The sequence below is a fragment of the Microtus pennsylvanicus genome, chromosome 3 (genome assembly GCF_037038515.1).
Source record: "Microtus pennsylvanicus isolate mMicPen1 chromosome 3, mMicPen1.hap1, whole genome shotgun sequence".
In the NCBI taxonomy this organism is placed as follows: domain Eukaryota; kingdom Metazoa; phylum Chordata; class Mammalia; order Rodentia; family Cricetidae; genus Microtus; species Microtus pennsylvanicus.
Window position 1 is genome coordinate 170951 of NC_134581.1, and position 72089 is coordinate 243039.

Consider the following 72089-nt stretch of genomic DNA (forward strand, 5'->3'; position numbering starts at 1 on the left):
TATGAACTGCTGTCATTCTAAGTTTGGCACAAGTGCCAATCACAGGTATCCTGTTCTCTCTTTTTTTAAAAAAAATATTTATTTATTATGTATACAATATTCTGTCTGTGTGTATGCCTGCAGGCCAGAAGAGGGCACTAGACCTCATTACAGATGGTTATAAACCCCCATGTGGTTGCTGGGAATTGAATTCAAGACCTTTGGAAGAGCAGGCAATGCTCTTAACTGCTGAGCCATCTCTCCTGTTCTCTTAAGCAAATGGGATGTTCTCATGAAAACAGGCCAGCTGCAGGTTCTGGGAGGTGGGGAGGGTCCTGTAAGTCTTTCAGGCAAACAGGATGTTCTCACAGGAGCAGCTGGCTGCAGGTCCTGAAGGTCTTTCAAACAGGATGTTCTCACTGGAGCAGGCCAGCTGCGGGTTCTGGAGGAGGAGGTCCTTAAGGGTTTTTCATTACTATTTCTGAAAAGCCAGAAAAATAGTAAATACACAAAAGGATATACAGAACCTATATGTATAAAAGGTCTAAAATATATTAAGCAAACAATAGTATCTTATGGCAGGATTTTACCATATGTGAGATAGTTGGTAAAGACATGGTCTTTAAGAAATAAGGTTACTTCACATGATTGGTTTCAATTTAAAGATAGTTGTATTAGAAGATGGTTCACAGCTACAGTGGAAGTGTTATTGGAGAGAGGAAGCTAAGGTCTTTGAATATCAAGGTAGAATCAGAGATTTTGAGGTCTTCCAAGATCAAATACTTGGTGATGGCCATTTTGCTGATCTGAATAGTCAAGCTATATACAGTGAACATATCTTGTCCCTATGCTATACAGTGGACTTGAATGCTTGGGACAAGATTCAAGAATAGGAAAAAGAATTGAATATATATTGCATACTAAGGTTATATAAATGGTCCAAGAGAACCATTTGGTGACTTTTTGCAAAGATTAACTAAAGCTCTACAAATAGGGGTAGCAGATCCAGAAGCTAGACTAGTATTCATTGAATCTCTGGCTTTTGAAAATGCTAATTTAGAATGCAAAAAGATATTTGGGTCCTTAAAGTTCAGATCAACTCCAATGAATGAATGGATCCTACACAGAGCCAATGCTCAGTTCTTTGGCTATAACACTGAGGCTTGGGTAGGATAAACAACTTTCAAAGTATGAGGAGACATCAAAATACAAAATGCTTTAATTGTGGTAGAATAGGCCTTCTGAGAAGTGATTGTAGACAGAGCATTCATAGAAATAATGTTTCTTCTGGGAATGATGCAAATAGAAGACCCTAATCTTTTGGATTATAGAGAAGATATGGCAAAGGCCAACAAGGACCAATGAATGTAGATCAACAAGAGATAAACAAGACAACTCACTACCATTGGGAATCTCCTTAGGGGGCCTCTCATAGGTCACAGGTTGAAAACAGTTCAGTCATTCCCAGTAATTTTGGAGGATGCACCTCCCCAGGAAAATTAGAAAATCCAATGCCTATTATAAAAAAAAAACCATACTTCTCGTGATGATAGAAAAACTATGGAGGATGAATCAAAAATTCTAATAGAAAATAAAAAATATATATTGACAGACTTCTATAAATTATCTAAGACCAAAACTGAGAGTATGAATAAATAACATTATAATGGAAATAATATTAGGTACAGATACAGGTGTGACTATATTACTCCAAAATCTTGGCATTAGAATTGGCCACTTGAGGAGGAAGATGTTTAATTCCTAGGGATTGGAACTCTATCCCAACTAAAACAAAGCAAGAGATGAGTTGAATGCATAGGTCTAGAAGGTCAGAGAGGAAGATGGAGGCGATATATGGCTAATATACCAATGAAACTATGGGGTTGTGATCTCTTACAACAATGAAATTCCAAGATTAACATTCCTGCAGTCTCAGAAATTGGACATAAACCAACTCATGTTTCTGGGAAGGATAATATAAGGACCTATGAAAAACAGTCACTGACCATTTAGACTGTACAAAAACAAAACAACAACTGGAAAAATCTCAGAGGTACCAATAGCCCTACCTTTAAGTAGCTAATTAAGAAACCTATATATTGTGATATTTCATTTGTATTTTAATAAATAAAGCTTGCCTGAAGTTCAGAGAGTAAAATACCATACTGGCCTTACAGACCAGGTAGTGGTGACATACATTTTTAATCTCAGTAGCCACATTAGTTTTTCATAGAAATGGGGTGTTAGTGGTGTCCACCTTTAATCCCAGCACTAGAGAGGAATATAAGATGGGAGAAAACAGTTCTCACACAAGTATAATTCTTAGATTTCTGGAGGCAGGATTGCCATTTCAGACTGAGGAAGTCACTGGCTGTTTTGCTTTTCTGACCTTCAGGATGAACCCAAATGTCTGTCTCTGGGTTTTTATTATTGTGCTATACCTATATGGGTTAAGCAATGGCCTTTAACAAAAGAGAAACTTTAGGCTTTAGAACAGCTGGTATAGATGAAACAAATTAACAGAAGACAAACAGCCAAAGAGAAAGCACATGAAATACACATAGACACAGTGACACACACAGAAATTCCATAAAATGTACATCAGTACATACACAAAAGATCTGAAAAGAAAGAAAAAGAAGAAAAATAAAATGCCCTGACAAATCATTATGAGACAAGCAACCTGCAAAAATGCCATTGAGTTCATTTTATACTGGCCATCTACTACTCAGCATGTGATATCTCCTGAAAACTGGTTCTTATACCCAGTGATACTATGTCAAAGAAAACTAGTTTTTCCTTTGTGAATAGTGTGATGGTTTCAAAGAAATGGCCCCTGTCTTAGTTAGGGTTTCTATTGCTGTGAAGAGACACAATGACCGTGCCAACTGTTATAAAGGAAAATGTTTAATTGAGGTGGCAGTTTACAGTTTTAGAGGTTTAGTCTATTAGCATCATGGCAGGAACCTGGTGGCATACAGGCAGACATGACTCAGGCTACATCTTGGAAGTAGACGGACAATAGTAGTCTACAATCAGTAGACAGACAAAAGGATAAACCTTGATTCTCGGAGATCTTACGGTGACACACTTCCTCCAACAAGGTCACACCTTCAATGAGGTCATAACTGCTAATAGTTCCACCCCCTTTGAGATTATGGGGACCAATTATATTCAAACTACCACAGTCCCCAAAGGGAGTGATACTAAGGCATAAAGTATTTAGTCTTTCTTATAAAATAAATAAAGACTTTAATGATGTCAGATAAATAACAAAGAAAAAGTTGCAAGATTTCCATTACCATGAAGATGATGAGTTTCATAAATTAGAATAATTGTTATAGAGCTAGAAGGGAAAAATAGTCTAAAGTAATATTTTTGTCATTTCTCCACTATACACAAGACAAAAGCAATATTACTGGTTTTTGGATGATGATTAAGGCTGACTTTCACACACACTTTGCTGAAGTATTTTGATCAACAACCCATTATTTTTTTTTTTATTTATTTATTTTATTTATTTATTTTTTGTTTTGTTTTTCAAGACAGGGTTTCTCTGTGGTTTTGGAGCCTGTCCTGGAACTAGCTCTTGTAGAACCAGGCTGGTCTCGAACTCACAGAGATCCGCCTGCCTCTGCCTCCCAAGTGCTGGGATTAAAGGCATGCGCCACCACCATTATTTTTTTTTAATGTGCTTACAAAACACATCAAAAATAAACCAGCGATAATTTGAGTCAGGATAGAAGATGTTCTCTTTGGGGAAAATGGTTGTAAAAAAGTGTTTGTGTCACACCAAATGTCTTAGCTAGGGCTTCTGTTGCTGTGAAGAGATACTATGAAGCCTGTCCTGGATATTCAGTGTTACTGCATTGGACAAAAGTACACTAGGTATAAGTGACAGTTCAGTTTTTAACCTTTATAGTAGTGTCTAGGTTTTCATTTGTTAATTCATTCATCATTTTTTAAAAAAAATACAACAAATTAAAATATGATAAGATGAAGCAAAAATTATCATCAAAGTTGACAAAACAAACTAATAGTGGGCAAAGATTCCAAGAGAAGGCACAAGGATCAGAGGCACACTCACTCACACACTCTGGAATCCCATAAAAGCATTCAATTGGAACCAATAATATGTACTTGGAGGACCTAGTGTAGAACCCTGCAGGCTCTGTCCATGCTGCTTCAGCCTTTGTGAATCCATAAAAGCTTTCCTCATGTTTATTTAGAGAGCATTGTTTTCTTAGTGTCCACCATTCCCTCAGGCTCATAAACTATTTTTCAACTCCTCTTCCATGGCGTTCCCTGAGCTCTAGGGGCTTGGATTTCATGGACATACCCCATTTTTTAGGGCTGAGTGTTCCAAGGGTTCTCACTCTCTGTGTAATGTCTGGCTGTGGCCTTTGTGTTTGTTCCCATCTGCTGCAGGAGGAAGATTCTCTGACGATGGCTGACCCAAAAAATTATAAGTGAGTATATTGTAATATTTCCTGGTAGCTGCCTCCTTGATGGAGAGACTAAAAATGACCATCTAAGTCCTCTAGAAACCTGGGGAATTTAGTATGTAAGTGGAAAGTGGTCCAGCTGGTTGGCTAAAGGCTACCACACGAAGAGAAAGAGATTTGGTCGGTCATCCTCATCAACTAAGACCACGAAACCCAATATGGACAAGTTCAACAGAAACACCTGGATTAAAGTCCCAGAATCTGACAGCTTCGGTACCTCCTGTCCTAAGTGCAGGACAAATGATGCTTCTCTCTTAAAGCTGAAAGAGTAGAGGAGAGCTGATAGAAATGAACAGGAAAGGCACTTCCTCATGCTGAAAAGAGTCACCACAATAGGACCAAGAATAGGAGAACACTAAACACAGTTGGAGCAACTGGCTTGCTCATGCATAAGCTAAGTCACTTCAGGTGGGATATCATTGGACTGACAGAGTTGTATTGGACAGGAACACAGTGAATGCAAGATTATAAACTCAGATTGAGAGGGGAAAGACACAGCAGTTGTAGCTTTAGTGCTATCCAGTTTGGCCCCAAAATGCATGCTCAGGTACAGACATGTAAATGACTGAATTATATCAACCAGATTTCAGACAATGACATACCCAGGAACTATCATACAGGTTATGTGCCAACAACAGAAGCAGAAGATGATGTCATCAACAGTTTCTACACAGATCTACAGAACGAGGTCAGCAGGGTGCATAAGAATGATACTAATGATTATGGGTGACTTCAAGGTAAGAGTGAGATCTGGAGAAAGAATGGACTATAGTGTCATGGGAACATATGGATTCAGATAAAGGAATGACAGAGGGAAATGGCTGCTTGACCTCTGCTAGGAAATGATTTGTACATATCCAACACAAAATTCAAGTAGGCCAAACCATCAAGATGCTGGATGTGTGAATCCCCTGACAAATGCACATATAGTAAAATTGATTACATTCTGGTCAGCAGAAAACTCTTGTCTGGTGTGGGATGTCCTTTTGTATATGTGTTGCTTTTATTGGTTGATGAATAAAGCTGTTGAGGGCAATAGCTTAGCAGAGTAAAGCCAGGCAAGAAATCAGAACAGAGAGAGAAAGCCGAGGATGGCTGGGGGCTGTACGTGTGGTCAGCACCCCGTGCAAGGCCTGAAGAGTCACTGGCTGCTACGTCCACATCTTCCCCAAGCTCACTTTGAGCCTGAGGTCGTGCTGAGTGTGGACTTGCCAGGGCTGCTGGCGCAGCTGGAGCATAGCTTCATGCTGCTGCTGCCGGTGTATGTCCTTGGCTACCTGGGGTTGATCTTCAGTTGGGTGCTGCTGGTGCTTGGTCTTCTTGTTTGGTGCCACGGGGAGCCACGGCCTCAAGGCCAGCATCCTGTGCTATGCACTGGTGCTGTTGGAGGATGAGGAGTGATCAGTGCACCTGGGGGGTGAGCGCCTGCAATCTGTCCACCTGGGTTCATTTTCCAGACACCGAAAGAATATAATGGCTAAATAAGATGGTAAAGCACATGTGGCCCTTTATCTGTCAAATTATAGAGACGTTCATTCAAGAAACCATAGAACAAACTGTGCGGCGAGCAAATGCCCACCTCAGCACCTTCAGTTTCAGAAAAACGAACATGGTTCAACAGACCTTTAGAGTCAAGAAAACTTTGAATGCAATGGAACCATCATCCAGCCTTCTGATGGGAGACAGAGCTGTTATTATGTTTTCTTATCTGATTGCTGCATTTGTCTCCTGGTTCTCTGAAGTACCTGTGACTCACAGGTCAAAAGTACCTTCACTTCACCTGAAGCCAGAGAACAAACATATCCTTTTGTGTCCTAAAATCTCCCTTTAAAATTGTTAATATTCTGGGCGCCCTTCCACTTGTGTGACAGGAAATCACTCCACATTTGAGGAAAGGGTCCTGCAAGCTAATCACAAAGTGTCCAGGAGGAAAATGCAGAGTGCCTGTGGAGCGCAGGAAGATAGCACAGTCAGCAACTGGAGCCAGGAGCAAGTGCTATTGAAATGCGTATCTCTGCAGATTTGGAAAAGATCTGGGTCTGGGGTGGAAGGCGAGCTCTGGACCCGCTGTGCTGTGTTTTTAAGAACAACGTAACCCTAAGGGAGGTGCTCTCAACACTAGCCAATCAGGGCCTCCAGGCCGAACTGCCAGTCAGAAGTAGTGCAGGGCACTTCCGGGAGCCAGGTTGCCGGTTTGGCTTTGTGGAGGAGCTGGTGCCAGTGTTTTCGTGTGCTGCGCTGCGAGTGCTGCTGCAGAGTGCTGTGAGGGGGCCATGGGCGACCTGGGAAGCCACGACGTGGTGAGGGAGGGGCTGCTGTCCCCAGATGGAAAGAGCGAATGGGAGGTGCGGGAGCCGGTGTGGCGGGTCCTCCCCGGGACAGGACCTGGTTAGGAATCTGCAGTCAGATTCCCTGTCCTGTGAGTTCCCGTGCGGTCTGTGAGACTCCTTGGACTCAGGCACAGGCCTCTGAATAATTTTGCTCAGTGGGTTGCATCTATTCAGAGCACTGTGAGCACGGAGCTGTGTGTAGAAAAGTATTTGTAGTTAACAACAAATTTTCGGTGCTTCTGTGGAAGACAGGTTACCAAACCTGGAGAGGCCTACTTTTTCCTGTATCTTCTAGACGTTAAGCACTTTGCATTTAACCTTTATGTGTAAGATCATTCACAGTTAATTTTGTGGAGGTCGTAAAAGGTATGCATTGTGTTGGGTAGCACTACACTACTTAGCTGATGTAGAGGAGTAGAATTGATGATATAAAGAAATTACTAATGCTTAGTAGGTGGTAAATTTCACACGGTAGAATTTAGCTAAGGGAAGGTTGCCCCTAAAACACCCCAAAGATAGAGATGCTAAGATATACTTTTTTTTTTTTAACCAGGACTGTCCCAATATTTGGCTCCAAACCATTACAAAGAAGCCACCCCTGATTTACAGTCACTAGGCCCATCTCTGTATCAAAGAACAGTCCTCTAACAAGCTGCTCAAGGTGGCATTACTGAGTCATAATCGACCTTAAGGGCTGGTGTGCCTTAAAGCTCCAGTTTTCTTCTTGAGAAAAGCAGAGTTCTGAGGGATGGGAACCGTGACACCAGGTGACAAGTACTCAAAAGATAAAACACTGTTGTGTTGAGGACTGGTTTGGGATGATCATATAGGCCCTCAAGCAGGGAGGAGGAACATTCTTGGAAGAGAGAATAACAGCCTGGGGCAAAGGCCTTGGGAATTTTTCTGTAAGGCCTTGGTACACTGATAATAAAACAGAGCACCTCTAAAATGAGGAATACAGAGGTGTTAATCGTCTGGGACAGGGCCTTTGTGGAGGGTTGCTTCTGATCCCTAGAACCCAAGATTTGTAAAAAGTTGTGGCCCTGCCTAACAGTACTGTTATTTTCCAGATTTAAGATGTACAGACTGAGAGAAAAGCTGTGCGTAATCATTGCTGTTCTCTCATACAAATCCCTAGTCTCTGGAGTACACGGCCCTAAAGCCTGTTTCAAATTCTCCAATAATTATTTGAGATAAAAACTACATCATACCCATAGTCTCTTTCTTGCCTCTGAGCCCTATCATGACTCCTCATTGTTTTTAATTCATGGCCTGTTTGTTGCCCTAACAACAATCAGTGTTTGAATGTGAGCTATGTTTGGCTGCAGGATTTCCCAGCTAAGAAGCAATGGGTTGGCTGCATTGAACAGTGAGTGTATAATAGAATGTGCACAAAAAAAGACCTTGTACTTGGCTGAGGAATAGGAAGTATACTTGGAGAATGGAAGAATGTCAATTAAGATACAAACTTTCAAGTTGGGCAGTCGTGGCACATGCCTTTAATCCCAGCATGCAGGAGGCAGAGGCAGGTGGATCTCTGTGAGTTTGAGGCCAGCCTGGTCTACAAGAGCTAGTCCCAGGATAGACTCCAAAGCTACAGAGAAACCCTGTCTCAAAATATAAAACAACAACAACAAAAAAATTAAAAACTTTCTAGACTAGAGCCCTGTTTGCTGGGCTGGAAGAGTAGAGCTGGGAAGGTCTGTGCTGTGTGTGTCATTTGATCTCTGCTCACCCAATATGGTAGCTGCTAATATTCTGAGGCCCAGCTGGGTGGCCCTAGCTTGTTCTTTTCATGATTCTTCTGTTTCTGCTGTAGGGAGTTGTAAGGAAGATCACAAGCCATGCCATGGTGAATGTGGGGTTTCCAGAGCAGGTCTACTGCATTGTCATTTCTGCTGAGACTTCAATGGGCCGTGAGCCAGACTGTGATTCTGTTGGTCTTCTGCTAACCTTGGCAGTGGCCCTTGTCCTCTAAGCATTCCTATGTGGAATTTTCTGGGTAGGGGGAGGCACAGAAGCTTTGGCATGGGAGGATATGATGCATGTAATATCACTGTCCAGGGTGCAGTTGTTGCTTGTGGTGTGTGGTAGGAAAATGAATTGGAAAATGATGGTCTAGTTTCTAGATGTTCTGAATATTGCATTCCACTGTCAGGTTTGGCTTATAAGTGTTACAAATAGTTTAGCACCTGATAGAAAGAGGTGATGTGGATCATCCTTCAGCAAACCACCATGGTGTGATTCAGTGAAGTTCAGTTCCAGAGGACAAAGGGGGGTTTCTGATCTTCAGAGATTTCTCAAGCATCCATGGTGCAGGTAGATAGGGCAGATTTCACCTCTTGTGCAATAATCCATTTGGCAAGAAGCAGATTTTAAATTATTCTTCTGTGTTGTTTTGCTATTGGGCATCAGAGGGGATGGGTTTACCTGAAACTACAAGGAGCTATAAGGGGCTATAAATCCATAGCAAGAGATCACCTCCGTTTGCAGAGAGAGTCCTAGAGCATGGGGCTTCTGTCTTTAGAAGAAATATCAGTAGCTGGAGGGTTAGGAACATAACAGTTAAAGGGTCATTTTGAGTTAATTTTGTGGAAGTTGTGAAGTCTGTTTTTATTTAATTTCTATACAGATAGAATCATAGGGAGCTGACTGACATTAGTTCAGATCACACTTTTCCTGAGTTTCCTTTGGTCTTATGATTAAAAGTTGACTATATTTTCCTGTCTTTGTTCTTGTCTTTTTCTCTCCATGTCCTTTTTTCTTTCACAAATATTCTACACATTCTTGATTGTTGTAGTATTGTGGTAAGTATAAAAGTCATACTGTGTCAATTTGGCCGGGCGGTGGTGGTGCACGCCTTTAATCCTAGCACTCGGGAGGCAGAGGCAGGCGGATCTGTGTGAGTTCGAGACCAGCCTGGTCTACAAGAGCTAGTTCCAGGACAGGCTCCAAAACCACAGAGAAACCCTGTCTCGAAAAAAAAGAACAAAAAAAAATCAATCTCTGTACTATTTTTTCACAATCCCATTGAACATTCTGAGTGTTTCCACTGTGATTGAACAATCGGCTTTCCTATTATAAATTGTTGGGAAATTTCTTTGGATTGCATTCAATTCATGCTGCAAATTTACCGTACACAGCATCCTATATTGATGCATCATATTCCCAAGGATCATTTATTTATTTATTTAGGTTTTGTTCTTGTTGTTCTTAATCTGTGAGACTTTTGGTTTATTGGGTAAAAAGTGCTATATGTCTTGGCAGGTGGCTCAGCACATATTCTTCTTGGGATGACCTGAGTTCAGATACCAACACTCAAATTGGGGATCTCATAACTATCTCCTAGTCACCTTTTATTCTCTATCTTTTTATTGATTTTTATTGAGCTCTACATTTTTCTCTGCTTCCCTCCCTCCCCCTTCAACACTCCCTCAAGGTCCTTATGCTCCCAATTTACTCAGGAGATCTTGTCTTTTTCGACTTCCTATTTCCCATGTAGATGTTTAAACATAAAGCAAAGAAAACCAGCCTACAAACCACAATCCCAGAGAATTTAGACAACAATGAGGACACTAAGAGAGACTTACATAGATCTAATCTACATGGGAAATAGGAATAAAAGGGGATTAGGAGATAGGATTCAGGTACATTGGGTTATTCCATGTTTTTTGTATTTGTTGAGATTTGTATTTTTACTGAGTATGTGGTCAACTTTTGAGAAGGTTCCATGAGATGCTGAGAAGAAGTTATATTCTTTCCTGTTTAGATGGATATTCTATAGATGTTTGTTAAGTCCATTTGATTCATAACATGTGTTAATTCTCTTATTTCTCTGTTCATTTTTTTTTTCTGACTGACCTGTTCAGTGGTGAGAGGGGAGTGTTGAAGTCTCCCACTATTAGTGTGTGGTGTTTAATGTATGATTTAAGCTTTAGAAGTGTTTCTTTTACATATGAGGGTGCACTTGTATTTGGGGCATAAATGTTCAGTATTGAGATTTCCTCTTGATGGATTTTTCCTGTGACTAATATAAAATGGCCTTCTTTGTCTCTTTTGACTGATTTTAGCTGGAAGTCTATTTTGTTAGATATTAGGATAGCTACACCAGCTTGTTTCTTAGGTCCATTTGATTGGTATTTTTTTCCCAACCCATTACTCTGAGACAATGTCTGTCTTTGAGGTTGAGGTATGTTTTTTGTATGCAGAAAAAGGATGGATTCTGTTTCCATATCCAGTCTGTTAGCTTGTGTCTTTTTATAGGTGAGTTGAGTCCATTTACATTAAGGGATATTAATGACCAGTGATTGCTATCTCCTGTTAATTTAGTTTTCACTGTTGGTGACGTTAACTTGTGCATTTTTTTCCTTCTTTGAGATTTGCTGCTATGAGACCATTAATTGTGTTTTTGTTGGTGTAGCCAACTTCCTTGGGTTAGAGTTTTCCTTCTAGTATTTTGTGTAGGGCTGGGCTTGTGGCTAGGAATTGGTGAAATCTAGATTTGTCATGGAATACCTTGTTTTGTCCTTCTATGGTGATTGAAAGTTTTGCTGGGTATAGTAGTCTGGGCTGGCATCTGTGGTCTCTTAATGTCTGCATAATACTTGACTACGACCTTCTGGCTTTCATTGTCTCCAGTGAGAAGTCAGGTGTAATTCTGATAGGTCTACCTTTATATGTTACTTGGTCTTTTTCCTTTGCAGCTCTTAATATTCTTTCTTTATGTTTAGTGTTTTGGTTATTATTATTATTAGGTTTTACTGATGTTGTATTGTGTTCTTACCTTTTCTACTTATCTTTTCCTCTAATAGGTGTGGTTGGGGATGCCTGAGATTCTGTTGAATAATCTTCTAGGTGCCAGTGAATCCAAAGCTCAGATGGTTGTTCCTTGTGGTACAGTCAGTGTCACAGTTCTAGTTACCCCATTGGTTACTCCGTGTTCCTGGAGATAGCTCAGTGCTCCTGTACTTTGCTCTGCTCCCTTGGAGTTTGCTGTCTCAGGCCTACTTTGGCCTAGGTTGCTGACTTTGCCCTGTTTCTGTAAATCCTGGTCTGGAACCCCTCCTGAAATAGTACCTGACTTGGAGTTGGACCTGGAACAGTTTCTGGCTCCGGCCTACTTCCTCGGAGGTCCCAGACTCAGGTGTGCCTGGGATAGCAGAGGACCTGCTTACTCCCTCAGAGGTCCCAGACCCATGCTTAGACCTGCTGAGATTCTAGGTTCCTGCCTATTCCCTTTGATGTCCCAGACCAATGCTCAGATCCACAGAGGTCCTGGCTCAGGCCTACTCCCTCTGAGTACTCAGACTCATGCCTAGCCCCACCAAGATCTCTGGTTTCTGCCTATTCCATGGGAGATCCCAGGTTCACTCACGCCTGTTTTCCTTCCAGTTCCTGCAGTTGTTAAGTCCCAAAGAAATCACACATAGGTCTATACTAACTATAAACTGATTGGCCCTTTAGCTCAGGCTTCTTATTAACTCTCATAACTTATATTAGCCCATTCTTGTCTATGTTAGCCATGTGGCTTGGTACCTTTTTCAGTGAGGCAGTTACATCTTGCTTGCTCTGTGACCAGGTCAGGACTGCAGAGAAAGTTTTCCTCTTTCCAGAATTCTCCTGTTCTCCTTGACTCACCTCTACTTCCTGTCTGGTTGTACTGCCTATACTTCATGCCTGGCTATTGGGCAATCAGCATTTATTTAAAATAGTTGACAGAATATAGACCATTGTCCCACACCACACACCCAGACTGGCAGAGGTCCTGGCTCAGGCCTAGTTCCTGCCCAGACCCACCAGGGTCCTGGCTTAGGTCTACTCCCTTGAAATACATACATACATACATATATATATATATATATATATATATATATATATACACACACACACACACACACACACACTTCATATACTACATATATATACGTATAGGTCTGTCTTTGTATCATGTTTTATTATTATTATTATTTTTAATGTTATATTTTGGTTTTTCAAGACAGGGTTTCTTTGTAGCTTTGGAACATGTTCTGAAGCTCGTTCTGTAGACCAGGCTGGCCTCGAACTCACAGAGATTTGCCTGTCTTCCTCCTGAGTGCTAGAATTAAAGGCGTGTGCAACCAATGCCTGGCTGTGTCTTTTTTCCCCCAGTGTTGCCATCTATGTTGTTGATTTTATTCTGGAAAATGATGTACCTTCACCAATTTTTCATTCAGGAAATTTCTTGTTAGGTGTCCCTTGAGTTTTTGTTGGTTTGGGAACTTTCTGTGGAGAGACAGCTTTAGCTTTCTCTTCTTGATCTTAGAGGCTTGCTTCTTCCCATTTCCTGGTATATCTGTGTTTTCCAGATGTTACTATCTTCATGTTTGGGTTTTTGCTGCTTAAGTGATTGATATCATTAATATCCTGTCTTTGGATATTTAAATCTCTTGTATATTATTTCTCTCTTTCCTAATGAGACTCAGCTGTCAGTGTCACACATAGCTGAGGGCCATATGAGGGGACATCAATTGAGGGAGTGGCTAGATCAGAATATCTGGTTGCTGTTTCTGAGAGAGACTGTGTTGATTATGATTGATGTGAGGAGGCTCTTCCCCTGAGTTGGTAATATCTCTAAGCAAGTGAGCCTGGACTGGATAAGAGAGCTGGCTGAGCATGAGACAGTGACAGAGCAAGAGAGAAAGCCAGGAAACAATGTTTGCCCATGTTTTGCCTTCAGTTATTTGTTTGATTTTCTATCCTATAAGCTCCTATAAGGAGGGGTTGTAACCTAGGGGTACCCACCAAATAAATCTGTTCATTACCTGGATTGCTTTGGGTTAGAGAATTTTATGACAGCAACAGAGAAGAAAGTTGGAACAAAAAAATGGTACCTCAAATGTTATTTTGTTGCTGCAAAGGACCTGGGAATATTGACTTTTGGAGGAATGTTGAAGATATTAGGACTTTAGATGGCAAAAAACATAGAAAGCTGTTCACAGAGCTTAATCAGTTGTTTTGGTAGGACCTGGAAGATTGGAATGTTGAGAGTAATGGCAGACAGTGGAGGTCAAAGTCATAGGATTTTAGTGGGCAATAGGCTCTGCAGGGAACTGTGGATTTGACCTGGCTTACCTGCCTTGAGAGATATTTATCATAGGTTTTTCCAGGTTAAACTCCATGGCTCCTGGGCATAGTGTGCCTTCCAGTGTCTGAGAGAGTGGTGTAACCCAATGGCAGTGAAGCATTCAGGTTGCTTTGTGTTTTTAATGATTCATTAGTAGTCAAGGAAGCATGGAAGGTTAATGGTACAATTGGTATTAGATATTAATTTCGTGTACTGTGTATAGCTTGCAAACTTCCTTGTGTCGTGGCAACTACAATTGTATTGATTCTGGAAATTGTTATTATGTTCTGTTTCTGATAAGGGTATAAAACAGGTGGCTGCTGTCAATAAAACAATCAGAGCTGCCTCCCCTTGTTGTGGCCACTCTAACCAGAGACTGGCTTCATTCCTCATGGCTTTATCAGGTGACCATTTCCTAGTAAGTAAGCACAGGCACTTATAATACTCCACAGATACAGGTCATTTGTGTTATATTTTGGCCCCAAATTTTTCTTATTCTCTCTATGTCCCAACAAAGTGAGTAAAGCAGTATTAAAGAGTAATGGGCTGATTTCTTAGAGAAAATACTTGTTCTGTTAGATAGCTATTACTGATAACTCCTGGAGGTCTACAGTGAAAAACAAGTGGACTTAGAAAGAAATGAAAAGTCTATGTTTTGTAGAGAAAGACGGAAGTAGGTAGTTTCAGATGGCAGTCAAGTGGTGAAAAAGAGGCAGGAATTTTCAAGAAGATTAGCATCATTAAAGAGAAGATACTTTTTTTTTTAAATATTTATTTATTATGTATACAATATTCTGTCTGCGTGTATGCCTGCTGGTCAGAAGAGGGCACCAGACCTCATTAAAGATGGTTGTGAGCCACCATGTGGTTGCTGGGAATTGAACTCAGGACCTTTGGAAGAACAGGCAATGCTCTTAACCTCTGAGCCATCTCTCCAGCCCCCTAAAGAGAAGATACTTGCTCTGAATTAGAAGCCTAGGAAGGTGTCCCATTGGTGAGACTCCATTCAGCTAAGTCTTTAATTAATGGAAGGAGTAGGCAAACTAGGCTTCCTAGTCCTGAAAAGCAACTTCATACAGAACCTGCAACAACTGTAGTCCACACTTGGTAAGGTCCATCAAAACATGGCAAAATCACCTATATTGTATTGATTCTGGAAATGAGAAAGTTGCAAAATGGGAAGGTCTTGAATTCTTCTTCTGTGGTCAGTTCATCACTAATATACCCATCTGTGTTTGGCAGAGTCAGAGCCTCAGTAAGGGAAGTGTGAGAGTTCAATATATGAAACTGTGAAGATGAAAGTGGGTTGAATTTGAGACCACAGGATGTTCAGATAACCAAACTATGAGACATCTGCTGTGGAAAGCTGCATATGGGGTGTGAAAGTAACAAAAGAGAGATATAAAGTTGCAGAGATAGAGCCACTTCCCTTTAGAAAAACATAAATCTCTCATAGATATCAACTAGGCGTAGGTTTCTCAGTTAGGGTTTCTATTGTTGTGATGACACCCCATGACCAAAAGTCAAGTTAGGGAGAAAAGTGTTTATTTGGTTGGCACTTCCAAATTGATGTTCATTACTAAAGGAAGTCAGGACAGAAACACAAACAGGCAGGATCCTGGAGGTGTAGGAGCTGATACAAATGCCACTGAGAAATGCTGCTTACTGGCTTACTTCAAATGACTTGTTCAGCTTTTATAGACTGCAGAATCACCAGCACACGGATGGCACTACTCTCAATGGTCTGGGCCCTCCTCCACTGAACAGTAATTGAGAAAATGCCTCACTACTGGATCTCATGAAGGCATTTCCTCAGTTGAGACTCCTACCTCTGTGATGTCTCTAACTTGGTGTCAAATGACCCAAAACCAACCCATGCACGTGGTATAACAAGTTACAGTAAGACTAGGCACAGTCCATCATATCAAGGCCAGATAAGGCAACCATTTAAGATGAAAAGGGTCCCAGAGCAGGTAAATGAGCCAAAGACACCCTACACACATACTCCCACTTTTAGGTGTCCTACAAAAATACCAAGGTATGTAACCATATCGTTATATACAGAGAACTTAGTACAGACCCCTACATGATCCATGATTGATGCTTCAGTTTATGTGAGCACTTACGACTGGGTTACTGAATTCTGTGGGGTGTGTTCTCCTTGTGTCCTCAATCCCTCTGACAGCTACAGTTCTTCTTCCCCTTATCAGCATGGGTTCCTGAGCTCCTTTTAATATTTGGCCATGGGTCTCTGCATCTGCTTCCATCAGTTTTTGAATTAGACTTTTCTGAATAAAATTGAGCTAGGTACAATTCTATGTGTATAGCAGAATATCATTAGAAATCATTTCATTGACTTTTTTTTCTTTTTTTCTTTCTTTTATTCTTTTTGCTAGTCTTTGGTTTTATCCTAGATCTCTGGGCTATTGAGCTTCAGACTCTTGGACATCCAAGCAATGTTTGGCATGGGCTCCTGCTTTTGGAATGGGCCTAAAGTTAGACCTATTATTGTTTGTCCACTCCCACAAGTTCTGAGCCACCAATAAACTGCTTCTTGCAAGTAGGACTTAATTGTGGGTTGAAGGTTTTGTGGCTGGGTTGGTTTCCCAGTCCCAATACTGAAAACCTTGCCTGATTAGAGAAGGCTATTCAGACTCGTTATCCCCCTTTCCTGGGAGTCCTGACTATTGTTATTTTCATAGAGTCTAAGGAGTATCTGAACAGCTAGCTTTACTGCTTCTTTTAGAATTAGAAAGAAATGGTTCAGTCAATAAGACTTATATTACAGAGGCTGCACTGGGTTTTCATATCGACTTCTAAATGTCTCCCAATTCCAGTAGTTTCCCCCACACTCTCTCCCTTCATCCCTAAATATAGCCTGCTTTCCCTTATTCCCATGCCCACCCATTCTCAGTCTATCCAGAAAATCCATCCTATTTCCTCTTTCCAGGGAGATCCTTGTGTTCCCCTGAGCCCTCCTTTTAATTAGCCTCTCAGGGACTATGGATTGTAGCATGAATATCTTTTACTTTACAGCTAATATCTACTTAAGAGTTTATACTGTGTTTGTCTTTTTGGGTCTCGGTTACCTCACGCAGGATGATATTTTTCTTATCTATTAAAAATATTTATTTGTTTGTTTGTTTATTTATTTATTATGTATACAGCATTCTGCCTTTATGTCTCCTTGCAGGTCAGAAGGCACCAGATCTCATTACAGATGGTTGTAAGCCTGAACATGTGGTTGCTGGGAATTGAACTTAGGACTTCCGGAAGAGCAGCCAGTGCTCCTAACCTCTGAGCCATCTCTAAGTCCAGGATCATTTTTTTTTGTTTCATCCATTTTTCTGCAAATGATGTCCATATTTTAGTAACTGAGTAATACTCTATTATATCAATACAGTACATTTTCTTTATTCATTCTTTGGTTGAGGGAACGTCTAAATTGTTTCCATTTTTTGGATATTACAAATAAAGCTGCTATGAACATTGTTGAGAATGTGTCTTTTGGGTTGGATGGAGCATCCTTTGCATATGTGCCCAAGAGTGCTATAGCAGCATTTTGGGGTAGATCTATTCCCAGTTTTCTGAGGAACTGCCATTTTGATTTCCATAGTGGCTATACAAATTTGTTAAAGTTATTTTCCATATGGGAAGCAGAGTGCTGTAGTTAAAGTATTGTAAATCTCATTCTATTCTGAGGATTAAGAGTTTTTCAGTCACTTGAAATTCTTAGCCCTGCTCTACTCTCCTGAAGAGAATCTTGCTGCTGTTGTTTTGTTATCTAGCCCAGGTTGGCCACCAATTTATGGCAGTTTTTATCCCAGCTTCTGAGTTCTGGGGTGCATGCCATGTACTCCTCTGAATAGTTAAAAATTACTGAGAGGTCTGAAGACCTTGGTTCACTGCTTCTTGTAGAATTAAAAGGGAAAAAGATTCAGCCAATGAGAGCTATAACAGAGGTTGCAGAGACTGAGGGCATTTGTTCACATGCATTGTGCCATTCATACATTTGCAGGGGTTGATATGGAGAATTTAAAAACAGAAGGTCAACATGTGTAGAGTAATGGTAACCAAGTTTGGCTGCCTATCAGGATTTTAAGAAGAGCTTACTAAAGCTTACTAACAAGATCTGAGTTAATTTTAATCATAACGGTCAGGAGATGGAGGCTAGAAAGTGGAATTTTATGTAGGTATTTGTAATTTGCAACTCTAGAGAGAGTTTCACAATAGGAGGAAGTCTAAAGTGTTTCAAACTGGTGTTAGCAACTGCATAGACCAATGGATATAGTGAATTTGGGTAATTGTAGCCACTATTGCTTTATAATATTACTTTACGCACTAAATTTTCCCCAATTATGAAGTTGACTTAGGTTGGTTCAATAATAAACTTGAGTTAGTTCTTGTATGTTTCAAAAGCAGTCACACAAGACAAGTATATTTAGATTGACTTTAGGTGCCAGCAATTATTCTATAAAGTTTATTTAATATGTATTTGTGAGATCTTGAGATTGACTCATCAGATCAAACATGTTACTGTTCACATGTAGAAACCATGGTAGAAAAAAAATCAAATCCTGAAAGTTGTCCATTGACCAGTACACATTAGGTATAGCATGTAACTGCACTCACACACACGTCAGATACTCATATCACACACACCTTTCTTTCTCTCTCACACCCACATACACAAAATACATACAACATGCATACATCACACATAAATATACATACAAACACCAACATATACCCAAACAGAAACACAAACAAACATAGACACACAAATATACACACATCACACAAGCACATATCACACAAACCCAGACACACACTCATACACACAAAAACATATACACATATACACAAACATACACCCACAAAGAAACTTTCAAAAACCATATTGGTATTTAAAGAACACTTAGGTGGCAACTGGCAGTGAGGAACAAGTAGAGAGTGGGTTAGATAGAAATAAGGAGAATCTGGCTTGCCTCAGAAGGACAAAAGGGGGTAGGGACGAGGCAAAAACCAGAATTACTGTCATTATTATACCAACATAAAAGGCATTTCAAACAAAGTTTGGCTTGGACAATGCCTACGTAATTTCAGAGAGTCTGCCATTTAATAAACACACGAATATGCATATGTACTGCACTTCAGAGCAACAGCTTCTGGAAGAACAAGACTTCTTTGAAGCACTCGTAGACGCGTCCCTTTCCATTCCAGCTGCTTCTGTACTGCAAACACCAGGAATCTCAAGAGCTGCCGTAGTTCACCTCCACCCAGGTCTCCTTTCTAAGTCTGTCCCCGGGGGTGGAAATTCTCAGGTCTGTGTGTAAGAAAAGAATCATGTGACAGGCCTGAAGTAGCCGAGCTAGCTCATAGGAAGGAGGACACTCACACGAAAGCTTCTGGTCTCATCTTAGAATTCACCGAGGGCTAGAGATGTAGCTCAGTGGGAAAGGGCTTGCTTAGCATGGTTGAGGTCCTGGGTTTGGTCTCCAGTATTACAGAGAGACAGAAAAAAATAGCTAGATAAAAATTCCTGGAAGTTTATACAGCTTTGTCCCGCCAGCTAGCTGATTTCCAGACTCTCTAGGTCTCCCAGGCTGCTTGTGTGCTTATTTTCTCTGTTTCTGGAAGGCTTTCAGGCTTAAAGAACTGCCTTGCACATTGCCTCTGGATTGTACTACAGTCACGCTTTGCTTAGATGATGGTATTGATATTCTACCTGACAGCTGATATATCTGTTCCGAACCCCCTTCCAGATCCTTCTATTGAGTCTCACCATTAGATGAAAGATGCCTGAACTGTGGGTAGCAGTGGAACAGTGTGCCAAGCAGAACTCATCAATGGCAGGCCCATTATGGTCAGTAAGACAATGGGGTCTGCTTGGCTTTATCTACTGAGTACAGGAAATTGGACACCCAGACGCTGGGGCCAGTGGTGTCCGGCCCCAGAGTAGTGGGACAACATTCTTGTTGGTGGCTTGAGATGAAGGCCACATCTTTGTGTGGTTCCTGGCTCCAGACCAAGTGACCAGGATGGATCAGGAGTCAAGATCACTGATCTGAAACCTTGGACAAACTCTAGGCACTGGAGACCAGGGTGCCAGTCACAGAGGCCTGGGCAAGGTAGTAACTATCAGAGCTGAGCTGTGTGCTCACTGACTTAGCTTTGCCTCGCCTCAAACTCAGCCTCACCGTCTTCCATTCTAATCATTTGTCAGATCTGTGAGGCTTAAAAACAAGATGAAAAATGGTGATAATTCACTTTAAAATGCACTTTCTATAGAGTGTTGATTTTATTTTCTGTATTCGACCCCCAATAAAACAGCTTTTCCACTGGGAAAAAAAAGAACACTTAGGATATGTGTGGTGAGTGAATTTGCACAGGATTGAATTTTTTGTTCAATTTTTTATTCTTAATTTGGGGATATCTATCATTTGACAGTTCTTGTAGAGTTGTTTGAAAACATTAGGCTGTACCTCTCTAACCTTATAACCTAATGCTGAAATTGTTTCTCCATTAAATTACTCTGTCTGGATCTGAATATCTCTATGATTTGTTTTATTAAGTTTTTCTAAAACCATATATATATAATTTTAATTATCCCAGGTTGGCCTCAAACTCGTAATCCTCCTACCTGTGCCTCCTTCAGCAAATCCTACTGGTGTGCACCACCACAACCGGCAACTTTTTCTAAAACTTGTATCTTAGCACCTACCAATATTATCCAACTTTTGTAGTGAAAAGACAAAAATGATGAAATCAATAATGTTTATAATTGACATTACATAAGTTCCACCTGAATTAGTTATCCTCATTTAATTGTTCCATTTTCAAACTGTTCAGCATATTTTCATAAAGAGACCTAAATCCCTCCATTGTAATAGTCTTGGCTATTTTTTTAATGTGAGCAAAAAACTCTCATCTTTTTAACCAATTCCCCCCCTCTAAGTAAGAATTCCCAATTGTCTCACCAAATCTGTTGACTGTGGAGCCTGAGGCTGCAGCTGAGTAGCATGTTTGAGTGGAGACACAGGCAGTACACAGCCTGGCTGAAGACAGTTGCAGTTGCTAGTGTGTAGCGAACTGAGAGTATGTGGTGGTCACAACAGTAGAAATCTTAGCGGGTATCAAGGCAGAGACCTAGTTTGGCAGCAGCTCGTGGAGGGGGTTCAGAGGAAACTCACAACCCGCAGGGGAGAGGGAGCTGGCTGTCTGAAAACATACACGGAATTTTGCGGAGAAAGCGCGTGTGGTGGAAGCTGCCTGATGGCAGAACCAGCCAGTCTAGAGCAGGTGTTTGGAGCCCAGGTGCCTCTGTTTTGTGGGCAGCTGGAGTCTGTTTTAGAGAGGCTACACCAAGAAAAATCCCAAACTCGCTCAGAAAACCTAGTGGGAGTGCAGTGACTCTGGCAGGAGCCCCCAAGTGCAGCTCTGCGTTGTGCCAGAGGCTGCAAAGCCACAGTCAAGTGACTTTTTCATGAATTCATACCACAAACTTAGGTGCCAATATGTAACACAAGTTTTAATAGGTCTTAATAATAAGAGCCCTGAGGCAGATATTACAGGGTAAAAGCTATTTGAGGTTCCTCAGTTGAGAATTCTCTGCTTAGATCTGTAACCCATTTTTATTTGGATTATTTAGATCTTTAACTGTAGGCAGATGTTTCTTTTCTACCAGCAGCTCCCAAATGGACACACTGAGGCTTACTTATACTAATTACAGATCAGCCAGTAGCTCAGGCTTATTACTAACTAGCTCTTAAAATTTAAATTAACCCATTTCTATTAATGTGTGTGCTGCCCCATGGTTTGTTGCATTTACCTCTCTGTCATGTCTTGCTTTCTCTTAGTCTGACTGGTGACTCCTCTGACTGCACCCTTCTTTTTCCCAGCATTCTCTTAGTTTGCCTCCCCCACCTAATCTCTTTGTATCCATCTATAGTTCTTTATTAGTCAATGAGAGTAATACATTTGCAGTATACAGAAGGATTATTCCACAGCATTCAGCATCTACTTTTCTGAGTTCTTTACATATTTTGGATATTTGGTCTCTATTGGACGTGGAGTTGTTAAAAATCTTTCTGCATTCTCTTTGTCTGATTGACTGTGTCCTTTGCCTTACAGAAGCTTCACAGTTTCATGAGGACCCATTTATTAAGTATTGATCTTAGTGCATGCACTTTTGGTGTTCTGTTTAAAAAGTTGTCTCCTTTACCAGTATATTTAAGACTTTCCTTGACTTTGTCTTGTATCAGTTTCAGTGTGTGTGGTTTTATGTTGGGGGTCTTTGGCCCACTTGGACTTGAGTTTTGTGCAAGGTGATGAGTGTGAATCTATTTGAATTCTTTTACATGCAGAAGTTCAGATTAATAGGCACCATTTGTTGAAGGTGCAGATTCTCTCCCCCTCCACCCCCATTTTGTATTTCTGAATTTCCTTAGCAGAAATCAGGTATCCATGTGTGTTCCGATTTATGTTTGGGTCTTTAATTCCATTCCATTGTTTTCTTCCAATGCCATGCAGTTCTTTTATTGTTCAGGATTATTTTAAATATCTGTTTGTTTGGTTTTTTTGTTATTCCATAGGAAACTAGGAACTGTCCTTTGCAGGTCTTTAAACTTGTCTGTTTTACTGCAAATACAATGAATGTAGTTTTTTTTATTGTTCAAGGTTGCTTTAGCTATTCTGTTTTTTGTTGTTGTTATTTATATGAAGCTATAAACGGTCCTTTCAAGGTCTTTAAACATTTGTGTTGAAATTTTGATGGGGATTGTTGAAACATGATTAATAAATCTCAGGGTCAGAAATTTGGGTTCAATTTGAAGATCCGAAAAAGCAAATCAGCCAGCCTTTGGCTCTTACCTTGACCTCAGTCTGAAATGGCAATCCTGCCTCTGGAATCTCAAAAGGATGAGAGCTATCTCCCCCCATCTTAGATTTTTCTCTAGGGCTGGGATTAAAGGTGTGTACCATTGTGGCTACTGGGATTAAAGGTATGTGTTACCATTACCTGGTCGATAAGGCTAATGGACTTAGCGGAACTGTTTTACTCTCAGATCTTCAGGCAGTCTTTATTTATTAAAATACATTTGAAATGCCACTACAGGTTGTGGTGAATCTTTAGGTTGCTGTTGATAGGATAACCTTTTTTCTGTGTTAATCTTACTGGTCCATGATCATGGGAGATCTTTACATCTCCTGATATCGTCTTCAATTTCTTTCTTCAAATACCTGAAGCTTTTGTCACACAAGTATTTCAATTGCTTTGTTAGAGTTACTTGAGTGTATTTTATTATTATTATCATTTAAGGCTATTGTAAAGGGTGTTGTTTCCCTTATTGCTTTTTCAGTCTGTCATTTTTTTAGAGGAGGGTTACTGATTTTTTTTTAATTACTCTTGTACCTAGTCACTTTCTTAAAAATGTTTATCAGCTGTAGTTCCTTTGTTGATTTTTTTAAAAGTCACTAATGTACTATCATCATCTTCTAATAAGGATATTTTGACTTCTTCCTTTCCAAATTATATCCTACTGATATATTTCAGTTGTTTATTTGGTCTAACTAAATCTTCAAGTACTCTATTTCATAGAAAAAGAGAAAGTTGACAGCCTTGTCTTGTTCCAAATTTTAGTGGAATTACTTTGAGTTTGTTTCCATTTAATCTGTTCTTATCTATAAGCTTGCTTTAAATTTCCTTCATTGTGTTTATGTATGAACCTTGCATCCCTAATCTCTCCAAGACTTTTATTATGTATCATTTTTTTTCAGTATCTAGTAGGAAGACACATTTTTTTCTCAGTTTATTTTTATGATGGATTACTTTTTACTGATTTTTGTATTGCTTCTCTGGGATGAAACCTACTCAGTTGGTTTAGATAATCTTTTTCATGTGTTTTTGGAATCTGTTGGCAAGCATTTTATTGAGTATTTGTGAATATGTTCATGAGGGAAAATGGTCTGTAATTCTCTTTTTATTTATCACAACACTAAAAATCTGTGGTGAATTAGGTTAATAATCTCAAGGTCATCCAGCAACGGGCTCCAACCCATTGAATACCTGAAATTGGAATTCCCAGAGTCTGTCAACCTGATTGCAATTGCCCAATTGTTAAGGACCAATCCAGAAACCTAACTTTCCACTGCCCCCTGTCTCGGGCTTAACATATCTGATGTAGCAACATCTGTTATAAGTTATCTGTAATCATTTAAAAACAAGAACCTTAATTTATGGGTATCTGTGTAATTGTGGCATCATAAAATGAATTGGATAATGTTCCTTCTGTTTCTATTACATGGAATAATTTGAGGCATATTGGTTTCAACTCTTCTTTGAAAAATCTGGTAAAATTCAGGGCTAAAACCATCTGGCCCTGCTTTTGGGAAAGGGGATTTGTAATGACTTGCTGCATTTCACTAGGGCTATAGTTCTATTTAAATTTTTATATGATATTGATTGAAGTTTGGTAAGTGGTAGTTAACCAAGAAAATTATCCATTTCTTTTATAATTTTGTGGGGTACAGGTTTTTTAAATATGTAGTTATGATTCTTCAGTTTTCCTCATTGTCTGTTCTTATGCTTCCCCTTTTCAATTTTGATTTTATTAATTAGGATATTCTTTCTCTGTCTCTTAGTCTGGATAAGGGTTTGTCTGTCTTGTTGATTTTCTCAAAGAACCAAATCCATGTTTCATTGATTCTTTGTATTTTTCTTTGTTTCTATTTTGTGAATTTTAGCCCTTAGTTTGATAGTTTCTTCCTGTCTGCTCCTGTTGGGTATGCTTGCTTTGTTTTGTTCTAGAGCTTTTATGTTTGCTCTTAAGTTGCTAGTATAAGGTGTCTCTTTTTTTTTTTTTTGGTATTTATGTAAGCCCTCAGTGCTATGAAGTTTCCTTATATCACCACTTTCATTGTGTCCCCCAAGTTTGGTTATGTTGTGTATGCATTTTCATTGAATTCTAAAAAGTGTTTAATTTCCTTCCTTTATTTCTGTCTTGATCCACTTTCTTCAGTAAAGAGTTGTTCAGTTTCCATGAGTATGTAAGCTTTCTATTGTTTCTGGGGTTTTATTTTTAAATATTGAACTGTAATCCATGGTGTTCTGATAGGATACAGCGAGTTATTTCAATTTTCTTGTTGAGACTTGTATTGTATCCAAGTATGTCATCAACTTTGGAGAAAATTACATGTGGTACTAAGAAGATGTATTCTTTTTGTTTGGGTGGAATGTTCTATAGTATCTGTTAGGCTCATTTGGTTTACAAAGTCTACTATCTATAATATTTCTCTGTTTACTTTTTGTATGGATTACCTATCTATTGTTGAGTGTAGGATATTGAAGTTTACCACTGTCAAACAATGTGTAAATTAATCTTTTTTTATGAAAGTCGGAGAGAAGAGAAGGGGGAAAGGGAGAGAAAATGGTTGCCTCTTCAGAAGAAGGACAGACACACACACAGAGATGAGAAGAGAAGGTGTGAAATTAGGAAGGGTGAAGAATGGGGGGGGGCTTGTCTTAAAGGGACAGGGTACCCGGGTAGCAGGGAAGGCCAAAAGAATTATAACATGTCCATCTTTCTCTTATAATAAAAAGGCAAGGAGCTAGTCACTACAGATTAAGGGGATGGGGCTGTCAAGTTCTCAAGACTGCTTCCTGCTTGTTTGTGAATGTCAGAGTCTTGGGGGACCTGAGAAAGCTAGGTGCTGGTCATGTCCTGCAATAGCTGGTTACCTCACTCCTGTCCAGGATTTGTAGTGTGGAACTGTTCAGTAATTCTTGAACATGGCAAGGTGTTAGCAGAGTAGAGGACAAGGTTAAGTTTAGGAAGAAAAAAAATTTCTTTAGGTCCTGGTAATTGAGGAGGAGGGTGTCAGGATCAGGAAATAGCAAGAGGGGTGCATCTGACCTGCTTAAGGTGATTCCTTCAATTCAGCTCCTGGGGAATTCTTTGTAAAACATAAGTTTTAGACACATAAATTGTATTAACAGCAGCATATTTATGCCATGTGGAGAGAACTTAGGTATAGAGTTTGTTTAATGAGTATTGGGAAAGGTATAAGGATAAGGGGATTATAGGGGAAAGAGATAGAGAAGGGGGAGATGGAGAGAAAATGGTTGCCTCTTCAGAGAGAGAGAGGCGAGGAGAGAAGGCATGAGATCATCTTGCCTCTTTGGAAAGGGGGGGGTTGGGGTTTGGTGGAGCTTATCTCTTAAAGGGATAGGGTACCTAGGTAACAAGGAAGGCCAGCAGAATTATAATAGGGAGACCTTGTGTTTGGAACAAGGATATTTGTTTGTGTTTTCATGAATTTATTTAAGGAATTTTCTTCTTAAGGGCTTCTATCATCTTCATGCAGTCTTTTTCTTGTATTTCAGCTATGTTAGAATACTCAGGGCCTGCTGAACTCTTGTGGTAACATGCCTTGGCTGCTATTGGTTTTATTTTTTATGCTAGGGCATCTGACTTTGGTGTGATTATGAGTCTAGGTGCTGGTTTCTGATTTCATCTTAATTGGATGGGAGTTTTTTTTCCTGGAGTTTTTCTGTTTGTTCTCTGGAGTTTCAGAGCATGTATTGGCTGAGTGTTGCCCTTTGTCCTGGCCTTTTTGGCTGGTGTGTTCAAGGGAAAATGCTTGCTGGTGTTGGAAACTAGGGGAAGGGAAGGTCAGGAGAAATGATCTTAGGGATACAGAGGAGGCAAAGAGATGGGGGAGGGGAAGTTGCCTCTGGTGTTGTACTACAGTAATAGGGGCAACTGTGAAAATCAGATCTGGGCTAAGAGATAATGCGCTATATCTGTGGGCAGCTTAAATTGGTCTTCTGGCAAATGTGACAAGCAGTTAGGTGCTGGGATACAGATATGAGCTGTGAAGGGAAGGGCAGATGGAGATGGTTCTGGAATCATCAGGAGACATGGACAGGGGAGGATAAGCTGCAGCTGGAGTTCTCTTGCAGCCATAGAGGCAACCCTGAATGTTGGGTCTTGGGTAACAGCGAGTGGGGAAGGTCTGTGAGCAGCCTACCTGGTCCCAACATCTTAATAATGATTCATCAAGTTCACAGGGATCATTTATTTGCTTCTTTCTTTATTTAGGTTTCTGTTGTTAATCTGTGAAAGATTTTTAGTTTGTTGGATAAAAAGTGACAGTATGTGGGTAGCCCATGTCACTCAACAAGTATTCTTCTTGACTTTTGTTCAGATACCAACACCCAAGTTCGGATATAATAATATTCTATTTATGTTTTACTAAATAAAGTTTGGCTGAATATCAGAAGGGCAAAACTAGGCCACTAGAGGTCAGGCAGCGGTGGCACACACCTTTAATTCAGGATTTGGGAGTTGGAGGAAGATGGATCTCTGTGCATTCAGGGCCACCCTGGGCTACACAAGATCAATATACAAACAAATCCAGGTGGTGGTGCCTAACACCTTTAATCCCAGTAGTAGGGAGTCATATACCATTAATCTCAGCACTAGAGAGAATTTAAAATGTGAGGGAATAGAGGCTCTTGCTGCTTACTTTGCTTAGTCTGTAGTCACCTAGCCTTGGTAGAGGTAAGACTTCTTTAGTGGCTTGGCTGCTTTGCTTATCTTTATAAGACTTAGAGGCAAATGGGTTGCTTTAGATATATAATACAGACTTACACTTAATCATCAATCATAGGAAACAAAATGTTTAATAAATGATCCTAATGGACATCATTTTCTTTATCAAAAGAGAATGAGATAGTTTTAGTAGTCAAAATTATTTTCTGCAATGTAGAAACATCAGAAGGCTTCAAGCAAATCTAATTTTGGTGGCACAATCATCTCTACCCCACCCATTTTCTATTAATGGCAAAGGAGAGAACTGGAGGAACTGGAGTACACAGGGTGAGTGGTGGTCAATGATTTCTTTGATTCTAATTTTGGTTAGAATCACCTAATCCTTGTTCAATTTGTAGATCTGTCTTTGTGTCTCCTTTTATTAGTGGTACTATCTACATTGTATGATTTTTTTTAGTTATAATCTGGTTATATTGTTACTCTGGAAAATGATGAATCTTCACTAGTTTTTATTTTATGAAAATTTACTATATAATCTTATGAATTCCTTTGAGTGTGTTGGTTTGGAGACTTTGTGGAGAAACAGTTTTAAATTTTCTTTAGGTCCCCATAAGATTATCAGTGCCCCCAGTCAGCAGAAAGTAGGCTGAAAAACTATGCTCACATTCCCCCAAAATGAACTATAGATATTTTCTTCTGTTTAGAATGTTGGTTACAAGTTGTTATAAATAATGGTCAGAAAAAAAGCTAAAGAAAGAATATTAGATTCAGAGTTCTTGTTTTTTTAAGGGGGCATAAGTGCTGTGGGACAATGGTCTTTTATCCTGTCACTTGTATTATTTTTAATAAAACACTGATTGTCTAGTAGCCAGGCAGAAAGTAGAGGTGGGATAACCAGGCAGGAAGTAGAGGCAGAGCAACAAGAATTCTGGGAAGAGGTAAGTTGTAGTCTGCAGTCGTGACCCAGCCATAGAGGAAGCAAGATGTGAATGCTTCACCCAAAAAGGTACCGAGCCATGTGGCTAACACAGACAAGAATAATGGGCTAATATAAGATATAAGAATTAATAAGAAGCCTGAGCTAATGGGCCAATCAGTTTTATAATTAATATAGACCTCTCTGTGTTTCTTTGGGACTTAATGGCTGCAGGACCAGGCAGTAAGAAAGCCTCGGTCAACATCCCATCATACTTAGTTTGGTCATTTCACCTATACTTCTTGCCCAGCCAGTGGATAATCAGTGTTTTATTAAACCAGTTTGAATGACAAATCTTTACAATATATAAGAAGATTATTTCACAGCATTTCCCCCTTTTTGACTAATTAAAAGGAAGGTTTTAACTTTAAAATTATAAAATTATATACAACAAAAGTAATTATTAAGTAAGAATTATAGTAACACTATCTAATCTATTTGCATTTGGCAAAATTAGAGAAAGTACTTAATTGTCTTTCTTAGTGAGTCTAAAGTTTGTATCTAATTTACTTTCTATTATGACTAAGAAAGATTATAACTATTTAGTCTTCAACTCCATCAATGGCCCCAAAAAGGTGAATAATACCTAATGACAAGAACCTCAAGCTGCCTGAACAGTCACCCAAAGTTCCTTTGCAATGTTGGACATCCAGCTCTGGCCAACAACCCTAGCTTGTCTGACAGACTTTCCTGTGAATCAGGGAATTTTGAAGGACTGTAGTACCTGTCTTGTCAAAATCAGTAATTACCTTTTTTTTGTATCCTGCTGGTCCAGTTTAGATAGTAACTCTCAGCTGATGTAAAGCATGTGTCCGCTCTCTTTTCTGGCTATGGGATTCAGTTTCTGTTCTCCATTTCAGCAGAGGATTTTTATTTGTGAGTCTACCCCTAAATAAATAACCATCTATTATTCTCTATTCTGAGCTAATGTGGGATTTCTTTTAAGCCATCCTTCTTCAGCCTTCTTCTTCCCATCATCCTTAGTTTGGCTGCCTTGCCTATACTTTCTGCCTAGCTACTGGACAATCAACATTTTATTAAACCAGTTGAGTGACAAATCTTTACCATGTATAAGAGGGTTATTCCACAGCAGAAGCCCCAGGTATCTGGTTGCCCTGCTGTGTTTCAGTCTTGCATTGGTCCAGTCTTACCTCAGTATGTCTCAATTACTCTCCTTTGCAATGGGAAAGAGCAGTCTGTACCATTGTATGTTGGACAGATTCATTTAACTTGTTTTATAATACAATCAAGAGATTGTCTTGAATTTCAGAAAAGATTTTGGACATTTGAAGACTGTAGGGGCTGTTACAGACTATGAAGATCATTGAAGTGACTAAATGCATTTTCTTCCTAGATAACCATGAATCTATAGTGACCTGAGTCAGAATCTAGTCAAGTGAATGAAAAACTCTCAGATAGAATGACGTATTTGAACATGCATTTCTCCTTGGTGGCTTTCTTTGTGATGCCTGTGGAAACATTAGTTGGAGGAACCTTTCTGGAAGACATTTCTCATTGGGGATGTGATTTGAATATCTATAGTCTGAACCCATTTCCTGTTCTTTGTTTCTACTATGTTATGATTGAAACTAATCAGCCAACTTCCTTCTTGTGCTGTCATTACTTCACCACCATTATAGATGATATCAATAGATCACATAAGATACAACTAAAGTGATTGATAGTCAATGATAAGCTATTTTGTTACCCTGATTTTATTTTAATTTTGTTCTTTTTTATTTTTTTTCTGAAGACAAAGTTTGTCTGAGTAGCCCTTACTGTCCTGAAAGTTGCTCTGTAGACCAGACTGTCCTTAAACACAGAAATTCACCTGCCTCTTGTTTCCAAATCTGGTATTAAAGGTGGGACAACATCCCTAAGTTTTTAAAATATAATTATATATGTTTATACAATTGTATGATGGGTTTAGAGTATAGATTTTTGTTCACGTCAAACATATACTGGTTTACTGAACTGCAACCCCAACTGGAATTTTGAAATTTGGCAGAGGGTATCATTTTCTGTCCCAGGATGTCAGTATTCATGACATTAATATTGCCTGGGGCTCTGAGTAACTGAATTACAAGTGTGTGACATTCTTCTTATTTGTTTTCTTTTTTTAAGTGAATATTTTTTTGCCTGCATACATGGATATGCACACATGTGCATGTCCTCACAATAGTCAAAGGGTAGTCTTAGGATCCCTGAGCTTGGAATAATGGATAATTTGATCACTCACATATGTAGTGTCAATTGACTACACCTATATGCAGGACTAGCAAGAGCTCTTAACTTCTGAACCATCTCTCCTACCCTGTGTTATTTATGATCAACATTTACTTTGCTAATGTTTTCATCTGTCTATCTGTAACAGTTTAAATGCACAATTCCTTTTAATAAGATTTATTAAAGTTACAGTTTAAACTGAAGCATTTCAGATTTCTGGAAGATGAATACAGAACTGGAATAAATGCATAACTCCTTGTAGGAACTTAAGTAAAAAACAAAACAAAACAAAACCCTCTAAGTTCTTCCTATTTTTTGTTTGATTGATGCTTTTTTTTCCAGGGGAGACAAGCTCTTAATATTTACTTCTTGCTGTTCTGGAACTGAGTGCATCTCAGAGGCAGATATACCTGCCTGTGCCTTCTGAGTACTGGAATTAATGGCATGAGCCAATACACCCAGCTTGGTGTATATTTTTTTGTAGTTAGTATTTGTTCATACAGTTTCTGTGATGTGTACTCAGTACTGTTTATCTGTTTGCTTGTCTCTCTTTGTCTGTTAAGAGGCATTTCTCTTGTGTCATGCTATCCATTTGAAATGTTCAGAAATGATAGGGGTAAACCTCCTATTCAGTTTCCTTCTAAAGTGACTTAATTATATTAAAATTCTCATGTCATAGAGTAAGTGCAGGAAGCACCAGAATTATAAGATTATATTGTCAAAAAGTATACATTTACAATGTTGTCAGTATCATGCTTTTTGTTATATAATGTATGGCATATTTTAGGATGCAGTGACCTATAATGATGTGCATGTTGACTTCACCTGGGAAGAGTGGTCTTTGCTGGATCCTTCCCAGAAGAATCTATACAAAGATGTGATGCTGGAGACCTATATCAACCTCACCGCTATAGGTAATACTGTGACTTTTCCTATATGTTTTAAAGTAACAGGAAAACTATTTCTTACTTATCAATGCTTTTCTGTAATTTTGATTGAGAATGAGGTGAATAAATCAGGCATGGATCTAAGAATCACTGAAGATAGCAACTTAAATTTTTCACAGTTTCCAATAATATATCATACATTTCCTGCTGCTATATTTTAGGCTACAAATGGGAAGATCACAATATTGAAGAACATTGTCAAAGTTCTCGAAGACATGGAAGGTAAATTTTTATATGCAAGCTGATACAAATGTGCCTCTGAAGATAATTTAATGTATCTGGAAGTTTTTTTTTTTTTTTAAAAAAAAGCAACAGTGTTCATAAGCACAGCTCACAGGGCATTTATGATAATTAAATTCTCACAAGACACTATTCCTCAATGGCAGGTAAGTGAATTGTGTTTGCGAGTCATTCTTCTAAGAAGGAAGACAAGGAATCAATGCCTTTACAGATATCACCATTTTAATCATAGCTCCCTCAGATCTATGCTGTAGAACTGCCAATCCATTTAGCTTCATACCTCTTATTTTACAAAAACATACACGTTGAATAGTGATAAGTGTATGTCCAAAACCCAGTAAGCAAATAGACTGCAGTAAACCTAGTGTAACTCATATAGTTATTCTATCTTTGAAAAGTTTAATGAGATGTGTAGTTAGAGTCAAGAGTTAAAGTGGTTTGTTATGGAAAAACCTTAATTCCTATACCATATGTCTGTGAGGAACAGAAAGTTAAACTCTGTGAATGCAATGTGGAAACATTTATTTGTTATTCTTCCTTTAATAGGTATATTACGTTACTCTGGATACAAGCCATATGAGCATAGGAATATGAAAAGAAACAATGTACCTCTCCCTACCTCAGAACAATTAGAAGATATGTAGTAGTCCCCAGGTTGAGTAGATTCGTTGATTGTGAGTCAAGATTACAAGTAATTAATTTTCTAGCTTCATTGAGAATACATCAATGAACTCATTGCAGAAAAGCCCTATGAGTATTGGGAATGTGAATAATTCTCTTTGTCCTGGTTCACTTTACAAATTTAATATGACTCGCAGTATAGGAAAATTTATCAATGTAAGTAGTGGAATAAAGATCTGAATTCTTCCAGTTCTCTTCAAATATGTGAAAAATCTCATAGAGAATGTAGTTGCCATAAATGTGAGCCAGTTATACCACAGGAGCCAGGCTCCTACCACCACAGGTTTCTTCAAATACACAAAACAACCCTTAATGAAGGAGAACAAAATGACTGTAAACAAAGTGATAAAAGATTAATTTCTGATTACTCTATACAATTAGACCAAATTGTAAAATTAATTCATTCAGATATAAAGATTTGACAGTGTTATGAATGTGGTAAAACTTTTACATGTGTCAATTAACCTTGCAGGCATGAAAGAAGTCATAAGGGAGAGAAACCCTCTGAATATACTCAATGCCAAGTTGAAGCCTTTGCCTATCAAAGTCATAAAAGAATTCATACTGGAGAGAAACCCTATGAAGATATTCAATATGATGAAGCCTTTGCATGTCATAGTCGTCTCCAAATACATAAAGGAACACATACTGGAGAGAAATTCTATGAATGTAATCAGTGCATTAAAGGATTTGCATGTCACAGTCATCTTCAAATACATAAAAAAACACATACTGGAGAGAAACCCTATGAATGCAACCAGTGTGGTAAAACCTTTGCACGTCAAAGTTGTCTCCAAATACATAAAAGAATACATACTGGAGAGAAACCCTATGAATGTACTCAATGTGGTAAAACCTTTGCACATCCAAGTAATCTCCAAGTACATAAAAGAACACATACTGGAGACAAACCCTATGAATGTAATGAATGTGGTAAAGCCTTTATATGTCAAAGTCGTCTCCGAATCCATAAAAGAACACATACAGGAGAGAAACCCTATGAATGTAATCAATGTGGTAAAGCATTTGCATGTCATAGTTATCTTCAAATCCATAAAAGAACACATACTGGAGTGAAACCCTATGAATGTAATCAGTGTGGTAAAGGCTTTACATCTCCCAGTTATCTTCATATTCATGAAAGAACACATACTGGAGAGAAACCTTATGAATGTAATCAATGTGGTAAAGGCTTTACATGTCACAGTCAACTTCAAAATCATGAAAGAACACATACTGGAGAGAAACCATATGAATGTAATCAATGTGGTAAAGCATTTGCATGTCATAGTCATCTTCAAATGCATAAAAGAACACATACTGGAGAGAAACCCTATGAATGTAATCAGTGTGGTAAAGCCTTTGCACAACACAATCATCTTCAAAGGCATAGAAGAACACATACTGGAGAAAAGCCCTATGAATGTAATCAATGTGGTAAAGCCTTTGCGTCTCAAAGTAATCTCCAAATACATAAAAGAACGCATACTGGAGAGAAACCCTATGAATGTAATCAATGTGGTAAAGCTTTTGCACTTCAGAGTCATTATCGGAGTCATGAAAGGACACATACTGGGGAAAAACCCTATGAATGTAATCAGTGTGGTAAAGCCTTTGCACATCAGTTTCATTATCGAAGGCATGAAAGAACACATACTGGAGAGAAACCTTATGAATGTAATCATTGTGGTAAAGCTTTTGCACGTCAGTGTAGTCTCCAAATACATAAAAGAACACATACTGGAGAGAAACCTTATGAATGTAATCAATGTGGTAAAGCCTTCACTTGTCAAAGTAGTCTCCAAATACATAAAAGAATACATACTAGAGAGAAACCCTATGAATGTAGTCAATGTGGTAAAGCTTTTTCACAACACAGTAGTCTTAAAATACATAAAAGAACACATACTGAAGATAAATCCAACATATGTAATCAATGTGATAAAGCCTTTGTATCAGAAACCTTTGAAAACATAAGAAAAAAATCATGCTGCAGAGAAACCACTTAAATATAATCAATGTTGCAAAGTTTTGCAAGTCATGGTAGTCTTTATACAAGAGTAAAAGTTTAGTGTGTAATTTGTCGGTTAAAACCCCTGAACATAAAATTAGACTTTAGGATTCTGACAAAACTCATACTGAAGGTACTCTGAATATAAGTGATTTGGTAAGATCTTTAGCCAATGCATTTACATTTAGTTACACAAGATTATTTATTCCAGAGAAAAAAACTGACAATATAAACAATCTGTTCAAGCATTATGATATTCCTCTTTATTTTGTTTAACATGAAGATTCACATGGACAAAAGGCCTATGAATTTAAATAATAAGATAACCCTTTTAGATTTTGTATTTCTCTTTAATTACATGAGATAATGAATCCAGGTATAAAACTTAATGAATGTGTATTAGTGCCTTTTCTGTTGTTGTGATAAAACTTCGTGTCTAAGTGAACTTATAGAGTTTTAATTTGGCCTTAGTTCAAGAGTGATACAGTATTGCTGTGAAGGTGGCATGGAAACAAGTGTCAGACATGACAGCTAAGGTGGGAAAGTAAGAATTCACATCCTTAATCTGCAGCATGAAGCAGAAAGTATAAACTGAATATGATGTGTAGATATAACTCTTAGGTCAATGCCCAGTGATAAAGCAGCATTGCCTAAATCTTCCCACAGACTGAGAATGATTGATTTCTCTGACTTCAAGCCTAGATGCTTGCTTTCTGTTACATGAACCAATTCATGATGGAGAAACACTCTATGAGCCTTTAGGTGCCTCAACACCTATATGTTACAGGAATTACAAGAGAAAACATTCGTAAGTGAAACTTAATTTAAAGATTTGTTTTCATTTTAATTTTACTATGGCAGTGTGTCTTTGTATGGTACTTCATTCTGGGTCCCAAGAAGGTTAGACCTTTAGGGCTTCTTGTAGCAGGAATTACTGGAAGTTGTCAAAAACCTAACCTTGGTGCTGGGAATGGACTTGTATTAAAGCCTCATCCATGTGTCTAGCCTTGTAAATATCTTAAAGTTTTTCTTTTTCACATTGATGTCATTAAGTAGGGAGGAACTCATACAATAGAAAAGCTCTATTCATGTAAATGATTTGGTAAAAACTTTAGACATCACAATTGTCTTCAGTTTCAGGAAAACAAAACTTGTCTTACCTCTTTTTCATTGTAACCTTGAAGTAAATAAATTATTAACTAAGTTCATTAAAGACCATTGTGTCACTTTGTGACTTCTGTTTTGCAACATTTGAAGTAGATATTAAAGTGTACTATATGTGTGGCAAATCCACTTAGTGAAGTTTATTTTGTGGCCCTTATAATCCTGTGGCTTTTGTTAATCTATTGTGCTTTCACAGTGAGAGAAATTTTCTGCTGCAATGTCCATTTTTATTTAAATATCAGGCAGTGTGTGATCATACTTTTCAAGTAAGGGTGTCTGTGAAAGGATGTTGGGTTTTTGTTCCTGGTATTATTTTTCACATTTTTTTTCACAGATTCTCTTGAAATGTTGTTTGTTATGCAGTCTGGCTTAGATGTCAGTAATTAGCCAGAGATACATTTGAACTCATGATCTTCATGTGTCAGTCTCCTAAGTACAAGTCTAAGTGGAGATGATGTATGCCCAACGTTTGCTGTTTTGTCAAAATGTTTTAACAATGTTAATGTTAAAATACTTAGTAGAAAATATTTTAAAAAGTTAAATACCCCATGTGTGTATCCAAAGACACATTTTTGTCTATAGGGAAGAGATGTAATAAGGTCAGATAGTCATCAATCAACTGTGTATTTCACAATATAATTTAATGTGTTATGGATATGCAAAGATAATCTGAAGTTTTATTTATCTTCACATCTTCATCAGTTATCCATTTGGCAAATCATCTTATTCCTTTTAAATAAATTATTCAGAGATACCAGATAATGTAATTGCAATGAGATTTATTTTAAGACAAAATTTCTGGTGTGTGTGTGTGTGTGTGTGTGTGTGTGTTTTAATATGATTATGGGGTTTTAGGCCATTATAGATATGTAGAAACAAGAGCTTTGGAGAGTCTACTTTTGTCTATCTTCATACGGTGATCAAGATGAGGTCACAGCCTTGTACAATATAAACATTTCAAACAAAGTTGTCTCATTGATGCTCAAATGAGATTAGTTGAAATATTACATCAGGAAAGTACTGTCTTTTCAGATTGTAAACATTTTATTTGAAAGGTAATGGAAAATAGGAAAATAATAAATCCTACTAGCAAATGAAAATGATATACTTCTATCTTTTGTTTTGTTTGTCCTTTTTGTGTTTAGAATGTGTTAGTTTATTTTGAGGGCCAAACACATGTCCATAGCCCTTTTTCAAAACCACAAGTGAAAGCCAGAGAGGAGTTTCTATGAGTAAAGGTTGTTGCTGCTGAACTTGAGGCCCTGAGTTCAATCTCTAAGAAACCCATATTACTCCTACATATTTTTTCCTCTTATTTCTATACTTGTGGCATCTGCACCCTCACACACCAGCACATACATAAATAATCTTAAAACCCAAAGAAGTACCATTGAGGTCACTTGCAGCCAACTGACTCCCTGGCTTTCATCTCTAGAACTCACGTAGGATAAGAAGATAATAGAAACCTATAAGTTGTCCTCTCACACATGATGCAAAGATATATACATGCAAGCAAAATTCAAACATTTTTAAATGGATTAAATTAACACAAAAAAGCCCAATTATTGAGAACATAAAAATGAAATTCCTGTTTAAACTATTAGTATAGAATTTTAAGAAGTTTTTCTATTAGAATATTAATGGTCCCCTTTTAACTCTTATTCAAAGATAGATTATTTTAAAAATAAATCTCAGCTGGACTTAGAGTTGAATGCCTGTAATTCTAGCAGTTGGGAGAGAGTGGACATCCATGCATATATAGAAATATCTCCAAAAAAATCAAAAAGAAGATCCCAAATTATGGAACTTATCCTAGAATAATCTGACTGGACTCTGGTTTCAACCAAACCTTTTGTTGTCTTTGCTCACATAAATAGAATTGTGTTAACAAACAAAATATGAAGCAATGTGGAGAGTCTATTCACGGAGGTATAGAAAGCCATTGAATCCTTTGACAACCATCTAGTGGGGACTTTCATCACCTTAAGGTGATAGGAGACAGAAGGAGTAATGGGGCATTTTCATTTTTAGTATTATAATGACATATTTGGTATCTGGATAATTTGCTTAATAGTACTGTACCTCTTATGTACCCGAGTGTGATTCCTAGTACTACATCAGATGACTCAGAACTACTTGTATTTCCAGATCCAGGAGATCTGATGCATTCTTTGCCCTGCTAGGGCACCAGATATGCAAATGGTGAAACGGCAGATATATATGTGATTCCAGATTTTTTTAAATGTCTTCATGTATATATTATTTTCAAAAAGAATAAAATTTAAGTGTTTACATTTTGCCATCAATTGCATGTCAGGTACCAGTGAAGGCTGCAAGAGAGTATCTTTTCCCCCATGCCTGTAATTACAAACAGTTATGAGCTGTTTCTTGGGTGCTGGGAGTGACCAGCCAATGCTCATAGATGTTGGTCCATCTGTTCAGCCACATGAACATTACATTACACCAGTATGATATGAATGGATGATCCTGTGTTGATTTTTACCTCAGTCATGATGATCCAGAAGAAATAGAAAGTTGATAGCATCATTAACTGACTTAGACATCTTGCTTAAATATGATCCCAAGCCTCAATCCCCACAAAAATGAGGTAGGAGTACAAAAATGCTCAGGATTGTAACTGGCAATACAAGTCTTTTAAAAGTGACTGACTACTTGATCAAATCCAAAAATTGAGATTATCTTAAATGTGGTAAATAGGCAAAAATGGGACTCTATAAGGACCCAAGTCAGGTGTGCCCCTTGCTGGAGTTTATATCTCCTGTATGCAGAGAAAAAGAACTTGAAGGCATGAAGACTGACTTATCTGAAGTGGATCATAGCTCCTGTATGCCTGCAAAACCTTCAGTTAGGAGCCCTAAATTGTGTGACTCTAGATGACATGCAACTTGTCAGGAGAACCTGAAACTTAAACAGTGGTCACTCTAAAGGTGGAACATTCGGGCATTTATAAAGAACTGAAGTGTGTAGAACTAGTTACAGAGGGAGCTTTGGGTATAAAAATCAAAAGATCAAATGACCAGAAAACAATGCTTGTAGGGGTGTACCTGAGGACAAGCTGACTCTCACTGTGCTCTCTGTGCTCTCAACTGTTGAGTTAGCCACCTCTAGGTCTTCAACTCTTCTTTTTTTACAACTAAGTATACCTATCAGGGGTAATACCCTGTAGCTGCCATTTTGTGTCCCCACTTGGACCTTAAAGTTCTATAGAACCCATATTGACATCACTGTAACCTGCCTGCATGGCAGGAATAAGCATTTCTTATAAATGCTTATAAAATGCTTATAAAAAAGACATATCACTTTTGTTGGCTAACAACTAGAAAAGCAGTAGACTCCATGAAATTCTAATTTCCCTGGGAATCTCACTGTGGGAAAAGACTTAGTCCTTAGAATAAGAATATCTCTGCTAAAGAAACATTTACTCCTTATCTGACCACATGGCAGGAGAGACAGGAGCTGAAAATGGGGAGGGTTTTAGAAATGGGAAAAATGCATTATACAATTTCATTAGATTATTTATGTTTACCTTTTGTCTTCTATCTAAATCTCTTAGGACCCAAGAATGGATTAGTTACCTTATGATTTCATCACTGTTCCTGATTAGTAAAACTGAATAAATACCATTTGTTCGGTGTTCATTAATAATGTACCTTTTTCTTTTCAGTCTTTTTTCTTTCTTCTTTCTTTTCAAATCAGTCTTACAATGAATCTTTGGATGGCTTAGGATTCACTCAATAGATTAAGCTGTGTTAGGACATCAGAGAGATCCGTTCACTTTCCTTCCAGAGTGCCTGCATTGTAGGTAGGCATATCACAACTGGATAACTTGTTTAAATGACTTAATAAGGCTGAGTGGTTGATTCTGACTGCTTAGCATAGCCAAGAAACAAGCTCTGGTCCTAACTAGAGGAATAGAAGGCTCCCACAAAATGCAGTCCTCCTGCCTTAAGATCCATTTTCTTCCAAGTGTGAGCAATAATGTTCATTTTGGATAACTTTAAAATACTGAAATTTTGGACTTCACTTTCTAAATACCATGATTACAGCCCTGTGCTACCATACCTCACTTCGACTTCATTTAATGAGGCATCAGAATGACAGGATGAGCAGTTGCACTTAATCATATTTAAAACAAATTTTCTCTGTGATCCTACATCATTGTGTAGAAAGAGGGCCCGCTTGTTTGTCCCGCCTCCCAGAACTGAAATAACCTCACAGAAATTGTATTAATTAGATCACTGCTTGGCCCATTAGCTCTAACTTCTGTATATCACTAAGAGGTCATAGCCTACCAGCAAAGTTTCAGCACGTCTACCTCGGCTGTGAATCCATGGCTTCCCTTGACTCTGCCTTCTTCCTCCCAGAATTTAGTTCCCTTTTCCCTCTCCCTGCCTACCTAAGTTCTGCCCTATCAACAGGCCAAGGCAGTTTCTTCATTAATGGTAATTATAGCACACAGAGGGGACTCCCACATCACCTCCTCTTTTCTGTTTAAATAAAAAGGAAGGCTTTAACTTTAACATAGTAAAATTATATATAAATTAGTTAATAAGCAAGACTTTACAGTTACAATATTTATATTTATTTTACCTTTTATCATAACTAAGGAAAACTGTAACTATAATTATAAATTCTTCTACTCTATTAAAGACTCCAGAAAAATAATATTACCTAAGTTAACAGGAAGTATATTGTAAGCAACTTTTAAAACTCTAGAATTGACAGAGACATCTCATATTGTGTTTGTGTAGCTCATTTAAAAATGTAATGTTTAAGAAATGTAAGTTAATAGATAGCATCTATAATAGTCAAGCTTGTAGTCATATTAGATTTTCTAGATGTATAGAGATAAATTTCAGTTAGATAGATATTCTACAAATCTTTCAGAGACCTTCAGAATATGGTATTTAAAATGTTTAAGAACTTAAGACTTTACACGACAGTGAGACACATTTGCTCCCGGCAGCACCAATCTACTTCAAGAGGAAGATGGGCATCAAAGAGGCTCCTTATGGAGGTTGTTAGAATCAGTAACTATATTAATGTTCTGGAAATTTTAATAATACCATAAAATTAGCACATAACCTGACTTTTGGATGGAATTATAATGGCTTTGAGCCAGTTTATTCAAATTTTTATGTAGGGGCATTTCATTTGTATATTATTATATAAAGCTTTCCTAAAAATCAGAAAAGTAAAATAGCCACACTGGCCAGCCTTCCAGACCAGGCAGCAATGACACATACCTTTAATGCCAGTAGCCACACTAGTTTACCATAGAAATGAGGTGGTAGTGGTGCACACCCTCAATCCCAGAACTAGAGAGGATTATAAAATGGGAGGAGACCGCTCTTAGGCTCAGTCTCATTCTGAGATTCTTGGAGGCAGGATTGCCATTTTAGACTGAGGTAAAGGTAAGAGTCAGTGACTGACTGTTTTGCTTTCTGACCTTCAGGTTGGACTCCAATTTCTCTCTCTGAGTTTTAATCATGCTACATTTTCTGATTTATAACCTGCCTTTCCTGATTTGTTTGGGACAATATAGCATGTAGGGGCTCCAGAAATTGGTGTTCCCTATACAATGTGAGGAAGGATTCAGTAACTTTTTATAAGCTGAATTCTCTTGCTTTGGGGATATTTGTTGTTAATCTTTTCCCAAAAAAAATAATGCAATCTCTTTGCCAATATTCATTTCTGCGCATAGAGAGAAAATTTTAGTATTAGTAAAAGTTACTGAAATTTCTGCTGCGTCTACTGCTGTTAATTAACAAAGTCTCAATTTCCCTTTGAGAATCAACTCAGAAATATTTTCTACATAGATCTTTAATTATTTACTGTTTGTGTGGTAAAATATCCATTATAAGATATTATCTTCTCTCTGCAACAAATTTCCAGGCTGGAAAGATGGCTCAGAGGGTAAGAGCACTGACTGCTCTTCCAGAAGTCCTGAGTTCAATTCCCAGCAACCATATGGTGGCTCACAACCATCTATAATAAGATCTTTTGCCCTCTTTTGGTATATGTATACATAATAAATAAATTAATTTAAAAAAACAAATTTCCTAGAGGAATGTGTATAAGGTAAAATAATCAGAATGTAATCAAGCTGTCAATCCAAATGATACACATGTGAACCCTGTGATTTCTTTTTTTTTTTTAACCAAGGTTAATTCCTCTCAGATTCAACTGATAATTTTCTTGGACTATTTAATTCCTTGTCACTTTCTAATGTTTAAAATAAATTATTCAATTCTTGAGTTGTTAATTCAATTGTGGGCTGTAGAAAGTTAATGTCTAAGCACACCTATGGATCATCCAGCTCCTGGCTGAGTGTTCCAGACTTACCTGAGACTACATAACTCAAGTCAGGCTAGAAGCTGCCTTTGGCTTCCTTAGTGCAGAAATTACAGAACTACTCCACCTGGCAGGAGAGAGTTGTCAAACATAGACCCAGTATCTTTTGATGTTAGTCAGTGGCTATTGCTCAGTGGTGGAGAAATATTCAACATAGCATAAACTGTGTTTAACCCCAGCACACAAATTGAAACCAAACCAGATATTCAAATTTCTGCTTATCTGTATCTTTTGAATTATCATCTTCAATTCTTTTTCAATAAAAGTCAATGTTAATGTTGACTTTAAAAAACAAAACAAACAAAAATTCTCTGTTTAGGATTGTCATGAGGAAACACCAGAAATTCAGCCATTCTTTGAACAGTGTAAATGGATAGATGCCTTTTGCATTCAAGAAAGAATTCTTGGGTAGAGATGTAAAACCCAGTGTTAAGCAGTGCTGTTGTTATTGCAAAGGTTGGAATTACTTAGCAAATTTCTGCAAAGAAAAGAGATACAAGAGCCTTTCTGTGACTGCGGAGGTGGCTCAGTGACTGCACAGCATGAAGACATGAATTCAAACCCCAGCAGCCATATAAAAAGCCTGCATTGCCAAGCATGTCTGAAACCATAGGGCTTTGGGAGGCACAGACAGGAGGATTGTTGGGCATTGCTGACTGCCAGACTAGCTCCAGGTTCACTGAAAGATCCTTCCTCAGAAGACTACAGCTGAGTGATATAGGAGAACATAATCCAAAGAGGTGCACACCCACATGCACAGCAGCACACACTCACACATGCTCACACTCACACAAAGCCACAACACAGAATTTAGGAGCTAGAAAGCTGGAGAGATGGTTCTGGTGAAGAGAACTTGCTATTCTTGTGAGAAACCTAGTTCACAACTGGCTGTCACCTATTACTCCACTTCCAAGGGATCTGATGCTCTCTTTTGACACCTATGAGCCCTAGTCCACACAAGATGTACAAACATACATGCAAGCAAAACATTCATATTAAATAAAAAGGAATAATTCCTTAAAAATGAACATATTTTAAAAAAATAATAAACAAAAACTTTAAATTGTGGCCCAGGTTCAGAATACTGTCCAATTCAGAAATATTAAATGGAAAACTACATATCTTAGCATACATATAAAACACTATTATGAGGAGCTGGAGAATTGACTTGGTAGTTAAGAGCACAATATACTCTTTCAGGAGACCCAGGTTTAGTACCCAGCACCAAAATCGTGACTCAGAACCATCGGTAACTCCAATTCCAAGTACTGAATGGCCTCTCTGGCCTCTCAAGATCACAAATGCACAAAACCACACATACAACACAATTTTAGAAATAATGTAACAAAAGTGTGTAGCCCCATCCCCTCTCTAAGGACAAATGGTTTTAGTCCTTTTAACCAAGTCTAGCAGGGCAATAGGTGTCTGGGCTGGCAGAAAATGGCTCCCTGGCATCATTGATGTTTCTTATCCTTACAAAGACCATGGTCTGTAATAGTGAGCTTCTTCTCCCTATGACGATCTATTGCCTGACTGGATGTGGAGCAAAATACAGTTACTTTATCCCTTTCCAACCTCTAGTACAAACCATGGCCCTTATGTTCTAGATTCAACTACAAGATGCCTCTGTTTGGGTACTGTGATGAATGGTTGTGTTTGTCAACTTGACACAAGCAAGAGTCATCAGAGAGGAAGGAGCCACAGTTGAGGAATGTTTCCATGAGATCCACCTGTAAGGCATTTTCTCAATTAGTTATTAATGGGGGAGGGCCCAGGCTATTGTGGGTGATGCTATCCCTAGTCTGGCGGTCCCAGGTTCTGTAAGAAAGCAGACTGAGCAAGTCAGGGGAATCAAGACAGTAAGCAGCAATCCTCTATGGCCTCGCATCAGTTCTTGCCTCCAGGGTTCTCCCCCATTTGAGTTTCTGTTCTTGACTTCCTTCAGTAATAAATAGCAATGTGGAAGTGTAAGCCAAATAAACTCTTTCCTCCTCAATTTGCCCTTTGGTCAGAGTGTTTATTCACAGCAATAGAAACCCTAACTAAAACAGGTACCTTTCCTAACCCAGGAGCCTACTCCTACCTCTGTGTTTCTTCCTCTGCCCTAGGCACAAATCCAACACAGACTCAAGCTCAAACATCTGCCTCTTCTACAATACAGTGACCAGGCAGGCAATGAGTCTCCCAATTAGTATCTGAGAGCTCCTCACTATATGTTCGGGAGGATAGAGGTGTATGAAAACAGACTGTAAAAGAGGACATCAAACCACCAGCTGCTCACCAGATAGTGCTGCTGCCTGTCATGGACATGAAGAAGTAGCATCAGGAGTTGGCAAGTCTTCTTAAAGGATATTTGGAAAAGGGAATGTGGGACCTTCTTATCTCCCTTGTCCATGCAGGGAAAAGCAGTGAGGTACTTATCTATGTAATATGTGTAGGTAAACACCTGTCCATAGTATTCACATGTGTAACATTCTGGAGATCCGTCAAATACAGAGAAGTGCTAGAGAATGTGCCAACCTTTTTCCTCCTCTTCACTTCCTCAAACAGGATGGGAAATAAACACACACATGATGCCGTGGTCTGGCTGCACAATGGCAGAAGAATCAGGGTTTCAAGGAAATCCTTGGTTATATAAGGAATGTGTGGTCAAAGTGTCTTAAAAAAGCCAATCCTAGGGGCTGGAGAGATGGCTCAGAGGTTAAGAGCATTGCCTGCTCTTCCCAAAGGTCCTGAGTTCAATTCCCAGGAACCACATGGTGGCTCACAACCATCTGTAATGGGGTCTGGTGCCCTTTTCTGGCCTGCAGGCATACAGACAGACAGAATATTGTATACATAATAAATAAATGTTTTTTTAAAACAAGGCATTGTAAGCTCTCCATGGCAAAGGGCCAAGAGTAAGCATAAAAAAGAATCTGCAGAAAGAAATCTTTCTTAAACTTTGTGACAGTCCACCTCTCTATAACAGATTGAAGCATTCTGTCTTGCAAAAAATCTCTTTAAACATGAAGGTAAACAGCCTAGCATAGCTTCAAAAAGTGCCAGAAACTGACCATTTTCACCAGGCCCAACCAAGTCCAGAGCAAATAATAAAAGCTGAGAGTTGTACCCTGAAGGAAGAAAGCTGAGCTTGACAGAAGCCACTGAGACCACAACGGCTGCCTGGAAGCAGCAAAAAACAGCCTACCTACCACCTGGAAAGACACTCTCCCATTTAGTGAGCTGCCTTCAGGCTGTGCAGTGTGCTCCAGTTTCTCAGGTGTTGTAAGTTGTCACCAATGCTGGGGTGGGCTTTAGTGATGCAGCTACCTGAATAATTTCTGCTCAGTTCCTGAGATGCAGGCTTGCTCTGCCCATTCAAATAGCCCACTCATAATTCAGAATATGCCTTTCCAGACCAGACCTTATGTGGGAAGATGCCCATCAATCTCCAAAAATGCCTTTGAGAGAGGTTTTTATTTTTGTTTAAAAAGTTATCTCCCTGTTTAGTCACCCTAGACTTTAACTTGAAATTACATTGCTTCAAACTCTCAAGTATCAAGATTACGGAAATGAAACACTATGTCCAGATCTATTCTTTTTTTTTAAAAATAATCTCCCAAGACATTGATCATGGCCTGGGGTGTACAATACTTGCCTGGCAGGCTTAAGGCACTGGGATTGTTTCTATATTCATCACAGCAATGGAATAAAACAAAACATTGCCATATTAACAGAAAATATAGGAAGTTAGTTGAAATACTTTCCAAAAATTATCTTTAAAAGATGCCTTCCACACATTTTATAAAATGTGTCTTTGGCTGGGTGTGTTGGGGTTGTAGAAGCCTGGAAATCTATGATATCCAAGTCAGCCTGGTCTACTTTGTGAGTTCTAGGACAGCCAGTGCTACATAGCAAATTCCTGTCACAACTACCAATTAATTAGGTACAATAAATTATTTTTGTTTTATTTTATCTCTTATTATTAAAGTATTATTAAATTTTATTACTATTTATTATTATTTTATTACTTATTTTTTATTTAAAAATAAAAATTAATTTCAAGATTGGGCATGGATTTACATGCTTATAATCCTAGCATTGGGGGTTGGATGCAGAAAGATCAGAAGTTCTGCTATCCCTGTCTTAGGCAAAAGAACAAGCAAAAAACTAATGAAAGACTGGAGATCATTGTAGTATTCTAACATAGTCTGAGGACTTAGCACCAATCTTTCTCTAAGAACACCAAGTTACAGATGCTCATCCCTACAGTGTGTTCATGGTCTTCTATATCATTGTCACTCAAATGTGTCCCAAGGAACAGCAGCATCCCCAGGAAAATGGAAAAGATACATGCAGCCTTAGCCCTAACCCTGTAATTTGGTCTCCTGGATTTCAGCTGGAAACCTTTAGGGAAAGACACCACCAGTTCTTATGCAATTAGATTCTCACTGGGCCAGGCAAAAGATGACACACATTGTCAATGGATCCAGACAGCTGCTTGTCGTTTGGTGACCTGAAGGCTCATGGCAATGCCCAGAAATGTCCCATAGCAGTTTCCATACCACATGAGCACTTCCTCATCCTGGTAGACTGGTTGCAGCTCTCATTAAATATCTGCCCTTGACGTTGCACTGCAGCTTGGGGAAGCATGCACAGCTGACATAAGACAATCCAGTTTCCAGAACTATTTCTGTTGATAAAATGGCTCAGGTGACCATTTTAAAGATTTAATTGAAATGAGATAGAATGTATATTTTTGTTTATTTATTTACTTATTTTTGAGAAAGGATTTTTCTGTGTACTCAAACTTGTGCCCATGCCTCACCTTTCTGTGACAATAGGAGCATATTGACACCCCCAACTAAGCACAAACATTTTTTTTCCTTTTATTTTTATTTATTTATTTATTTATTAAGGATTTCTGCCTCCCCCCTCATCTGCCTCCCATTTCCCTCCCCCTCCCCCAAGCACAAACATTTTAATTTTACTTCTTTTCTTGTGTCTGATCTATAAAATACAATAGTACATATTTCTAAAAATCTTATTTTCATAGAAGAAATTGCATATCAATTTCCTTAAAACTAATTCAACCCTTTTTTTAATTGACAGGATCTCATGTAGCCCAGGTGGGACATTATTTTACAATACATTCTAGTCCATCTGCCTCTGCTTCAGCCTCTGAAGTGCAGCTATGTGCCACCATACAGAGTTATGTGGTTCTGGGGATTAAACTCAGCTTTTCTAGTTCTCTAGTCCCTGGATAGTTTATATAACAAATTACTTTTTTAAATGATTCATGTCTTTTTCTCATTTTTGACCCCTTAGTTTTTATGGTTAACTGTAGTAGCAGGCCGCTTGTTGCTTCCCAGCTGCTCATGCATGCCTTTAATCCCAGCACTCTGGAAGTAGAGGCAACTGGATCTCTGGGTTCAAATTTGGCCTGACACACAGAAAAAAAAAATCTTAGACCATAAGTTCTACACATTGAGAAACACTGTCTCAAATAAAAATAAAATAATAAAAAAGAGACCTTAATGGCATGGAGCTGCCTGGAGCCTAGGGCTTACTCCTTCCCTCATAAATCAGATCCTCAGCACTGCTGTTCCTTGTCTGATTGATTGATTGATTGATTGATTCCAAGAGAATTATATTTCTGTTTATGACCACTTAATTTTACCTTTTTGTTGTTTTGTTTTTTGTTTTTTGACAGAGTCTATCTGTGTCATCCTTGCTGTCCTAGAACTTGCTCTGTAGACCAGGCTCTGCAGACCAGGCTTGCATCCAACTCATGGGTCAGTCTGCCTCTGCCTCCCCAGTACCACCACCCAGTCAATTTTACTTTTCTTCTTTCTTTTCTTCTCTTTCTTTCTTTCTTTTTTCTTTCTATATTATGTCTGCCTACTCTAGAGAATATAAAGCCTCTGGCCTCCCTACACAATTAAAAATAATTAAAATTAAAATAATTAACCTGACATTGATAAAGAAATGAATAAAAGAAAAAGGAACTTGTGCCGGAGAAGAGATGAAGCTTTAGGTGTTGGGTTGGAAAGTGGAGCTAGTCTAGGGTTATGATCTCAGCCATCTGTGTGCATATGCTGGGGTTCACTGCAGCACACAGAACAAAGCTAAGGTTAGAGGTTCTTGGGACTTGGGGTAGCGTGAGAAGCCTGGATGCTGACTGATTGCAAAGTGAGCCTTTCTTTCTCTTCTCTTCTCTTCTCTTCTCTTCTCTTCTCTTCTCTTCTCTTCTCTTCTCTTCTCTTCTCTCTCCCTCCCTCCCTCCCTCCCTCCCTCCCTCCCTCCCTCCCTCCCTCCTTTTCTTTTTTAATAAATAAAATAAAATAAAAGGGACTTCATGGAGCTTCCATTGCTAAACTCACATGCACAGGGGGTTTAGAAGCCACCTGCCTCCCGTCCCTACTCCATGACTACAGTATCATACATCTCCCACCAATGCACACAAGCAAAACACAATTAAAGAATCAGGCCTGGAGAGATGACTCGCTTGTTAGGAGCATGGGCTGCTTTTAACTTCTGAAATTTCCAGAAACTACAAGGTGGGATCTACTGCCCTCTTCTGGTAAAAGGCCATACGTGCAAACAGAGCAATCATACATAAAACCAATACTTACATCTTCTTTAAAAATTAAAGAATCAAACAAATCAGAGGGCAGTGATCTGTGATTTGAACATAAAGATGGGCATTATTTTTTTGCAATTCACTGAGTTCTAAAAGAATTCAGTGATTATGAAAGACAGAGACAGGACCCTGAGGGCTCCTTGTCTAATGAGCAGAGTTATGCTGCTAGAAAAATCACGTTTATTGAAGGCTGAATAAAGCAATCATTCTTGAAGAAGCTCTCTCTCTCTCTCTCTCTCTCTCTCTCTCTCTCTCTCTCTCTCTCTCTCTCTGTGTGTGTGTGTGTGTGTGTGTGTGTGTGTGTGTGTGCCTGTATATCTGGATACAGGAGTATATGCCCCTAAGTTGAGTTCAGTCATCATGAAAGAAAGATACAGGATACTGAGGGCACATCTAATGAGCAGAGAAACATATTTAACCAAAATTTGCAAGAGTCTTTCATTAGGCAACATGCTGCTGGGAAAATAAAGAAAATGCCAACCCACGGGGGTGGGAGTGGGGCTGATTCCCTGGTGGGGAAAGCCTTGTTAGCCAATAATCTTTAAGAGGTGGGTCTTAGTTAAGGTGTGGCTTCGCTGGGACACAGGCAAAAAGGTGTGAACTCAGTGTGTGTGCTCTCTGTGCTTTTTCCCCACATAGGACATTGTTGTGCTTGGATTTTTCGTTTCCTGTTTTGTGAGTTTTCCCCTTATAATAAATAAAATATAATTGTTTTATCCTTAGCTAGCCTGGTTATTTCTACAATTCCCCTCTTTCCAGCTGCTGAGTTCTGTGACTGCAGGAATGGAGCAGCACACCCAATTTATGCAGTACTAAGAGGGTGGAATGCAAGGCTTCCCCCTCCCCTCATAAGTCAGAACCCCAGTACTGCTGTCCCTTGCTCTTTTGTTTTATTCTAAGTTAATTGTATATGTTTTTAAAATCCTGCTTTTCTTTTTTTATTCCTTTCTCTTTTTTTCTCTATTATGCCTTCCCACTCCAGTAAATCCAATGCCTCTGGCCGCTCTGAGCACCTGTACTAATGAGAGTGAAGCGACATGCATGTACACATACAATTAAATGTAATAAAGTGATCAGTTAACGTGCTATTAAAAGACGTAAATAAAAGCATAGGAAAACAGGGCTGGGGATGTTATGAGGCTTCCAGTGGTTTGGGGCCAGGGACTGAGTTAGTTTAGGGTGTCCCAAGCATTGTCTTCTATCCTCAGCAGTGTTTAAACTGTGGTGCGCCACAGCACACAGAACAGTTATTGGGGGATGGAGGTAGGATGAGAAAAAAACCTGAGTATTGGTTGCAAGTCTGTTTGTCTTTCTGTCTTTCTTCTTTTTTCAGGGTTTATTTGTGTGCACCTGGCTGTCCTACAACTCATTCTGTGGCCCAGGAGGGCTTTCAACTCTCAGCCTCAGCCTTCAGAATGCTGAGAACACAGGTCCGAGTGATCACCAGTGGTTAAAAGTTGGGGGTTTTGTTGTTGTTATTCTTCAGTACACGGGACCCAAATCAAATAGTAACAGAAGCAATCAGTAATCATTTGGCCCTCTGCCTTAGGGTCTCTGTGGCCTTCTGTTTTTCTGTTTTTGTTTTTCCTGTCTCTAAAACCACATTTCTTTCCTTTTCTTTTTTCCCCTCACGCTACACAGGAAACTAAATCTTTATGTTTTTCTTTTCAAGTAGAGTGTACCATCTCAATCACAGGATTCTGAACGTGCAAATTGGTTTTCAGTTCTGGCCCTCTAAAGGCTAGAAAACACAGAAAACAAAAAGGACCTTGAAAAGTATGTCACATGGTTGCTTCCATCTTGGTGAAGTCAGCAGACAAGAAAGCTGCCATACACATGAATGCTTCCATCTTGGTGGGGTCAAGGGTCAAGCTAAGTGTAGTTACTGAAAAGTTTTGAACTGTGACTTCCTCAACCACCACACACACACTTACACACAGTCACACCTAGAGACACAAACATAAAATTTGAAACTAAACTAAATGTGCAATAAAGTAACAGAACAAGGAAACATGATCTGGTGGTGTTTGACTTTTATCCCATCATTCAGGAGACAGGCAGGTGGAACCTGTGAATTGGAGGCAGGTCTGATCTACGTAGTGATTTCCCAGACTTTATAGAGATATCCTGTCACAACTAATTCATTGAATAGAACATATTTACAACTTGGAATCAACCAAATAAAGAAACAAACAAACGAAGAAAAACGAAGCCATAAGCCTGGCTTATGGGGGAGGAAGAAACTCTTTCCCAGACGCCCAAAGTCCTGGTCTCCATCCTCTGAACTGCAGAAACTCAGTATTCTGGCCCATGTCTGTGACATCAACACTCAGTAGCTGGAAATAAGCAGATGGGGTGGTGAGAAGCTGCTTTCCAGAGTTGATCCTTTTCAGTTTTCTGAGGAAACTCCATGTTCCTATGTCTTTAGGGTATTTTTGATTTTACTCAACTTTTAAAATTTGATCTGATAGCCAGCAAGCCCTATGGATTTTTCTCCAACTCCAGGTGACCGGACACTCTCACATAGACATACAAGCAGGCAAAACAGCAATGCACATAAAAACAAATAAATCTGAAAAATAAAAACATAAACATAAATATAATTAACTTGGAATAAAACAAACTGTTGACAGGAAACATAAGACAGTATCAGGAGGGTATTTCAGGAATTACTCAGACCCTGGAATCATCTGTGTTTATTTTTCCACAGCTTTTATACCCAACATAAACTTGGGGAGAAGGTAACAAAAGGCTCCATTAACATGATACAAAAGATTAGCTCACACAGCCAACTCTGTGACCTCCCATTGTCAGCATTCTGTTGCCTAGGTAGCGAGATGCCCCAAGTCAGGTACATTGAGTCACTACCTTAAAGACAGCAGGTGACCTCACAGTTACAGTGAAAGAAGCAGAAGACATTTGTATATCCTGATAACCTGTCAGGGTGGCCTGAGCCATTTTAACTTCAAAAGGGGCCAGGCGACCACCTTCTGAGTTAGAAGGGGCTGTCAGTCCCCAGACGCAGTGAATCCTGTTTACCTAGGAGCCAGACATAGAAACACAGACTGAAAATTTGACTGTTTTACTCTTTGGGACTCAGAACTCATTTTGGCAGTATGTTATTCAGTCTACATTAAATTAAAACATTGGGACCTGAGAACTGAGACCTAAGCTTTCCCCTCAGGGGAAAAATAACTCTTTAAGGAGTGACTAATAGGCGCTTTTCAAATATGAGGAGGGTTCTGCTGCTGCTCAGAGACTGGACAATTACTAAAACAACAATGCCATTGGACTCTCACCCATAGGGGAAAAAAAACCATTCTTGGAAGAGGACATTCCCAACCCTGGTGATCCTCGTTTCCTTTAATTAGGAGACTCTAGCCATTGGGAGCTTGATTATTCACAAAACATTATCTAATTGCAGATAGACTCCCTTGGCTAAAAGGTAGGCTCTGAGATACAGAGCCCAAAAATATTTTTTCCCCCTTAATCTCCTTTTGTTTACAGAGGTCGGCAGTCAGTGATGGATTTGATCCTTCTTCCCTCTCGGTTCCTAAGAACTTGCATATTTAGAATGTCTGTTCTGAAGACGGGTAAGTCTGGAAAAACGAGGAGTTCTTCATCTGAGGCAGACACGATCATCTGTCCTGTTGCAGAAACACGGGCTTTATTAAAATGAGTAAGAAGGGAGGAATTGTGGAGGCCAAGAGTCTGAGTACTGACAGACTGACTTAATGGCACCTTCTAATTCAGGAGGTGATAACCTGGCCCATTTTGAAGTTGAAATAGCTCAGCACTATCATGACAGGTGGTCAGGATATGCAAATATACTTCTGCTCTTTCCTTCGTAACTGTGAGGTCACCTGGGGAAGGGCTGTCTCCAAGATAGTGACTCAGTGTAGGTGACTTGGGGCATCTCGCTACCTAGGGAACAGAATGCAATGTATGTGACTTGGGGCATCTCGCTACCTAGGCAACAGAATGCTGACAAGGAGAAGTCACAGAGTTGGCTGTGTGAGTTAATCTTTTGTATCATGTTAATGAAGCCTTTTGTTATCTCCTACCCTCCCCTCACACCCTCCCAGTTTATATTGAGTATAAAAGCTGTGGGAAAATAAACATGGGGGATTTCAGGATCTGAGTAATCCCTGAAATACCTTCCCAATACTGTCATATGTTCTGTCTTATTATTTTATGTGTCTTCTCCAATTCCCATGCCCCTACACTGGTAAGTGTTAGGAATATTTCCTAAGATGAGCTGCTCTGCCGGTGCAAAGAAATCTAATCAAACCAGATAAGGCAAATTAAATTGCTCAGGTTTAATAAATGTTGCACTCTCAGGTGGCCAGGAGAGCGTGGCAAGGGAGAGAGAGACACGGGGGGGGGGGGGGGGGGATCCATGCAAACCCAAAAACCAAGTGGTCTTTCCAAAGCAAGCCTAAATAGCCTGGGGAAGTGGTCCTGACCCTCCCCTGGGTCACTGCTTGGCAGGCTGGGAGTTGGAGTCCAAGCCAGGTCAACTGCCAGGCCAGTGGCTTGCAATCAGTAAGAGGTGATTTTGTTGAGGCTGGTCTTCAACAACAAACAAGGAACAGCAGCCCTGTGGATCTGGTTTATGGCCTAGGGTATCTGGAGCTCTGGGCTCTATCCTCTCAGTGCTGCATAAACTGGGCATGCTGGCCCATTGCAACCCCAGCACTCAGGAGGTAGAAAGAAGTGGACCAGCCCCCACCCCACCACACACCTCCATTGAATATTTCCTCTACTTTACTGAGTCCAGTATTTCTAATGCTCCATTCCTTTCCATGACATCCCCCTCTCAAACCCCAAAAAACGTTATTCAGGCATGATAACCCAGAGCCCACAGAAGCCTAAATACAAGAAATAAATAAGTAAATATCTCTCTGTAACACAAAAATGGGGTGTAGGCTCTTTGAGAGAGGCCAGGGGCACTGGCTTTCCTGGATTGGGCAGGCACAATAGGTAAATAAATAAAGATAAATAATACAATTAAAGTAAAGCAGATAAGTATACACATAATTACAATTATGTTGAAATAAAACAAACAAGGGACAACAGTGCTGGGGACTGACTTAGGAGGTGAGGAGTTAAATCCTGGCCTAGGAACCCCAAGCCCTGGGACTCAGGCAGCTCCATGCCATTCAAGTTTCTTTTTTATTTTATTTATTAAAGAAGAAATAAAAGAAAGACTCACTTTGCAATCAGTAGCCAGGCTTCTTCTCATGCTACCCCAAGTCCCAACAACCACCAGAACTTGCTTTGTTCTACGTAGTAGCACCCTAGTGCTGCCACGCTGTGAACTGCTGAAGACAGAGCCCTAGACCAGTTCAGCTTTCCCAGCCCAGTTCCTTTGTTTTATTCATTTCTTCTTTTTTCTTTTTTAAAAAAATGCCAGGTTAATTATTTTAACTTTGTTCTTAATTGTGAAGGGAGGCCAGAGGATTTGGATTCTCTGGAATAGGAGGACAGACATAATAGATGAATAAATAAATAAAGATAAATGATAGATAGATAGATAATAGATAGATAGATAGATGATAGATAGATAGATAATAGATAGATAGATAGATAGATAGATAGATAGATAGATAGATAGATAGATAGATATAGATAGACAGACAGATAGCTGGGTAGGGCTCATGTATGCTTTTAATCCCAGCACTCAAAAATCAAAGGTGAGCAGATCTTCGTGCATTATGGGCTCCCGGATCGACACAACAAGTTAAAAGACAGCCCGAACTACACAGTGAAATCATGTCTCAAAATAAAATAAGAGAGAGAAAAAAAGAAAAGTAAAATTAAATGATGAGACATAAACACACATATAATTGAAGGCATTCATGTTTGTTTGTTTTTAATATCTTGTTCTGTTACTTTTATTGTACATTGACCTCACCAAGATGGAAGGGAAAGTCAGTCACACAACTGAGGTCATTGGAGGAATGCCTGGGTCCCTGTACATTCACTGCTCTGGCCTTTTCTCCAAGACTCTTCACCTTCTTTTCCTCCTCCTCCTTCTTGTTTCAGGTTTTCAAGACAGGTTTTCTCTGTGTGGCCCTAACTGTCCTGGCACTCAATCTGTAGACCCGACTGGCCACCAGACTTGCCTCCAGAGTGCTGACAATAAAGGCACGTGCCAAAATTCCCTGATCCAAACTGTTCTAATGTTTACCCTTGATACAGTGACTCTTCAACTAGAGTCCGACAATGCTATGGGACCTACTGCTGTCTCAGTGTACTCTAGGCTGCCTCAGTTTCCCTTTCTGACTGCCTCAGTGCCCCATCACCCCACCCTTGCCTCAGCACCCCCATCTGCATCAGTCTTCCCCCAGCTGCCTGTCTCCCAATCCTGCTATGTTGTCCTCCTGCTCCTCAATGTCCCATCCCCTAAGTGCCTCAATGAACCCTATACTGCTTCAGTGTCCTCCTGGTGTCCCCCCAGCTGCCTCGGCATCCCCCAGACTGCCTAGTGCCTCCCCACCCCAGCTGCCTCAGTGTCTCCATGACTGCTTCAGTGTCTGGTGTTCCCCTGGCTTCCTCAGTGTCTCCCAAGCTATCTTGGTTCTGCACCTGACTGACTTGACATCTTTCCCAGCTGCTTTGGTGTCTTCCCTAATTGCCACACTTTCCCCCAGGCTGCCTCCGTGTGCCCCAACGACCCCCCTTAGTGGACGCCAGGCTACTTTGGCATTTCTCCCAAGTCCCTCATTGTTCTACAAGTACCTCAGTGTCCTCCTTCGGGGTTCCTCCGGGTGCCTTCACGTACCCATCAGATGCCAGTGACCAGTGTTCCAAACCGGATGCCTCGGTGCCCCCCCCCCCACGGCCCCAGCGTCCCTTGCTGCTTTGGTGTCTTTCTTGGCTGCCACAGTCCTGTCTTCCCCTGCCCCTCTCCTCAGCGTACCCACCGGGCTGCCTCAGTGTAACCTGGAGGTACACACAGTGAATAGTAGTTGTCCACTCTGTCAGGGCACCTTCAGACTGGCCCATTACAGATCCGGAGGTCCACAGAGACTGGCAGGTCCATCTATGCACAGTAGGTTGTGCACTTCTATGTCAGCACATCAGCAGTCTGCCTGTTATAGACCAGGAAGTCCACAATGACTGGCAGTTCAATCTGTGCACACTAGGTCGTCCAGTCCTGTGGAAGTCATGCAAATCTTGGATCAGCGTATGAATGCCTGTCCAAGGAGTCACCAAGAGAAGCCTGTGGATTGTGTGGCTTGGAGGCTGTTTTCTCTTTCATTGTGCTGTTGATTATTTTGGTGGTTTTCAGTTTTACTTTGTCAGTCACGCCGGCAACAGTTCCTTGAAAAACGGCCATAAAAATATCATTCTTTCTCCAGTGCTTTCACCTAAGATTTATCCGGGAGCTAATGCTTCTCAGATTTCTTGTCTGAAATTACAAACTGCAACTCCTAATCCTGGGGACCTTACTGACTCAATTGAGGCAGTTAAAATTAATGGGGATGATGTTGTCATAATTGTTCTAAGGAAAAGGTAGATAACACCATCTTGTGGAGAAAGGGAATCATAAACCTGTAGTGCTGGGAAGTTAGGGTACATAGGGAACAACACCAAGAACATTAACCATGTCTCACAGTTCTTGGTAGGAGATCAAGGTGATGCATACACAGTAAAGGGAAAAGGCCTCAGGGCTATACATGTACCAACTGTTGAGAGTAAGTTTACCAGTCAATGGCAGGAACTATTGTATGCTCCAAGAGGAAAAATGCAGTGCAAAATGTGGGAGAGATAGATTCACCTTTGCCATACACAGAAGCTTATATTGGTGGAAGAGGAATGGTATGGTGGGATGGAAAAAGAGTACCTTATCGAAGTCTACCCTTCATAGAAAGATTGAGATGAATAGGACCCATTTGTACTCCAGGGAAGTATATAAAAGCATGCCTTAAATACACGAAAGAATTTGGGGGGGGGGGTTGAATATTGTTGCCTTTAAAGCAATGTACCCATTGCTTTTAACTTTGTACCAGCTGGTATAAGTGCTGCAAAAACAGGATGTGCTTGGCTTAATAATTAGTCAAACCTGCAAAAATGCTGAACTCTATGTCTAGAATGAGGTAATGTAGGGGGTGAAAAAATGTGTTTGGGAAAGTATAAAGGGGAACAAGGGGGGATACTTTTATGATGACTGTGATGTTATTCTTAGAAATTAAAAATATAAACCAATGATAAAGCTGCTCAGGTAAACCTTGTAGAACAAGTTCTGTTAAAGTATAACTAAAGATGGCTCAAGCTATTCGGAGATACTTGTGTGCAATCCATCTGGTTGTCAGATTCTTATTTTGCACCAACACCCCTTCCATGTCTCAGGACCTGAACCCAAACTGAGGTTAAAAATGGAATCCTATTGTGCACATAGTCCAGTGATTCAGAGCATTGACTGCTTTTCCAGAGAACCTGGGTTCCATTCCCAGCAATGCCCTCTTCTGACCTTCAAGGGGACCCAGCATGCATGTGGTATATAAAAGCAAAACATTCGTACACATAAAATAAATCTAAAAATAAATAAGACATCCAACATGCTACCTTCAGATTCACCAAATATCACTTTTTAAAATTCACAACATGAGAATTTTAAGCCAATTTTCATTTGTTCCAGTTAAAAGAAATAAGCAAATACCTACAAAGTAGACAGGTATTTTTTCTTTAAAAAAGGCTATTAGATCGCTGTTTTTCATAAATTTCATAAAGTTATAAATTCACTAAGGTGTGCTCTAGACCCAGAAGAAATTTTACATGGCATAGAATTAGCCAATGGTAGAAACGGAAGAATGATGTACTCTCAGGCTGAAAACTCCATTCCTGCAATTCATTTTCAAATAGGAGAACTTCTTCAAAAACATTTAATCTTTTCTCTAATTTTCAATTTCTCTATATTTATATACAATTTTTAATGGAGGCATAAAATGTAAAGAGCTAGAGATGCAAGAAAGCTCTGCATAACAACATCATACGGTTCTAAATTTAGATGTCAGTATTAGACACTGAAAATTGGGCTTTGCCTTCCACTCTGAAATCTGGAAAACACTGTAGGTAACTGGTAGTATGACTTCCTATCAACACAGAGTCCAAATGTACTATCTTTAAGAAACAAAATAAGCATCCTGTTGTGAAGATTAAAAAATTATCAACTGAAAATGAGCGTGATAAGCTATAGCTACCAGAAAAGGTAAGTGCAGTTTCATGTCATTAGAGTGTACTTGTGTGTACTCACCTTGAACTGGAAAAACACTTTTTCCAGTAAAATGGCATGTATCTAAAGGGCTGGCAAATATAGCGCCTGAAGTAAAAGCATGACAACCTGTGTTCAATTTCCAGAACCCACATAAAAAAGCCAGGCATGGTGGCTCCTGCGTGCAAGCCCAGTGCTTGAGAGTTTGCTTACATAATGATGTTAATAAATTTAGCCCTTATTAACTATATATATAGAAATTATTAGTTTAATAAATTTTAGAGATAAGATATTAAGTCAGAGTGCTGATCAACTATTCTAATATTTTAAACGCCTTCTTAAAAATTCATGGACACAAGCATATTTTAATAAAAATATTCAGTAAGTTAGAAGAAGCAGCCTTCGACTGCTACTGTCCTACAGAATCTATTTAGTTACTTAAACAAGTACAAAACTGCCATATATAGATGGTGTAAGAGGTCCTTCTGTTTATGTGTTGCTTTCATTGGTTAATCAATAAAGAAACTGCATGGCTTGATAGGGCAGAACTTAGGTAGGCAGAGAAGACTGAACTGAATTCTGGGAGAAAGAAAGCAGAGTGAGACAGCTGCCATGGAGCTGCCAGGTCAGACATGCTGAATCTTTCCTGGTAAGCCACCACCTCAGGGTGATATACAGATTAATAGAAATGGGTTAAATCAAGATGTGAGAGTTAGCCAATAAGAGGCTGGAGCTAATGGGTCAAGCAATAATTTAATTAATACAGTTTCTGTGTGGTTATTTTGGGTGTAAGATATCTGGGTGGCTGGGATGACGAGCAGCCTGCTCTTCCTGTTACATTTAGATACATCACTATGGATACAGGTACAGTATTGGACATTTAGTTCATTTCATCAACATAGTCTTACACTATCATCTTAGGGACATCTAATAAATCCAAAGCTGAAACTTGAATCTAGTTAGACAATGTTAGCAGAACTTTGTGAGTGCTTTTTCTTGTGCCAAAGAATAAAAGTTAAACAAACAAAAAGGAGATGATAATAAAATGCACACTCACATGCACACAAGTGCCTCCAGCAATTAAAAAGCAATGATTTGAAGACAAGGAATACCTCTTTGCTCTAATGCCAAGATCTGACAGTTTCACTCCCTACAGAAAGTATATCTCACTGACATATACTTCTTATACATGCAGGGCTTTTGAAGAGTGTTTTTTGAAAAGTTTTTATGTGTATGCATGTTTTGTCTAAAAGTATGTAAATCCACCATGTGTATATGGTGCCCTTGGAGGCCAGAAGAGGACATCACATAGCACTAGAAACTGAAGTTATAGAGAGTTGTGAACCACTATGTGGGTGTTAGAAACCAAACCTGGTCCTCTGTGAGAACAAGTGCTCTGAGCCATTTCCCCAGGGTTCTTTCTCTAAGACCAAACCTGGAGTCATCTCTCCAGTTGTTCTCTCCAGGACCAAACCTGAGAGAGAAAGTACACTGAATCTTCTTTCCAGTCCATGAAGAATATTATGAAGAAGACCTCAGAATTTAAAATCTCAACCGATATTATATAAGCAAATTTTTAAAATGACAACAAAGGCCAAGAATCATGGAACTCAGGAGGCAGAGACAAGAGGATCTCTAGGAGTTTGAGGCCAGTCTGTTCCACAGAACAAGTTCCAGGATAATCAGGGAAACACAAAGAAACTCTCTCTCAAACCACCCCCCAAAACAACAATAAAACTATTCTGTAGATGGAAATTTCTGCCCTGCCTGGTCCCACAGTCATTCACTCCCAAATAAATACACAGAGGCGTATATCAATTCTAAACTTGTTGGCCTATTGATGTGGCATTCCCCTCTGTATGCTGTGAACACCATTGGTTAATAAAGAAACTGACTTGGCCTGATAGGGTAGAACAGAGCTAGGTGGGGAAAACTAAACTGAATGCTGGGATGAGGAAGGTGGAGTCAGGGGAGAAGCCATAGAGTTACAGCCAGAGACAGATATGACACAGAAAGACAATTATCACATGTATTTACTCATAGGTGGTTTTTTTTTACACTTTTAAAAAAAGATTTATTTATTTAGTATGTGTACAGCATTCTGCCTTCATGTATGGTTGCAGGCCAGAAGAGGGCACCAGATCTCATTGTAGATGGTTATGAGCCACCACATAGTTGCAAGGAATTGAACTCAGGACCTTTGTATGAGCTGTCAATGCTCTTAACCTTTGAGCTATCTCTCCAGCCCTCATAGGTGGTTTTTAAACATAAAGCAAAGAAAACCAGCCTACAAACTACAATCCCAGAGAACTTAGACAACAATGAGGACGAGGACACTAAGAGAGACTCACATAGATCTAATCTACATGGAAAGTAGAAAATAGAAAAAGACAAGATCTCCTGAGTAAATTGGGAGCATGGGGACCTTGGAGGAGGATTGAAGGGGGGAGGGGAGAGGCAGGGAAGAAAGCAGAGAAAAATGTAGAGGTCAATAAATATCAATTAAAAAAACCAATCAGTGACAGTGGGTGTTGAAACATCATTTGAGAGAATTTGCACTGTTTAGTGTATTAATTGGACTCTTGACTATGGCGATGAAGCGTGGGTAGGAGAAGCAATTTCCAATTGTAAGAGAAGACATCAGAATACCAGATGTTTTAATTGTGGTAGAATGGGACATCTGTAAAGAAATTGTAGACAATGGATTCCTAGGAATAATGTCTCCTTTGGGAATGGCAGAAATAGGAGGACTCAGCCTTCAGGTATATGTAGGTGGTGTGGCAAAGGCTGACATTGGACCAATGAATGGGAAAGGGACAACAGCAGCAGAGAGACATTGGATAATAGAAGAGTCTTCTGAAGTAAATCAGCCAGTGTATTTCATGAATGTCTTGACGTCACAATGGAAGCCAGGAGATGTGCTATGTTAGGGAAGGGGTTTTACTCTTGTTTCTGTAGGAGAAGAAAAGCTATGGATAACATCAAAATTAATAATGATTTGGCTTGAAAAAGAGAAACCTTTTGAGAAAGAGAAATGACAACTCATCCACAACTGTGACAACAATACAGTTGGTAAGGAAACCATATAGGGTTGGGTCAGAGTTCTGCTCTTGTCTTTACAGGAAAATACAAATCTTCAAAATCTCAGGAGACCCTGGATATTTGGATGCTGACAGAAGGAAAAATAACTATCCAATAAGGATCTTCCAAGAAAAAGCAATATGACTTGTAAGGACAGGTAATCAAAAGTATATACATGCACACACACACACACACACACACAAGTGTATAGAGTTGTTTTGGAGTTGGACAATGGCTCTGTCCTTCTCTAAATCCAAGTGTGTTGTTAAAAGAAAAATTCAGAGTTTCTGTCTCATGTCAAGAGTAGTCTGGTATGGGACAGAAAGAAGAAAGAATTTAGAAAAAAAATTACTTTTCTTCATACCTATTTTTGTCTCTATCATACCATCCATTGAATATATATGTCTGTATATGTCTATATAAATAATGTTTAAGTTTTCCACAATGAACAATGAATTTTCCTGTAGTAATCTTTGAAGTTTCCAGGAAGAAGATGGGGCCCCACAATGACTCCACCTGGTTGATATGACATCTGTGATAGTGATAGCACTACTATAAGACCTGTTTTAGGTACCAGCTGCTCAAAATAGTTTCAACTTGGTTAGCTGAAATGGTGCACTTTTTTTTTTTTACAATGTTCTGGCCAGAACTCCAAATAGGAATCTCAGAAAAACCCTACTGAATACTCAGAGACTATTGGTAGTTATACCAGACAGTAATCTTGGAACTTAACCATTGTTTTACTTTCACAGGATCCCATAGAAATAACATTGCCCCCATAACAGCTGGAAGTAATTCTAGAAGACAACATCCCTCTCCCAACAAAGTTTGTCCTCAGGGTTAGGGATATCATTTAGGGATTGATTATAACTGGTATAGGGTTGGGGATTGGGGAGGGTAATTATGTAGGATCAGGGATCTCTTTTTAAAAAAAGAGAGAAAATTGGATGGGATAATAGTAATAGTAAGTGTGAGCTTACTCACAATAATAATAGTGATTATTGTAATAGTAATGGAGTAAATACTTGTGAGCTATTATTTATAGGCAATTTACATTGGTTTAGATTCCTGTATATTGATACAAACTTAAATTATATTGAATATGTTCCTATTTTCATCTATAATATTTGTATTCCTAGGCAAAGTTATTTTGTCATATTGTATGCATGCATGCTTAAGACATTTTGTATATTGGTACAATTTTAGGATATATTTATCATATTGTAATATACATTTCTACCTCTGATCAAGATACTCATACATTGTTTACATTTTGAGATCATTGTCCTCATTTGTTGCACAGTTGTTTGAAGATTGTTTAATATTCTAATATGAAGTCTTAGTCTTTAAGTTATATAGGTATTAAGATTTATAGATCAATAGTCATCCATGTTTGTCATACTTATACATAGACTAATCAGGTTCTTTAGATACATAGAGATTGTATTTTGTCTAGATAGGTAATCTTCAACCACTTTAAAGAGCTGTAAAATATGGCATTAAATAACTTAGGGTTCTGTTGAAGTGAAACACAATTGCTCCTGGCAGCACTGATCTATTCCCAAGAGAATGTTGAGCACCTAAGACACTTCAATTGGAGCTTGTTTTCTTCTTGGCAAAACTAGTCTTTGGGCAAGGAACTGCCCATGCATTGACCACTGACAAAATGCACAATGTCCAGACAGGAGAAGCAGGATACAAGAAAAAAGACTGTCAAATCTTGCCAAGAAAAGATAAGATGGTTTTGAAAATTTTCCTGCCTCTGAAAATGGTCTGTCAGTTACTCTAGGCCTTAGCCAAAGTTGGTTGCTCCAATGCTGCAAATGAGACTGGGTGATTGTCCAGGTAGCCAGTTGTCTCTGTCATTTGTTGCACATTTTGGAAGTTGCTTGATTGCACTTCCTGCTTACCCAAGTAATATTATCTCCCTTCTCTGGTCCTCATTGGGGTTAAAGACTAGATAGTTTAGTTACTTTCCTTTCATGACTCAGCCAAGTTATTTATTATACAAGACTTAAACTCATTAGGATAGGACAATTATTGAAATATTTATTACATGTTTCTTGCTTGATATTGTTTATGCTGGTTGCAATTCTATTTTTCACACCTGATATTTGTTCTTATTATATATAACTTTGTATTAGGCTTAGAACTTTCTTATTTAAACAAAAGGGGGATGCTGTAAGAATTCCTGCTGCCAGTAGCCTTTAAGTTATCTGCCCACTTGAGTGTGGCCTCTTATACTATATATGCTGATGTAAAGCGCATGTCTGGCCTTTTTTCTGGCTGCAGGATTCGGTTGCTATTCCCCATTCCAGCAGAGGACTGTGATCTATAAGTCTAACTCTAAATAAATAACCCTCTATTATGCTCAATTCTGAGCTAGTGTGGGATTTCTTTCAAGGGTCCATCTTCAGATATGTTAAGCCCCAGAATTGTTCTTTTTACTAAGCATTATTTGGTTCTATATAGTCTTTAGAATTTCTTTTTCTATTTTTTTGAATAATATCTTGTAGATTTTGATTAGGATAGAAAGGAATCTGTTAAATGTTTTTGTTAGGATGATCATTTTCACACTATTAATCCTACCAACCCATGCGTCTGAAATATTTTTCTGTCTTCTGATGTTTCTCTCACTCTTGTTCTTCACAGACTTAAAACATTTCTGGCAGAAAGTTTTTATTTTTACCTCCTTGGTTAGTTAAATGGCTAGTTGTTCTCATTGATTTTGAGGCTATTGTGAAAGGGAGTGTTTCTGTGATCTACTTCTCAACATGCTAGCTATTGTCATGTTCTGTGTGAATATTATTGATTTTTATTAGTTAATTTTGTATCTTACCACTTATCTGAAAGTGATATTTCTATATGTTTTCTGGTAGAGATTTGTAGATGTATTATATATCATTTGCAAATAGGTAAAGTCAAATTATTTTCCATTTAGTAGTTCTTTTATTTCTTTCCTTGTCTTATTTCTCTAGACAATTCTTTAAGCATTATATTGTAAAGGAATTGGAATAGTAGACACTCCTGTCTTGTTCATTATTTTAATGGATCTTTTAGAATTTTTTTCTATGTAGGATAATGTTGCCTGTGTTTGTAACCTACAGCCTTTATCATGATGAATTATGTTACCTCCAGTAGCACACTTTCCAAGACTTTTGTCATGAAAGAATGTTGGGCAATGTCAAAGGCCTTTTTTAAAACAACCATTGAAATGATCATATGATTTTTCTCTCCATGTCCATGAGTATAGTTCATATAGTTCATATGTTGACTTATATGTGTTAAGTAATCCCCAAATATCTGGGATAAAGTAAATTTGATTTGGATGATGTAATTTTTTTCATTGTCTATCAGAGAAGACTAATTTTGCCTTCCTTATTTAAAAAAAATGAAAATTTAAAAAACTGTATGTTGTAGGAGGCAGCTTGTTTGTTCTTAATTGCTCAGGCCTGAAATAACCACACAGGAACCATATTGTTTGCAATACTGCTTGGCCAATAGCTTAAACATATTCTGGCTAACTCTTATATCCTAAACTAACCTATCTCCATTAGTCTGTGTATCACCATGTGACTGTGGCTTACCAGGTAAAGTTCTGTCCAGTGTCTGTCTCTGGCGGTGGCTACATGGTGTCTCTCTGACTCCACCTTCTTTCTCCCAGCATTTAGTTTAGTTTTCCTTGCCTATTTCTATGGTGCCCTGCATAGGTCCAAGACAGTCCTTTATTAACCAATGGCATTTACAGCACACAGAGGGGTATTCCACATCATATGTAATCACATCATTTACCCCTTTTCCTTTCTACGTAAAATTCAGTTCTATGCCCCTATCTCTCTAATCAATGTCCTCTTTTTCTTTTATTATTATAGTTATAGGTACATTAAGAAAGAGAAAAGAGATTTTTACAAATGTGTAAATACTACCTGTTGAGTCAGTTTTTGTTGTTTGTGAGTATATGACAGGACAATTTGTATCGGATAGCCTGCTAGGAGTCTTATCCCAGGAAAAGGCTAATTCTCCCTCTCTCAGCAGTTCTTTGTCTAGGGCAATGGTTCTCAATCTTCCTAATGCCACAATCCTTTAATTCCTCATGTTCTGGTGACCTGCAACCATAAAATTATTTTTATTGTTACTCCAAGACTGCAATTTTGCTACTGCTATGAATCATAATGTAAATATCTGATATGCATGATATTTATTAGGAGACTCCTGTGAAATGAGCATTTGCTTCCCCTCCAAAGGTGTTGCAACCATAGGTTGAGACTAGCTGATCTAAGGGTTACTATAGTTAAAATTTTCCCTACTGCTTTAGCATCTCTATTGATATTGCAATTGTTAAGATCTCATGTAAGCATATATTTCTAGGAGAAACAGTCTCAGAGAAGACGTCCGTGTCCTCTGGTTCTTGTTATCTTTCTGCCCCTTTGGCATTTTCCCCCCAGAGGTTTAGGTACAAGAGTTGCATTGCAAATGTATTCACAGTAGATGCACTGCCCAACAAACTTCACAGGCATGATCACTGGCTAAGACTAATGACTGTTTCTCTTACTTGTCAGTTTGCATATTATTTTATGGTACTATGGCAGCTAGATAATATTTTTGATATATTCCTGTATTCATTTTGCTAGTATTTTATTTAGAATTTTATTCTTATTTTTGGTTTTCTGAGACAGGGAATCACTGTAACTTTGGAGCCTGTCCTGGAATTAGCTCTTGTAGACCAGGCTGGCCTCAAACTCATAGAGATCTGCCATCCTCTGCCTCCTGAGTGTTGGGATTAAAGGTGTGTGCCATCACTGCCTGGCTTTATTTAGAATTTTGCGCCTATGCTTTTTAAGGATATCAGCCTATAGTATTCTCTTTTGTGTTTGTCTTTACCTGGCTTGTGCATTCAGATTAATACTGGCTTGAAGAATGCATGGGGAAGTGCACCTCCCATTTCTGCTTTTATTAGAATAATTTAAGAAGTATTTGTTGTAGTGCTTTAAAAGTTTGGTAGACTTCTCTTCTGAATTCTAGATGAATGTCTTGTACTGAATATCCTGTACTCCAGAAGATTGTCAATATTGTTTCAAGATTTTTATTTGTTTTGGGTCTGTTTAACTTAATGATCTCTTCTTGTTTTAGTATTAGTGTTGGGTGAAGTTAGGAATTTTTCCTTTTCCTTAACATTTTCTAACTTAATAATAGATAGTATAGAATTCTTAAGTATTTTCTTATAATGCTCCAGTTTTCTTTAACATCTGTCATAATGTTTCCCTGTGGAGTCAGCCAGAGCCTAGAAGACAAGCTGTGTATGCTGCATTGGGTGGAACTGTAAAAAAAAGTGACCCAAGGCATTGGAGGAGTCCAGAAGATTGTGAGTAGATCTCAGATACTAAATGGTTTGAATTTAGTTTTGTTTTGATTTGAATGTGACTGTGCCAGGATTTTTTCCATCATGAATTAATAAAGTATTTTTAAAGGAGCCCACAGATGAAAGACTTGAACTTTTAAAAGCGATTGGATATTTTAAAGGGATTGAAATTTTAATGTGTTTGAATTTGTAAAAACATGTAACTTTTAAAAGTATTTACAATTTTGATGTGAGATCTTGGGGATGAATAAGGAAGGGTTGTGGCTTAATAGTGATGTGTTTGTATGTCAAGTTGACAAGGAATCAGTTGTACTGTCTGGTTTTGTGTGTCAGCTTCACACAAGCTGGAGTCATTTGAGAGGAAGGAGTTTCAGTTGAGGAAATACCTCCATGAGATCCAGCTGTAAGGAATTTTCTCAATTTGTGGAGGGGGAGAGCACAGCCCATTGTTGGTGGTGCTATTCCTGGGGCTGCTGGTCCTGGGTTCTATAAGAAAGCAGGCTGAGCAAGCCAAGGGAAGCAAGCCAGTAAGCAGCACTCTTCCCTGGCCTCTGCATCTGCCTTTAGGACCGTGCTCTGTTTGAGTTCCTGACTCAATGATGACCAGCAATGTGGAAGTGTAAGCTGAATAAATCCTTTTCTCCCTGATTTGCTTTTTGGTCATGGTGTTTGCTCTCAACAATAGAAATCCTAAGACATATTTTAAGGACACATTTTCAAAGCGAGTTTCATTGTAATACTGTTCTTTTAACATTGTTAGTGTGTCCCTGAGATAGTGGACTATTATGGAGTTACTAATGTGTTTCTGGAGATGAAAAGTGGCTACTTTTATGATTATTATTCTTTGTTAATATTGTTGAACAGGTCCAAAATTTTTGCTCAAGGTTAGAACCACTGACTTTAGAAACATCAAAAAGTGCACTACATGAGCCCATGGTCAAATTTTTCATGGGATATACTACTTGGGTAGTTTGTTAAAACATTGCCAAAGTGAAAGGCCAGGTGGCCCATTTCTTGAGCCTTAAAGGAAGTTTATTAAAACAACGTCACTCTCATTTGTTTACTTTCGTCCATGGTTGCCCTACATTAGTAATATTGGATAGCTGTGACAGAATACACACCTCACAAATTACCTTTGCTAACAGGAAGAAATACTTGCCTATTACTAAACCCTATGAAGGAAAAGTATTCTCTATGTACACAGATGGATCTTTTAAATTAGAAAATAATCTCAAAATATCTTTAAGATACCAGGCCACACACCAAATATTTAATATTTTCCTCTTTTACAGGGCCTTCAAAGACAAAGTCTATCTATTGCCATTCATAGGCACTGATAACAGGGTCAGTAACATGTAGGCTATAAACAAAGGTACCCAAAGAATAAAAAGGCAAAAGTAGAGAATTAATTATATACACCATGATATGGTAATTACAGGCAAGATTTTAAAGGAGAGTCTTTGCACCTGAGAGGGGTGAGTCAAAGTCCTCAGCATCTGTAGTGAGTTTGTTTGGTATGAGTTCTTCTTGCAGATCCATATCTAAATAAACAGGCTGACTTCTTGCTATATTGTTAGTAAAATTACAGTATCTCAAAATTAAACAATATAATTCTCCTTAAAGGGAATAAAAATAGTATATTATGGGGCAATTATTATTGAACATGACCAGGGAACATAGATTCAGATTACCTGATGACTAAGTACTCAAATATATAAGTTTATGGGGGTCATTCTTATTCAAACCATTATACCCACCAACATTGAATGAGTGCTGAGTTTCCAGAATCCCCTTAAGGATTTGTTGTTGGTTTTTTTGTTAATATTTGCCATTCTGTCTGTGGTAAAATGCAATATGAAAGTTGTTCTAATTTTTATTTTTCTAATTCCTAGAGACAATGAGTATTTTGTGAGATAATTCTTAGCCATTGTTTTTCTTCTTTTGAGAACTCTATGTTCAGGTGCAAGGCCCATTAGAAAAGTAATGAATCATTTGTTCTTTTAATTTTTTTAGATTTGTTTATTTATTATGTATACAGTATTCTGCCTGCATATATGCCTACAGGCCAGAAGAGGGCACCAGATTCCACTATAGATGATTGTGAGTCACCATGTGGTTGCTGGGAAGTGAACTTAGGACCTCTGGAAGAGCAGCCTGTGCTCTTCACATCTGAGCCATCTCTCCACCCCTGTTCCTTGTTTTTATTGCTTTGGTGTTTTAGTTGTTTATATATTCTAGATACACATCCTCTGTCAGTATCTAGTGTCATAAGCCACCTTTTGTGGGGTGACTTCTGCCATGGTTCAGCCATGACGGGTTTGTACATTCCAGGGTAGAGACATATAGATTAGAAATGTTAGGTAGGAGGAATGGAGATATGAAAGAAATCCAGAGACACCGGATAGTATCAGGAGGGCATCTCAGTGAATACTGAATTGGTCTGTATTTACTTTTTATATACATTTATTTTTATATGCCTTTATTTTCCAAAGGTGGGGGAAGAAGTCAAAAGACTGCTTTAACATGACACAAAGGACAACCAGAACAGTTACTTGCTTCAATACTTGAGACATCGAGCCATTATTTCTTAGTCTTGAGCAGGATATGCAGTGAACAAACCCTAGATCAAGTACCCTGTAGGGAGTCACTCCCAATGTCCAACCTCCTAGTTAGATGAAGGAGCAGGAATATGAAGGAATAAATTGTCTGGTCTTTGGTCATGGGTGAGCGGATCCACCTCTATGGATCATCTTAATGTACAAATCACCAAATAACCACATCCTAGGTGAGTGTGTGTAGCCCTATCTGTTGTCAACAACTTTGAAAGAGCAAAAATTAAGCTCAAACTCTCTGACCTCCAGTCAAGGTGGAACAGGTTCACATTTGTGATCCTTCACAATCTAACTAGTAAAGATTGTCTCCCATTTGTTGGCTTCCTCTCCACAACATTGATTGTATTTTTGCTGTACAGATTTTTTTTTGTTTCAATTAGTCCCACTTGTCAATTCTTAGCCTTGATTCTTGGTAAATGGTGTCCTGTGCAGAACTTTAAGCCTATACCATGTGGGGTGCTACCTATGCTTTCTTCTAGCAGCTTGAAGGATTTTGGTTTCATGCTTAGTTCTTTGATCCATTGAAAACTAGTTTTTGTGCTAGGTGAAAGATAAAGATCTAATTTTACTTTTCTGTGTGTGGATGTCCAGTTTTCTGAGTAAATTTGTTGTAGATGCTTTCATTTTTTCCAGCTTATGTTTTTGGTGTCATTGTCAAATATTAAGTGGATATAGTTTCCTTTACCTCTGTTTGGTTCTTCAAATTTGTTCAGTTGGACTATATGTATATTTTGTGCCAATACCATATTGTTTTTATTACTATGGTTCTGTTATATATCTTAAGATCTGGAATTGTAGTTCCTCAACATTGTTCTTTTTGTTCAGGATTACTTTGGTTATCTAGGGTCTTTTGTGGTTTCATGTGAATTTTAGGACACCTTTTTTTTCTATTCTGTGAATAATAAAAGAGGCTTTTCATTGGGATTGTGTTGAATCTATACATACCTTTTGGTAGAATGGTTATTTTCACAATGTTAATTCTACTAATCTATACATCTAGAATGTCTTTCCTTTTTCTAGTGTTTTTCTTTCTTTCTTCAGAAATTTAAATTTTTTATTATCACGGTATTATATTTCTGAGGTTAGGTTTAGTCCTAGATACTGCATTTTCTTTGAGGTTATTTTTTAATGGTTTTGTACTCATGATCTTCTGTGTATCTTTGCTGTCATTATATGGGGAAAACTATTGATTTATGAAAGTTTATTCTGTATGCTGCTTCATGCTGCTTTTATTTCAAGGAATTTTCTGTAAGAATATTAGAGGTTCTAATGTATATGATCCATGACATCTGCAAATAGGGATTGCTTGACTGCTCATTTTATTATTTGTATCCTCTGATTTCTTTTTCTTGCCTTATTTTTTCAGTCAGTATTTTGAGAAAAGGAGTATGGATAGTGGACATCCCTGTCTCATTCCTTACTCCAGTAGAGTCGTTTCAAGCTTTTATCCATTTAGGATGATATTGGCTGTGGGTTTCTCATATATAACTTTCATTATGTTGAGGGATGTTCTCTCTACTGATAGAGGAAGGTCATTGGTTAATTAATAAAGAAACTGCTTAGCCTGATAGGTTAGAACATAGGTGGGTGGAGTAAACAGAACAGAATGCTGGGAGGAAGAGGAAGTGAGCTCAGACGCTGTGCCTCCCCTCTCCCAGGCAGATGCGATGAAGCAAGCTGCCAGGTCAGACATGCTGAATCTTTCCCAGTAAGACTGGTGCTACACAGATTACTAAATATGGGTTAGGCAAGATAAGTCACCACCTCATGGTGCTACAAACATTAATAGAAATAGGCCAAGCAGTGTTTATAGGAATACAGTTTGTGTGTTGTTATTTTGGGGCATAAGCTAGCCAGGCGGCAGGAAGATGGCCCGCAGCTCCTACTACACTCTACCTCTAGATTTATAGGACATTCATCATGAAGAAATGTTGGTTGCATTTTGTCAAAGTCTGTAGTGGCATTCCATTTTTATTTTAATAAATAAAGATTGCCTGAAGATGAATAATAAAACAGCCCCTCTGGTAAGCAGTGGTAACACACACCTTTAATCCAAGTAGCCACATAGTTGTCATAGAGACTGGATGGCACATACTCTCCCAGTGGTGTATACCTTTAATCCCAGAACTAGAGCGGATTATAAAATGGGAGGAAACAGTTCTCAGATACAGCCTCATTCTGAGATTCCTGGAGGCAGAATAACCATTTTCAGACTGAGGTTGAGATAAGAGCCAGTGACTAGGTGTTTTGCTTTTTGGATCTTCAGAATGAATTCCAATTTCTCTCTCTGAGTTTTTATTAATTGTGCTTCAAGTCTATTTATATAGGAAATGTCCATGTGTTTTTAAATCTTCAAGTACATTTATTTTGTTTCTTACATTTATTAACTTGTATATGTTGAACCACCCATGCATTTCACACTTTTTGTATCTGCCTAGAGTTTCTTTCCCAAGCCCTCTCAGGTTTTACATGGATTTAGTCCACCATGTTGGTGTGCCAATTTGTCAGTGGAGATTTCTTGTTTGTCCCAGCTGCCCAGAAGCAAGATAATCACACAGAAACTGTATTAATTAAATCACTGCTTGGTCCACTAACTCTAGCTTCTTATTTGCTAACTCTTATATATTAATTTAAGCCATTTCTAGTAATCTGTCCATTGCCATGTTACTATGGCTTACTGTCTAGAATTGCCAGTGTCTGTCTTTGGTGGGTTACATGGCCTCTCTCTGACTCTGCCCTTCTTTCTCCCAACATACAGCCTAGCTTTCTCCGCCTAGGTCTGTTCTTCCCTGTCATAGGCTCAAAGCAGTTCTTTATTCATTAATCAATAAAAGCAACACATAGACAGAAGTCATCCCACACTACCCTAACATAACTGTAGAAACTTTTGTGCTATATGTCACAGAAACATATAAAGCTTAGTGTTGGTGGACATTTTTCCCTACACACCAGTTCTCAAATAACCAACATGGAGACTTAATATTAATTACAAATCTTCAGTCAATATCTGAGACTTATTACTAGCTAACTCTTACACTTAAATTAATCCATATTTCTTATCTACATTCTACAAGACAGTACCTTTTCTAGCATGGCATGTTTA

General features: G+C 38.8%; 1 protein-coding gene across 1 annotated transcript; it reads left to right on the top strand.

Moving 5' to 3' along the window:
- The first annotated feature begins 6658 nt into the window (after positions 1-6658).
- Positions 6659-36804, top strand: LOC142845387 (uncharacterized). Its single transcript, XM_075964007.1, is given in 3 exon segments — positions 6659-6784; positions 31780-31840; positions 33012-36804. Coding segments are annotated over 3 exon segments (1593 nt in total). The 5' UTR covers positions 6659-6757; the 3' UTR covers positions 34517-36804.
- The last annotated feature ends 35285 nt before the right edge of the window (positions 36805-72089 follow it).